Here is a 60,134-nt window from a genome sequence, read left to right on the forward strand (position 1 = left end):
AAAAAAAAAATTAATAACCCCCGCCATTTTGCATAACGTCATGATTTTTTATGACGCAATTGACGGATGATGAGCAAAAAAAAATAGCTCCAATTTTTTATCATTTTTACATAATAATCCACGCAAATCAATTATAAAAGTTTAATAATTTAAAAGTAAAAATTATCAGTATCATTTTTGTGCAAAAATATTCAAAATCAAAGTGAATTATTTTATTATTTTTATAAATTGTGAGTCAGCTGGGGGTATTGGCTTTTGATCTCATAATTTTCACACAAAAATGCTTCCAAATGTACGTATTATAATTTATTTATTTATTTTTATTTATATTTATCATATTTCACATTGCAAATTATTAATTAAACTTATGTTTTATTGATTATAGATTTTCAACTTGCAAAGAGAAAAATATCGAGTATTTATAATGATGGTTAGTATTTATTATTGTTTTATAATTTATTTCACAAAAATAAATACAAATAATAATTAAATAATTAAACTCTATTATTCATTTCAAGATTTTGTAAAAGAGATAACTGAATATGATGTCATCTTGCTGTTGGAGTAGAGGTCTTTCAACAACCCCTCGTTCATGTCACGTATGTACTATTAACCTTTCTATATTTATCCAATTATATTTCTGATTTTTCATATAAAATAATTGTCGTAAAACCCCAAAGCAATAGTGCATAAAATTGTTTAATAATCAAACTAAAGTATTCAATTATTTTTATCAGTTTTACAAATGGTACGTAGTGTTCCTTGGCTATACTAAAAAAAAAAAAACCGTCGTTTATTTTTATACGTAATCATTTGGCTTTTATTTATTCCAATTATATTTATAATTTAATTAATTAACAAAATAATAATCAGGAATTATTATTTAATATGTTATCCTCGTGAATGGATTTATATATTTCAATTTGTCTCATTCTTCACAACGCCATAAGTAAAAAATAATCAAATAAAAAGTTCAATTATTTTTCAAGTTGCTAGACTTTCGAAATTGAATTTCGACAATTTCGATTTGTAATGTTACGTGAATCGTTGTATTGTTGAATGAAATTTGACCATAAAATATTTTTTTTTAGTATTTGGTTAATTTTGTTTATAAATTATATGATTTTTTCTTCGGTAAATTATAAACTTGTAAGTCTTTAGACAGTTTTGAATATCCGATTAAACTGTCTCGTTCAACTCCCTGTCATTATCAGAATTCCCCAATCAAAGTGTACGTTAACTTGATAACGATTTACGACAAGATGGGTTTAACATGTTCATAGACATTAATGTCTCGATACATACAGTCAACAAAAAAAAAAAAGGCAAAAACTACTAGTTTAAATACTTCAAGTTCTAAAGTAATTGCTAATTCGTGAAAATTATTATCATCATCTTGTGTTTTTTTTTTTTCTCTTGACTTTTAAAATAATTTGTGTACTTTTGGATAGGCTTTTGAGATAATTTGAAAGCTTCTCCTGTGATGCTCTACTTTGTGTTTACTCTTACATTTTCTTTTGATTCTTATATATATATTTCTTGAAAGTACTAAAAATTTTTGATGATGAATCACTGAAAATATATGCAAAAGAACGTTTGATGATAAAACAAAAAGCATGTAAAAATAACAGATGGTAAATTTTATCTTGTGTTATTTTTTGTTTGTTAAAATAAAAAAAAACCATATTAGGTTGATTAGTAAGAATGAAATGATTAAAAAAAAAGAGAGAATGATGAACGTCAGAATGACAAAACTGTTTGGGGTTGAAAGGTCATGAAATCACAAGATACAATACGTTGAATAAATAGACTCAAGACTTCCACTCTTGATACAAATGACCGTACCATCAACAATGAAAGTGATAAATTATTGTTAAAAGCCTCATGGGGATTTATACTTTTTCTTCTTTATATAAACACTAAAAATAAACAATTTTATTTACTTGCTTTATTATTATTAAATTTTTTTTTATTATTCACATATGAAAATCAAATAAATATATAAATTTTTTTAACTGTCAACTTTGCAAAAATTTAAGTTTTATTAAAGTCTTGAAAATAAATTGAAAAATAAAAGAAAAAAATTTGCAACTAGTGCAGAACTGACATGTATCAGCCTGGATGGTTTTACGTGATGCATCCATGAAGAATCAGGACAAGTATGTTGGATTTTAAAAAAAAAAATAAAAATGAAATTGTGTTCTTTGTCACCAAAAAAGAGACTAGAGTTTACTTACTTGCCATCCTGACAAATTTTGCCAAGAAAGATCGTAAAAGTCGGGTCGAAAAAAAAATTAGATCTTTATTTTTTTTTTTTTCATTTTATATATATAATCTTTGACCATCGATGCTGTATACTTTTCGATGGCAATTTTTTTTCCTCACCAATCGAACAAGTCTTAACTACAAATACTTTTTTTTTTTCTTCTTTTTACAAACCCCTCGTATTTAATTTATTTATTACAACAAGAAAAAATTAGTTCCTGTTTGAAAAAAAAAAAAATAAAAAATTCTACAAGTAATTTCATTCATAGATAAAAAAAAATTAGTATTGCTGTATTTTATGCGGCAATTTTTTTTATTGCTCAAACAAAAAAAAATAGTCGTAGTTTTTAAGTACAACAAAAAAGTTTTTATAGACTTTTTCTTTAACAGCTTTATATACATAGAGCCAATGCTAATAAACGATAAATCTTTTTCATTCACTAGATGGGCAAGGGGATATATCTCTATTATGATATTTTGTGTTAACCCGAACAGTAGTTTTGGCATTTTTCCATTTTGTCATATTTTTTTCTCAGTTGAAATATAAAAAGTTTTATAAAATAAATATAAAAAAAATTAAACAAATAGAAATCATATTATTCGAATATTCTCAATGGACAAATAAAATTTTTCAAAGTGTATATAACATTCAAAAAAGAAAACAATTCAAATATAAAAAAGTTTGTGTGATTGGTATCAAACCTAAGTAAGCCGACTACTTTTAAAAAAATCACGCAGGTTATTATTTTTCTTCCTTTCAAGCAAACATTTATAAAAGCTTTTCTTCTCAACTTAAATATATTTATTTTTTTAATAAACAAAAGTCATTATTAATTTAATATCTTATTTAAACATCAAGCTTTTTGCCAACTTAAACTAAAAACATAATAAAATTAAAATCATATTTTTTTTTAAGACAATAATTAATGTATCAAATAAACGTTTGATCTAAGCGAATCATTGAAGTATAAAAGATCAAGAAAGAAAATTCTGTTCTGAAAACCTGGTGGACCATCAACAAAATAAATTCAACTCCCTTGTTGAAATGAATACATATATATTTTCCCCATTCTTAAACACACATTGCAATTATCTTTCAGTATTGGGATTTGGAAAACAAAGAGATAAATTGTATTTTGAGGGGTTGATATTTTACTCAATGTGTGGCAAGTCTGATAAGATACTTGCCAAAATTCAATATGTTATTTTACAATAGCTGAATAATAATAATTTAGTGACGCATGTTGAATCATTGTGAAATTTCATGATGAAATCACAGAAGAATTGAGTCCAAGTATTAATATATATGTATATCATTTAAATTTGCAAATATACATATATTTTGAATGAAGTGAAAATGTGTGCTGGTTGTTTGACAGTTTATATATATAGAGAGATAAAATGATCTCTCTGTGATGGCCAAGGGAATTCTCATTGTTGAAAACAGAACGAACATACCCTTATCTTAAATAGACCAGAATTCCAATTCTAATATTAGTGTGAGAAGATGGACATATTGAGGCAGTCAAGCAAATGACTTAAACTCTGTATATATGTGTCCTCTATTTCATCTCTATTGTTATTTGTGAGTGTGTGGTGGTCTTGATGGAAGCTTGATTGTCTCTTAGATGTGTGCACAAGTAGAAAAGCGATTGTGCTAATTTATAAGGTTAATAAATATTCAAAAAACTTAATTAATTTTAATTTTTTCATCTTCAAATTTTTACAACAATTATCTCTTCAATTTTTTGTTTCATTTTGTTGAGCTTTCAGTAATTTTTTCGACTTGTTTTGAGTCGATAAAATACATTGACTATTCTTTGTTTTTTTGTTCAATCAAAAATAGATAAAAATTCAAATTAAATATTAGACAAATGAAAAAAAAAATATAGTAAATCGATTTACCGATCGGCAATGTTCAATTGAGTATTTTTTAATAGTAAAAATAGAAAATATATTTAATACTCGTGACCTTTGTATAAATTACCATGTAATTTTTTGGTTAGACGATGAAAATAATGATCAAAAATTCGCATGGTGTTATACAAAGGTTCAAAATGTGTAGCTGGTTTAACTTTATTTTTTTATTGTCCTAACCACACACATGCCCAACATGAATCTATGATTTAAATTGTTCGTTATTGATGTTACAAACCTGATCAAACATATTCTATTTGTGTCTGTGAAACTATTTACACTTGATTATACATCAATTTAACTAATAAATTCATATATTTCCTTTGACAATCACAAACAATTTAAATATCATAAAAATTTAACAAAAAAAACTTTAAAAATATTATATAAATCTTGTTGAACTATCAAAAAAAAAAAAATTGTTAAAAGAAAAAAAAAAAGACACTTTGATTTTAAAAGATGAGAAGAAAATTTGTATTATTTTGCCTTCGGCAAGTTTTCCTCAGTCAGGCGTATACGATTAAATGGTATTTCATTTTATATACATATATACTTGTGTATATACGTTAACGTGGAAAACTTTGACGCGCGTTCGTTCGCACCGTCGGGCAGGGATCGTACGATGCGACTTTACTATAAAGAGAGAAAGTAAAAAATTCTATGGATTCAAGTTCAGTCAGTGAATGAGTTTTCGATTCACCGCTTTCTATATGAATTTCATATTGTCGACCCTCGTTAGAGATATGTTGAATTTATCAAATAATTATTTATTTTTTTTTAAATTAATAAATAATTAAAAATTGTACAATGATGATCAAGAGAATCTACATGGTCATGCAACAAATATCTCGATCAATTATATCAGACACATATTGTCTAGTTATTCAACGATGCGTACTATCAATAGAGAAATACCACAAATACAAATCTGCATATATCTATCTTCAATTCATCTTGTTACACTACAATATACACAGTAGTTAGTTTTATGTATACAAGTAGTATAACTTCATCAATTGTATATATACATGTTCACATGACTCTACGATGTGTGATTGATTTTGGATCGATATTAATTAAAAGGCTTAATGATCCATCTGATTGGTGTGTGTCTCAAGGACCTCGTTAACATGTGGATCAATTTTGTACACCCTCAAATTCAACGTCAATATATATACGACAACCTCATCAACCCCTTATTGTTGTTTACAATTCACTGATAAACATCATGATTAATAACAACAATAAAAATATATATAAATAAAAAAATTAAGAGAGAATTATATTTAAAAATAATAATATATATGAAACATTTAATTTAATCTTCTATGCCCAATATCATCATCCCTGCTGAGCAATCAGCCAAGTCAACTTGTGCCAATCGATTGACAATTTATCCATTTTTATCATTATTATTTTGGTCTCCCTTCATGCCGAGTTTTTCTCTTTCTTCATACACCCCATGAGACTTTAATTTTTGTTCTTCATGGTTTAATTTAACCCTGAATCACCAGGACTTCAAATACACAATTTTATGATGAGAAAAGTTTAAATAATTAAATAAGACACACGATAAAGGGATTGTTCAATTACTATGTTTATAATTTTATTTTTGCCAACAGTTGTCGTCTTATATATTTAACAAATCAATATATACTTTTCGTGTTATTCTTTTTTTATATACTTTTTTTCACATAAAATAGAATAAATAATAAAAAAAAAAAAAAACTACATGTACATGCAGTTTAAGTTATACCTCCTCAAGTATATATAAAATTGAATTTTTTTTTTTTTGTTGCATGATAAGAGTAGTATAATTTTCAATAAAATAAAAATATTGATTTAAACAATAAAAGTTGAATGGACTCTGTAAAATTTATTAAATGTCATTTTTGATTTTTATATAGATGAAATTTTATATAAAATACTTTAAAGTAAATTTTTAACTGGAATTTTATCTTTATTTTATTTTCTGAATAATTAGTTTTGAAATGAGATAGATGAGCTGGAATCTATACTTTTCACGTGGAAAAAAAAAACTGCTAAAAATTGAATTAAAAAAATAACATGAAATGCAATTATTCGCCAATTGTAAAGTGGGGTTCCACTGGATTTGATGTAGTTAATTAATATCCTCTTTTATACACCCTTACACCCTTATTTTTGTTGGATATTACTAATTAAAGTCTCGTAACTAGTGCGAATTTCAAAGTTAAAATCTATCAAAAGATCAAATTGTAAAACCGGACAAACTGTCTGTGACAGTGGTGTTGAAGTAAAATTAAGGGAAAGAGTAAATGAAGAATATAAAATGAGGAAAAAGAGTATTGTATACATGTATTTTAAAAATAGGGATGATTGTGTGTATGTATGCTGATGCCTAGAGGCTTTCAAACACTGACTGAGACAATTTTCGATTAAAATGAGATGAAAATAATTTATCATATACTCGTTTAATTAAATTTTCGCGTTGTTAAATTTATTTTATTATTTCTTTTATTATATTCTGTTACAATATACATACATGTTGCTCATCGTGAAGCTTCATATTTTGCTTATCGGCCTCACGCAACTCGCAAGTGTTGCAACAAAATTCCCTTTTATTCATAATCCCAAATCCCCTCTTTATAAATTAATAACAATATACAAATGCACTCTCATACAGACATTTTTTATTTTACTCATTCGCTTTATCAAAAAATATAAATAAAAATTTTTTTTTTTTTCATTCTTTTGCTTATATGTGGTTATGAATTTTCATCGTGATTTTTTTATCATGATGAGTATTGTCAATTTATAACCACACTACTATTGTCATAAAAAATACAAAAATAATTGGTTTTTTTTTATTATTATTATTTTTATATAATAAATAATAATAGTTTATTTAAAATTATATTTCTGGAAACATGAAAGCTTTATAAATAAATCAATTGAAAAAAAAAATAAATAAATTTCAATGAAATTAAATTAATTTTTTATATTGATATTTTATTATATAATAAAAAAAATAAATGTTGAATACTGATGATGAAATCAGTGAAGGGTAGATTACTATCAGTCAGAGTATCTGGCACCTGTGAAAAACCACAGTATTGCATGAAGTTTGTAGCATTAAGTTTGTAAGTCACGTACGCACGATTTCCGGAAATTCGTCATTTATCCGGGAGTATTTTTGGTCGTCTACCCTCGTTGGGACACTCCATGAAATCAGTGAGCGAGATAGAAAATATCTAGAGGATATATCTTTGCAGGTACCACACATAGGGATGAGTATTTTTCATGAGGAACAGGATTTCCCGTTTTTTTTCCTTGAATAACGCTTGCGCAGTTATTCAAATCGAGTGGGTGGTATTTCTTCTTCTCGCTTCGCTTTGATATCGTCAGTACAAACGTCGACGCAGTGGGCAACACATTATCATTTTTATACATTTAAAAAAAATTTTTTGTTAACCACGTGATTCAGTCAAACAATAACATTCACTATCAAAATAAAATCATTATTATTTTTTTGTCAAATAAACAATTATTAAAAGTAAAAAAATTTTGAAATAAAAAAATAATAGTTTATTAATGTAAATAATTTATATTTTATATTATTTTTAATTAATTTAAAATGAAAAAAAGTTGATAAATTTAATTACTGTTAATTCATAGAATTTATTTATTTTTTTTTTTTTAAAAAAAGTTTATCAAATGTGATTGTGTTGTGATGAAAAAATTAATATCCAAATTTGGATTAATAAGAATGTGACAATGTGGTGGTGTAGTTTTATTAAAATTATATATTTACGGATTTTATTATTGCTTGTTTTAATCGGTTGCAGTGATGGTTATTTAAATATTTTTATAAGTCCATCTCAAGTAATGAAACTAATGGGTAAGCTGTAAAAAAATGAAATAAAAGTATAAAATTAACATCTATATAATTGTTTTTTAAATTTTACATCTAGCCACAAAATTTTATTAAAGTTTTATCAAAATTCATTTGAATATACGGGTTTGTATATACACCAGTAAATTTTAACTACGCATAGTCAATACACAGACGAAATGTGTTATAGTCTTTTTGTTTATATTTGGCAAACTTCCAAGAGACTTGTTAAACATCAAATGATTCGGGGTATGTGGTGGTAAAAAGGTTAATATCAACAATTTTATGTTAACCAAAAATTTAACGACTCACAAAAAGCTTTTTTTCTTTTTATGAGCAATACTGATTAATAACTCGTATATTATTTCAATTAAAAATTTTTGATTATTTTTTTATAATTAAATCAAGTTTACAAAGTAAAATTTTATTTACTTTATTTATTTTTATAAATTTTCATTCACCAATATTTTCTTTACTGAGATTGGATTATTATCTAAATTTTTTTTGTTTATTCATTCGCATTTCGTTGCTCCCCTGATTCGTTGGTAAGGGGATTAAAATTTTGTTTAGAATTTTTCAAAAAAAGATATCGAAAAAAAATACCGGAGCAATAGAAAGAGGAAAATAAAAAAAATAAAATTTAAAATCAAGAGAACTAATGAATGCAATTGATTGATTTTTGTCGTCTGGTTCATAACTCAATGACACCTTTTTAAATTGCCAATAAAATATTGAATGAAAATTTTTACACATCAAAATGAACAAATGAAAAAAAATAAATGAAAATTTTTACACATTGAAATGAAAAATTTTTGTAAAATCAAATGAACAAAATTATCTTTGTTTTTTTTCCATCATTTTTAGCATACTATTGACATGAAAAATAAAAAAGTCAATTTAACGTATCATTTGAAATAATACTCTAAAAAAAAATGTACACATTTATTCATGTATCAATCGAAATGTTTATTTTCAATAGATCTATATAGATTTGAAGATTTAACGTGTACTTTCGTCACTCATGTGAACAAAAAAAAATCTACGAGTATCCTTTTTTTTTTTTTTCATCCCTTTTTTTTCCAATAAACAAATAAAAATATAAAATATACAATACCCGAGGCAAAACAATATGCATTTCCAATGGATATATATTTATTTTATATTTTTAAAAAATTTATATAAACTTTAATTTTATTTTTTTCTGTCGCTCCGTTAAATTGTCAAGTTTTATTCGAGTTGAAAAATATATTATTCCATATATATTCATTTTATAGTGACAAAAAGTAATTCATATTTTTATTTATTATATTTTTTTATTTATTTTTCAAAGCTCAACAATATATTCTTCGTTAAACCAAACACATATTTTTATTTTAAACAATATATAATACCGAAAAAATTATTTGAAATTTACTTTGCCTCAATATATTTTTCCTCTCGAGATTTGATATTTTAAGTAAACTGTTGTTTTAAATATTATTTTGTGTAATGTAATTTAATATACACATATATATTTTCAAGATAAATAATGTCTATGACAAAAAGTATATATCATTTTATGAATTTTATGATTCATCATCCCCAAACCGCATGCTCATACAGTAGACTGAAACAAGCAAGTGGATATACTATTCATTAAATAAAAACAAAATATCGTTTTATTGAAATAGCACGTGCGTTAGTAGGGTGTGTCTTTGAGGGGCACTTATCATTCTCTACATGACTAACTTTAAAATACATACGTATATATAAATTTTAAATTTAAAAAAGAAAAAATACAATTTTTTTTCTCTTCCTTTCAACGATGTGGATTTATCATGATAGTACCTTTAGAGTATATATATTTTTAACTGAATTAATATCATCTCTTTACTTTGAATCAACAATGAATTTATGTATCTTTGCCTTTGTGCAAAATATATCATGTAAAATATATTTTAAAATTTTCGTTCATTCCGATTTTTATGAGGCTTCATCGAAGCTACTGAAGAGAAAAAGTGGAAAGCCACTCAATTACTCAGGTGAACTAAAATTTAATAAAAAATTTTTTAAATTAATATATGTAGAAAAAAAGTTTTTATTTTTCTAGTTTTTTTAGTTCAATATAAACAAGTAGATTTAATAATTTTATTTTTTAAAATTATTATTTATTAGTTTTATTACTGATAAAGAATTTATAAATTTTTTTTTTTTTGTAATAATTTATAAAAAAAATAATCTTTAAGATTTTTTTTTTTTTTTTTTTGTTTATTTGAATCAAAAGTTTTCTCGTTCAAGACGTGTCAACTCGAGAAAGATTGAACCACTCGATAATATTTCTTCATCGTTGTCTCCTGTCAGCGATAAAACAGATTTTATTTTATTCATATTTTTTTATCACAGATTGCTATCATGTATTTTTACATGAAAAATTTAGGTCAAAAAAATATTACAAGATGAATTTTTTTTATCTATTTTATACTGATTTTAATAATTTATTTAAAAAATATATTTTATCTTATAATTTTAGATTGAATATTTTAAAAATGGAAAATTAAAAAAATATAGTAGTTTTATTTTTGGATAATGAGAATTTTTGTTATTTAATTTATTTGGGTTATATATTGATTTTAAAAATATAATGGATAAACTATCTGGTGTCTCTTACAAAACTCCAGAAAAGAATTTTAGAATCCAAGCTTCTTGAAAGTCACTTAACTTAGATTGCACTGGTAAAATGACTTTACTTTTGTGAAAAGTTTTTTCTTCATGGACCGTGAAACATGACGAGAACGATGCAATTTGAACCACTGTCTTCAAGTAATCTTGAAAAATATAAAATAAAAAAGAAAATTTCATTTCTAAAAATGAAAAAAAAAAAAACTAATATAACGATAAATAATAAAACTCAGCTGTGATGTAAACAACATTGATAAAAAAGTAATCTAAAAAATAATTCAACTATACATTGTTCGAACAAAAATAAATTTAAATAACTTTTTTTTCCTTCAAGTTAAATTATTATGATTATTTTTTTTGTTTGTTATTCCGACTTTTGATTGACCTTTGTCCGTAAATAAACTTGACTATGTGAATACAGAGTCCAGACAGTGCAAACAAACTGTGTCACATTTGTACGTTTTTGCCAACCCTAAAAGTAAATGGATAAAAAGAAAAATAAAAATCAATTCAAACGCGTTTTTCAAAGTGTCATTTTCCAACACTATTTCAAAATGAGTTTCTACATCGTTTGCATTATTATTTCCATCAAATACAATACTCAAATATATAGTTGTATATTATATCCATAGCTTACAGTCGTTGCACAACGGGAATTTGTAGATTGAAATGTTGCCAAAGGTAGAAATATCTGATGAAATGTCAGAACTTTGAATGTTAAATTATTCGGATATTCGTTATACCACATTTACCGACAGCTTTTTGATTTTAACATGATGAAAATATAATTATCTCATATATACAATATAAATTTTCATTTAATTATTGATTAGTTTAATATGAAAATTTAATTAACAATAATTAGATAATTTAATTATCATCAATATTATATTTGTATTTTAAAAAAGTACAGCTGTCTTTCGCTTCTGTAAATAGAAGAAAAAAATTTATCAAGCTATTCTTTAGCTGACAATTAATAAATAGTTTAAAATTATTAATTACATATCTTGAAAAAAGAATAAAAAATCCGTTTGCTTATGAGTTTAGTCACGCGATTTATACACAAGCAATTTGTCGGTTTAAATATCAACTGATATCGTTAATCGTCTGCAGTGATGTTATAAAATTTTGCATTAAAATCCAATACAGTGTTCATCAGTCTTTGAATATATTCATGTCTCTGATAGGCCAAGACATAACTTCCGCTGGCTACTATCTCAAATTCACTCCCCACTGAGCACTTATTCATGTTACTTAAACATTACATTGCCATATGGTATACGACAATACTTAACACTCTAAAAAACACATACACACTTTAATAAATAAAATCCCTCTTTCTTTCAATTTACCATCAACCCCCCCTGACAAGTTGCTTTTTAGCATCGTAAAAACTTGATTACCTTGCCTTCGATCTCTTCCACTTTGCTATGCTTCCACTACCAACTGCTTGGTTTTTTTTTTCTTTTATCTTTTTGCACAATTTTTCAATGAATTTTGCTTTTCTGATTGGAAAATTTAAAAGCTCTCTTTGTGATGAGGAAAAAAAATCAACCTTTGAGATAAAAAAAAACATAATTTTATTAATTTTAAATTTTAAAACATGCATCATATGGATTTTTTTTTTATATTTACACAATGATGTATTTTTTTGTTTGACTTTCTATAACTTTTTATTTATTCCATCATCGTATTTTTTTTTTTATATCGACAATATTTTCCAATAGTTTCTTAATTAGGAATTCGTCGCCAATCACGCAGTCTGTTTCATCGCTACGATGAGGAATTTTTTTATATTGAAACTCACGAGGGATGTTTTTTTATTATTAAAAAAAAATCACAGCTAAAAATATATATATTTGCGAGACAAAAATCATGATCAACTAAAATTAAACTCTGTTTTTTTCCCGAAGGTATGCAAAACTACTCAATATTTATCACTTCGCTTGCACATAGATAATAAATAAAAATAATTTAAAAAATAAAATTTGAATTATCATATTCAGTGTAGGTAGTCTTTGGGGAATGAAAATAAAAAAAAAAAAGAAAAATATATATAAAATTTAAATTTACCAAGAATGTTTTTTCATACCCCTTTAAAATAATTTTTTTAATTTTATTTTTCATTGTTAAAATTTGTGATTTTAATCAAATTAATGGATACGTCTTGATAAATATCTGAAGCTCGAATTTTTATACACCTCACTTGTCAATAATTAAATTTACTTGAAAAAATAATAATAAAAAAATCAACGATAAAAAGTGAATTTGTCAATATTATGAATTTACTGTATTCGTAATTTTATTCAGGAAATAAAGGGTTGAAAAAATAATAAACTTGATGTAAAAAAAAATGTTAAAAGTTAGTCACTGGTTTATGAAGAGTATCATAACGAGAAACTCTCAAAATGTGATTTGCATTAAGTAGATATTATGCAAACGTATTATATTTCACAGTTGATATAACACACAAAAGTTATATCATCTCAGCTCGTTACATCTATAATTGTCAACATTAAAATTTGAACTCTGATAATGTTATTTAATTTGATGTACATATTTATTAATTATAACGAAAAATAATTATTTACTTGAAAGGATAAACAAATAATAATCCTACAAAGTTAAGTAAATAAAAAAATATATTATTCAATTTTTAAGTAGTAAAGCCTTGTTTTTGTCAGACAAAATGAATTAACAGTTTTTAATTTTTAATTAGCGCTTACTCTTATATTCACTGATGAAAAAAAAATAATAGTTTTTTGTCTATCTCGTAGATTTTAGTATTTAAAATTTAAAAATATATATTTTAAATATTTTCTAAATTTTAAAATTAAATAACTGTAAAGTATTTATTTTTATAAATCGAGAAAATCAACAGAAAAAATTTAATTATAAATTTTAAATACAATTATTTTTTACATTTATTATTTTTTTAAGTAGAACAAACTTATTTACGTCAGACAAATGAAATTAATATTTTTTTAAAATTTAAATTTATAATTACTGTGGTGCTCGAGCTAAAATGAATGTCATTAAATTTATAATATATATTCTTTTATAAATGAAAAATAATTATATTTGTATAGAAAAAAAGATAATATTATAAAAATTTTTTCATATATAAAATGAAATGATGAAAAAGAATGTCACTCAGGTATCGTTTTGCTTTGTCAATTGGATATTATTACAATGAAAATTTCAAAAAAATATTATATATATATATCTGAAATAAAAATGTGTATATATTTGCAAGCTCGGCTCGTTTCGTATATCAATTTCCCTCAGTAAACGAGCAAGCAGTTAGGCAAACTCTCTCGCACTGTTGAATCGCTTTTGCAAAATGCTGAAACAATCGATAATTGATATGCCATGATGGGCACTAACGCGAGCGCATACTCACACCAATTTTCATATATACACCAAACACTGCACCCCTTATTCCTCTTTATCATTGTCGAAAGGGGTTAAAATTCCAGAAACAGTTTTCCAAAATGCGTCAATATTGATCAAGGACCACTCATAAACTCTACGAAATTCACTTTATATATTAATAATATACCTAAAAAATATTTTTATAATTTAAAAATCAATATTTTAAATATAAACTTTACATCTTGTACATACATACACCAAGTAAAGAAAAAACTTTTGTTTAAAAAAAAGTAAAAAAATATATAAAAACTCACGCAAGTGATGAATAATTAAGAAGCAAAGCTTTTGTAAATGCAAAGCTTACTTCTTTTCGGATTACTTTGATAAATCCTCTGTATAAAAAAAATAAAAAATAACAGTCAATAGAACTTTTACATTATCTATAAAAATAAGGATAAATTTTTTTTTTTAAAAAACTTCAATAAAAAGCTGATGAACAAATGAGAAATCAAAAGAAAAAAAATACAAAAGACTTGGTTAAATTTTATTTTTAACTTGTCAAAAGTATATTATTTATGTGTTTTTAAATTTTTCTTTTTTATTTCAACACAATTGTTGTATAATAATAAATAAAAAAAATAAAATACTTGATAAAAATGATGATCAATTTAACGAATGACCAGACATGTCTGTCGTAGGTGGTGAGTTATCCGAATTGGTGTTCGTATGACTATTTAGATTCGAGTGTAGGATAACGTAAACCAGGATGTTTTATTGCTAAATCGGACACTTGTACACGGTTCATGCAAACATGCTTGTGCAAAATGACGAAATATCAGTCTATATATGAATATATTTACGACAAACCACAAATGGTAATTTGTGATAATAAATTGATGATTACATTTGTCATAAATTTTGACATATTATACACTGTTATATCCAATTTTCTATGATTAATGCTTTATCCAAAATCAATACTCTACATTAATATATTTTTTTTTTTAATTAAAACTATTTCTAAACATCAAGATTAACGATTATAGATTTTTATTTTTCATTTGTATATTACTTGTTTGAAGGGGGTTTATATAATTAAAAGAAAAAAGAGAAATATATTTCGATTAAAATTTTAACAATAGATGGATAATGTTGCCTGGATTTTTGACTTTTATAATTGTATTTTATTTTAAACAATTGATGTGTTTAAAATTACTTTACTATTGATTTTAAAATTCATTGAATCACTTATAATTTAAAATCAATTTACATAGATTTTTATTTAATTTTTAAATGATAATAATAATTATTGTCAATGAAAAATAATAAAAAGAAAAATATAATTTTCATAGAGAGAAAGTGATTAAATTAAATAGTATTTTTTTTATTTTTGAATAATAATTATTTTCTGTTTGTTTACAATGTTGAATTTTAATTTAAAAACGATCTGTCAAGACGACTTACTTTAGTGAGGATTTAAGAGAAACTTTAAATTGTTGAGAATTCAATTTACTACACAGTTTGTTAAGGAGGTTCTGTGTGAAAATTAAATTGACGACATTGCAAAATTTTCATCAAAATTTTCCATCAAATTCATATATGTTTATTTTATATAATTAAATTTATCAAAATATATTTCAAGCTTTTTTTTTTTACTAATATTATCACTATTTATTATTAATTCAAAAAAATTTAAATAATTTTCATTTCAAAAGTCAAACAAATGAAAAAATATATTTAACAAAGATCAAGTATTTTTTTTTTTTTCATGACAAACATTCATAAATATGAAGTATGAAAATTTCATTTTGAATTATTTCAATAACTTGGAAATTACAGTTTGTCTCGTGGAATTTTTGACGTAATGAAAAAGCCAGTGACATTGCATTTTTTTTTTTATGTAATGAAAATATTATGAAGCTATTGAATAATGTCTTTTGCTGAGTGATAAAATAATCATCATCTTATAATTTTGTCTTGTTTCATATTTGAATTTTCTAATCTACATTTATTTATTTATTTTTTCATTTTTCAAACAGACAATCGGACATTTCTCGGTGCTATTCACTTGATACCTCTTTGTATATATACACTAATTCAATTACAATTCTCATTCAATGATAACCCCTTTTTCTACTTTTGTATCTTTCATTTTCCCCACAAACGGCGTGTGCGGTTCTTTCGTTTTCCCATCAGACCTTTGAGAATATTAGACAGTTGTTGTTTGTGTTTTTGTTGTGAACACACATATAGTTAAAAAAATAAAACAGAAAATGTATATAGTGAAGAATGAGACTGTTAAAATAAACAATTGGTGGTAACCGTTGACAAGTCGTTACGTTTCTGTCGTAAACTTACTGAGTTTATTTGTACAAAAAGAAAATAGAATAAAAAAAAAAAAAAAATTAATGAAGTAAGGGTAAATTTCCAACATATTGCTAAATTGTAAGTGAGTCGAAAATCGTAAAAGACTTTAAGACAGATAATTGTTTTCCAAGATAAATTATTATTTCAAATTAAATACAAATTTTTTTCGAAATGTCAATTTTGATATTTTTGATTGATATCAGTTTTTTTTTATATTCACAATGAATTTTTTATTGAATTTTTCATATTGACATTGTTTTCCATCACTTTACCCTTGAATATCTGTATACCACATTTGAAACAAGCTTTTATTTTTTATTTTTACTGACACATGAGAAAATAGCAATTTTACACAGTGTCGAAAGCAGAAAATGTTTTTCTGTTGAAATGTTAAAAATAAATTACAATTCAGTATATAAATTCACAATGCACATAAACAAATAACTTTATCTATATTTCGACATTATTTATTTATTAAATAGTAAAAAATAAATTTGAAAAAATCAAAATAAACAAAAGACTTGAAAAAATTAAAAAAAAGTTTTAAAAAATGAAAAGATCCTATCACCTTAAACAACGCAACAAAAAATCCTACAGAAAAAGCTTGTTAAAAAAAGCTCCTTTATTTGTGGGACAATCTCGTTGTATCAACGAGACAGAAAAAAATAAAAATAATAAAAATTGAGGTGTGGTTGTATAATCTAAAAGTTGGAGAACAATCACGATGGTGTTGGATGCAATTGTAGTTCAGCAACATTAATGAGTTGTTATTATTTTTTTTTCTCAACAAACAATAATATTTTGACTTTTTTACGATGATAATTAGCTTGTTTTCTTTGCCTTAACAATTTAAAAAGTTTTTTCAAATTTTGTTTTAGTTTTTCTGTGTATACAGTAGATTATTTTTTTATAATTTTTGCGACACCTCGATGGTTTGTTCCATTCGCAATTGATCGTACAACACGAGTAATTCAATGTTGACACTCATTCAACATTGCAAATATATACATACCATTGCTTTTAACAAAATTTCGTTTATTTACGTATTCGTTTTTGTATTTCTCATGCTACTAAACCACACCCTTTTGTTCTCACCCTGGGTGACATTGTTTTCCATAGGCTTTCAATCCTTTTTCCCTGTAAAATGTAATCTCAAAAAAAGCAAAAAAAAAATAAAATAAAATCACAGTTTATATAACGAGGTGAAGAAAAAACAACCTTGATTAAAATAATTGAAATAAAAATATTTTATAAACGAGCTTTTATGAATTGTTTATAATAAAATTCATTCAAATCAGATGGTAAATTGTATACCTTAACATTGAGTGCAAAGTTCTTCAAGGTTTTTTTTTTTTAAAAAAAAAATAAATAATATTTTTTTAATCACGCTACCGAGTGTGATAATAATTGTATATAAAAATATATTTATAAAAAATTTTACCTGCAATCTATGTGAAAAGTTTTAAAGTGAGTTTTAATCGTATTTAATTTGTCATTTTTTTTTTTTTTTTCTGTCAACAAGGGGTTAAATTAAAAGATTCATTGTATTTCATTCACACGCTACATGAAGTTTTATTTTAATTTTATACTCACACGTCTAGTTTGTATTGAAGCGACTCATTAGAAGCATAAATAATTGGATTTTAATTTAAATTTGAATTCAAAATATAATAATATATTTAATTCATTCAAACGTCTAGTTGGGTTTTTTTAAAAAGCTGTATATTTTTTTATGTTTATATAAAAGTTGATTTAATATTGAAGTAAATTTAAAAAATGATAATAATTTTCAGCGGAAGAAGCTTGGCCTGAAGGCTCTCGTAAGATAATTTGCCAGAGTAACTCACGATTATTTCCTTCCTTCTTTCAAAGAGGGTTGGAATTGAACTAAGAGTGGCTTACCTCTGTTAAGTACTCAGTTTTTCACCCAGATAGTACACGGAGCATCAAAAATCTCATCAACTTATCCTCACTGGAACTGAAAAAAAAAAATATAAAATAGTAAACATACGTGAGAAAAATTCAAAGCATTTCATAACAATCCTTTTATTTACAATCTCTATAATTTTTTATCAAGAATTTAGAAAACAAATAGTCAGGCTTGAGTGGTTTTAAAAATAAAAATTTACCACCATCAAGGTATACATGATGTGTTTGTTGAAAAATAATAAAAAAAGGTTTCCAATTAATTGGTGAAAGTGGGGTAAACTTGCGTTTCCTATCGTCGACTTGATAAACGTTCCTTTGTACAATTTTTTTTTTTTTTTTTCATCCTCTTTTTGTCTAGGCTCACTTGTGAATTCACCTCACGTACTTCAGTTCAATGTCGTGAAGACAAATAGTCTTTTCCTGACTACCTTCACTAGTAGTTTTTTTTTTTTTTTTACTCACTTACTTTTAGTTTGTGTTTAGTTTATTTACTTTAGTCTTTTAAAAGAAATATATATATACATTATAAATCAAATTATAAACATGGAAGATGTGTGCTTGATAAGCAAAATGCAACAACTATTGAGACTCAAGATTAATGATCAAAATAACTGATTGTACGTGTTTGACAAAGGTCAGAATAAAAGGATTTATTTCAGTCAATTGTCCTGTCACAAAATCAGCCAATAATAAACAAAAAATAAATTTAATTTTTATATTTTAAGCAAAGAAAAACACTGTAATTTGCTTTATAAATTTTTGATAACTATTTCTGTGGATTATCGAGTCCAATGACATATAAAAATTGGAAACCTTTTTCATCAAACAGGATGTTCTCTCGCAGGATGTTGTATCCTTAATGTATTTACCTTAGATTTCCAGCCCCGATCGAACAAGCCAAGACCCCCTCAAGACATTTATGTCTCAAAAACTCTTACCAGGGTATTTTACTAAATTCTATACTCGCTCAGTTGGTTTTCAACATGGGGATACATCATTCTAACATAATAAAGATTCGTTTAGTATATCACAAGGGTTAGATATTAGCTAAAATACAATTTTCTTTTATCCATTAACTAAATTATATATAGAAAAATTGATTGACTATTTATTGATTGCCATTTAATAAACTAAAATTTTTTATTAGTAATTGTACTTCTATTTTTGTTTATCTTATTTTCGAATTGTTAAGTGGCAAGTAGTTAATGACGCTGAAGCTAATTTAAAGTACAGGGAACATAAGGGTTTTTCTTGGATCTGGCCCTATATAATCAATTATTTTTTAAATAGAACTATCCTCGTAATTTCTTTTTCATTAAATTGTCTTGAATCTAAGCAAGTTTAGGAAAAAATATTATAATTTTTGAAATGGTCAAAAGAGGGCAGGGGTGAATTTTAATTGTTGTTAATTTTTTTTAACTATGATGGGGTTGAGTTATCTTCGTAATTTTTTTTTTATAAAATTGTTTATCATCTGAGCTAATTTAGGAAAAAACATTATAATTTTTGAAATGGTCAAAAGGGGGTAGGGGGTGGATTTTAATTGTTGTTAATTTTTTTAACTATGATGGAGTTGAGCTATCCTCGTAATTTTTCTTCTATTGAGTTGTCTAGGACCTAAGCTAGTGTAGGAAAAAAAATTATAATTTTTGAAATGGTTGAAGAGGGCTAGAGAGTGGATTTTAATCGTTTTTAATTTTTTCAACTATGATAGAGTTGAGCTATCCTCTTAATTTTTTTTTTATAAAATTGTCTATAATCTAAGCTAGTTTAGAAAAAAAAATTATAATTTTTGAAATGGTCAAAAGGGGGTAGGGGATGGTTTTTAACCATTTTTGATTTTGGAAATGGTCAAAGGGTGGTAGGGGGTGGATTTTAACCGTTTCAAAAATTCCCATTTTTTTTTCTAAACTAGCTAAGATCCTTGACAATTTAATAAAAAAAAAATTACGAGGATAGCTCAACCCCATCATTTTCAAAAAAATTAAGAACAATTAAAATCCACCACCTACCCCCTTTTGACCATTTCAAAAATTCCAATTTTTTTTCCTCAGATAGCTTAGATCACACACAATTTAATAAAAAAAAAATTATGTGGATAGCTCAACTCTATCATAGTTAAAAAAATTATTTAACCAACAACCCCTGAATTTGTTTTTTTTAAATACGATATAACTCATTTCAGAGGGTTGTTTTTTTATATCTGTGACTTCTTTGGGGTATATTAATACTTAATTAATAATTTGTTATAATTTTTATTAAATTTCATATCATTTTTAATTATTTATTCAAGTCGGAGCCTTGGAACCCGAATCATCCCTGGATTAGGAGATTCAAGACGCTAACTTAGACGCTAGCTTCAGCGCCATAGTAGTTGCTATTAGCTATTCACTGTACATACTTAAATATTATTTTTTTTTCACCAGCATACTTATGTTACTTGTGAAATATAAAAAAAAAATATATAAATGTTTTAATGAACAATTAAAACGTCAAACAAATATACTTTGTACGTGTATATATACTAAAAGTTTGACTGGGTTTTTTTTTTTTTTTATAAATTGAAAATAAAAGTACTTAACCAACAGTTTAGTAAACTTGAAGCCGCTTATAACTGTAAGGGCCCTGGAGCCACGTGCGTTTACAACATCGTCTTCGAATTAGCGACATTTTCACCCTCTCTTTCTTTCTTACTCAATTGGTTATTTTTCATATAACTCTCTTTCTCCCTATTGCCTGCATAAGATGCTAATTTCATCTCATTAGCATGTCGCACAGCGTGCCTGTTAAATTTTCACCAAAGTTTAATCCCGCATTGACTGTATAGCATTGGATCTTTAGCTGTTCTTCAAATGCCCCTTGAGTAAGAAATTGGAAAATATATGCTCGTGCTGGGGAATATGTTTAAGGAGGTTTCTCACACAACAAGCACACTTCGATGGTAATACCACTTGCTGTATGACTGTCTGGAATATACAGCAGAGCTTTTTTTTTTTACACCAGACACGACTTTGTACTTAGTGCCACAAGTTATAATGTGTTTGATGGTACTCCATGACACGTTGCTGTCTGACTGAATTTGCCTGTATTAGTATCTGATCGACTTGGTTCTTTTTTTTTGCTTTGAAAAAAAAAAGGGAAAATTAAATCTCTAGAGAGAAACTGGGACAAAAGGCAAAACGAAACGAGTATGATGATGGAGGGTGATATTGGATAATATGGTTTCTTTAATGGCTTTTTGCTGCACTAGTTTGGATTTTGGTGTGAGAAATGAAAACCTCGGGGAAAGATCAATCTGTGTTGGTTACGTGGATAAATGAAATATCAAAAAAAAAAAAAATAAATAAGAAAATAACAAAAAACAAATGTAGAAATTTCAAAATATGTGTTTGATAACAAAGTTGGATTTCGTTATGGATGGTTTTTGAAAATGAATTGCTTGTCAAAAGTAAATCACACTGAAGCCATTTCAATTAGTTTATTTTTTTCTTATTTGTATATATATTTTTTTACGACATTGCAATTTAGCTGTATACAAATTGTAAAGTTAAAAAAGTCAGATTTTATTTTCTGCACGAGAACCAATGTCACCTTATACAGTTTTATTTTTTTATTTACTACCACACCCTATTTTTACCTTACCTTGTCAAGCGTCAACTCCAAAACCAGTTCATTCTCATCCCACTCAGCTTGTTACAATCCTGGATAGAATCATCTCCAGGGATATGTACAAACCTACCTTGAATTTTGAAATACACATATTTTTTTATTTCATTTTTTTTGCTCTCTAAAAGACATCTTATCACATAGAGCAATGTTTTTTTTTTATTTATTCTTTCATAGAAGGAAGAAAATATCTGACTGCTTTTGTGTGTATATAAGTGTGTATACCTTGTCTACATGACTTCACGTGCAACGATCATTCGTGCACGTTGATATTTTATCCATGTCGTGATATCGAATCGCGTAGTCATACGTAAAGATATTTCAAAACTGACATATTTTAGTGAGACAGAAAATTTGTATTATATACTTCTTGGTGTATATCAAAGTTTATATTTATATTTCACCTGTATATTTCAGTCTCAAGTTGAGAAAATCTTCAGTGTCTCAAGTAATATACACTTGAATATATATCACTGCATTTCACAAAATTATTTTCTTAATATATAACTCTGAAATCTTTATGGATTAATTTATTTCATTTAACATTTTAGCTTGTTCATTAAATACAATAAATTTATTTTATAAATTTAAATTTGTTTCAGGCTTGGAGGCTGAATTATACTATGTCAGAGAAGGAATTGTTAATGCATATGCTATGGGTTTTGTTGTACCAGTACCAGCAAATATTGCTGATCTTGAATTTACATGGCAGAGTCTTGCTGGTTATCCGGTAAGTCAAAATAACTTTTTTTTTATTATATAAATCATAAAAAAAATAAATAAAATATATTGCTTTACAATATGTCCTTTGGCACGTGCTTGATATGACGTCATGATAAATATACTTAAGGGTCGTTGGTTATATGTGTGTTTGACCTACAAGGGTGTTTGGTAAAATAAAAAAAAATATATATAACTCAGACAGTCCATTAACGTGGTTAGACGCCTGTTCACGTAAAAGAGAGCAAACATGTGACTAACACACAAACTGTGATGATCACTATTTTGCTAGAGTGAAGGGACAATGCGGACTTGTGTTGGAGAACCATGTATGCATGAGTGCTCTTCATATAGTTAAAAAAAAAAACGACTAAATTGTTAAGAGAGGGGACGTATACCTTATTTTTTTTTTATTTACCATCAACTTATAGGTACACGACTGATTGCGTTTTTATGAATTAGGGAGGATAATTTTAACTGCTCATTTTCTTCACATCACTCTTGAGATGTTATATTTTATTCATGAAATTCTTAAGCTCATTTTAGGTTAATGAAAAATTTATTATTTATCTCATGTGTTTTTTTTCTTCACGTTACTTTTTATATGAAAAAAAAAAAAGTTTGATATGTTTTTTTTTTGATGAATCCTAAGATCAAATTAGAGATGAAAAAAATTAAAAATCGAGGGAAAGTTTCTTGGTGTATAAGAGGCTTAAAGTGATTTTGATTTTTTAATTTTTTTTGTCGACAAATAATGATATATTTTGTGAATAGAATGAAACAAATAAAAAGTTTTTCTTTGAAATATTTTGATATACAAAACGCAGTGCTGAATAAATAAGTAAATATATTTATTTAAAATAATGTGAGTGTATTTGTAGAATTTCAAAATAAAGCATTTAAAATGATTCGTTGGTTATTGAAATTGGGACTGAGAAAATAATGTGATAGTGGTTTGTGAAACCTGTCGATTTTCACAATATTCCCTGAAACAGAAGGGAGGATATCAATACTCTATCAATATGAAATACAAACAGAGTAGTTGGGTTTGCACTTTGCACACTTATTCTCTCGTTTTATATTTTTATTTATTTTCCCCTTGTACATATCGGTCACCAAGGAAACCAAATAGCGTGGATTCAAACACAAGACTCTCTTTCGTCCTAAATCAAACGTTAAACGACAAGGAAATTGACGCTATGCTACATTGTAGTACACAATTTTACCCTTGTTATATACTGTATCCAGTCTGGGCAAAAGAAAAAAAAGGAACGTCTTTTTAGCTGCAGGGCAAACGACTCAGATTGAACCCACAGAACCAAAAAAAAAAATAATAAAACACCATGTCAATGGAGTTTTAAAGAACATGCTAGTAATCGACCGAAAAAAAATTGACAATTAAAATTTATATTATAAAACAATACTTGAAAATATATCAAATTTTAATTTTAGAATTTTTTTTCACGTAGATACTTTTCTTTGAAATAAAGAAAAGGGTAAAATTTTCCTTCAAAAAATTTTAATCAAGATAATTAAATTATTAAATTAGTTTGTAAAATATTTACTTTGATTTTTTTTTTTTTTCTCAAAAATATTAATAATATTTTAAACTAAATTCTAAATAAAAGATTTTTTTTTTTCAATATTTTCAAAGTTAATTATGTAACAAAGTTTGGCTGAAGTTTAGTTTGTGCATAGAGTGAAATATGTGAGTGATGAAGATAGAGAAAAGAAAACTACCTTGTTAGTAATGGTTGATTGTAAATATTTTAAAAGGCTTCATCATAAATGCCCGGAAGGCAGTGCAAAGTGTAACTCAATTTACCCACGTAAAATACTCGTAAATTTTTTTCAAAGTTAAAATCGCTGGATAATAGAATGAATAATGAGATGATATTGTAGACACACACTGTCACGATATAATGTAGTGTTGAAAAAAAAAAAAAAAAATAGAAAAAAGCATACAGTGAATTACTTGAGTGATGAAGAAAAAAAAATTCTACAAACTGATGTTTTTTTGGGTCATGGAATTTTTCTTGGATATTGGTTTTCACTAAATTTCTCGAAACTATCCTGTAAATTTTGCCAATTTTCAGGATAAAAATAAGAATGTTAAAAGGAAAAAAATTTGACAAAAAACAGAAGTGGCTAGAATTGTTCTCATGAGAATTTACCAGGTTATTTTTAGATTGCAATTTTCATACGGACTTTTGAAGCTGCAAGAGACTAACCATCATGAGAATACAATTCTGGCAAATTGGAGATACTCATTGTAATTTTTTTTTATAACCATCACATTGTAACAATCGAGGCGTGAATGAACTCGGCTAGAAAATAAGTACTTGGATTACTCTAATTTTAAAGCTCATTATTATTTTTTTGTTTTTACTTTATTTTTTTTTTTAATCAAGGGTTATTTTCTATCAAATGAAAAGTAGACTTGATGCTTGAGTAAATTTATACAGTTGATAATGAAAATTTATCGATGTTACATTTGCATGTTACATTGTAAAATAATCATTTTAAAATTTTATACTTTTAAATGTTTATTCTGTCGTATCAATAACCACTGTCAGCTTCAACTAGCATTATACAACACCACTTGATAATTTAAATCCCACGAGTATTTTCCGACTTGATTCGTTAGTTTGCTGTTGCTCACTACTTTTATTTTTTTTTCACATCAAGATGGTAATCTCCAAGTCACTTTGTTGCACACTTTTTTTTCTTCACTCATTTTATCACCCAACTCTGTCACCAAGAATACTTTCAAGAAACGAATATCTGCTTTTCTTAACTTTTATTTTTTTTTTTTCCTTTTCTTCGAAGCACTTTTCGCAACTACAAATTTATCGGTGTGATTATTGCCATTTATAACAGCCAACACCCTTGGGATTTAAGTATCTTGGAAAATTTCCAGCTGCATTATAATATTTTCTATACTTTTGACATGTAATTACATTAAAAAAAAAAAAAACGAAAATTTATCAATTTTCGATAACATGAATATATTTAAAATATATATATTACGAATATTTTTTTCTCTTAGCTAGTTTTCAGCCAAGTGAGAAAAAGATTTGCTGAAAATAGTTGAAATGAAATGGAAAAAAAAAAAAAAATTAATAAATAATCCTGAGGATTTGTTCTAGCAGCTTATCAAATTCGATCTTCTTTTTCCATTGTTGGTTGAAGTAAACCAGCATGTCTTGTGCCTTCGCGATTTGTCACATGTACAGACAAAATTTTCCAACACTTTTGTAACACTTTGATTTATCTTTTATCCGCCCATTATTTTTTTTATATATCTATATATTGTAACCAGGCAATTCAGTACTGATACTATCATTTCAACGTTCACAAAAAAAATTTCTTTTTCTTCACAATTTGAGGAAAAAAAAAAATACTTGTCTACCAGCAATGAGTCACTGTGTGTGGCTAAGAGGTATTTTCCTCTATATCACGATCCAATCCACCCACCATCAGACAAGTATTTTATATTTTTTTTTATTTTGTTTTTCCTTTTCTCCTTTATTTCCAATGCCTATCTACTATTTCTTGTGTAAATTTTATCCATCACAATGTGAATTTTCATTGTCAATATATATCAAGATCTTGGACCCCATGAACTTTCCACCAATTCAGCAAGCAATTTCTATTCTCATGCTAAACATGGCCTTTTTTTTTTCCTCTTATCATCGCTGATTCACCAAGCCATTTGTTTTCCCTCCTTGGACAAATGAATTTTTACAAGTCATTCATTGAAACATCAACAATTATATTTTATAATTTTTTTATTTTTATGAATATGTATTAATTTGTCTATCAACAAATGATTGAATGAAAAAATTAGAAATTCATACACACATTTTTGACGACTGGGTTGAAGTACTTACTTTAGATAATATTTTAAAAAATACTGGTATTAAAAATAAGTGATTAGATGTTTTTTTAAACTCTAATTTGTGTGTTGAATACTTAAAAAAAAAATATTTAAAATTTTACATACCTCCCTGTGAGGAGCGATCTAAAATCAATTTTTCTTTTTTAAAAGTTTCCCTCTACAAAAATCAATCAGTATAGAAACACTCACAACAAAATATTATTTACAAATATTTTTGTTATATAATTTTATAAGATAATATAATAAATTTTTTACAGCATTTTATTTTTTAAATAAACAATATCAAACTACTAAAAAATTTATTATTTCATTGAGTGAGTAACTTTGCTACCTTAATATTCTCATAATAAAGATTGTCACGATTTCTTTAGCTTTTATAACCCTCAATATTTTTACCAAAGTATAACATGAATTGTGAGAGTTGTATAAAACTCTCAAGTATAGTATAAAAAAAATCATATATATAATCAAGAATGAAAATAATATATGTGATAAATACGGGTGCTAAAAAAAAAAAAAAGTTTCACAGTGCAATTGGGGGATGATTTGTGAATCATCCACTTGTTAGACGAAAAGTTACAAACGTACTTTTCCTGTGAGGCAAAAAAAAAATTCCCATCATATAAAAATGAGAAATAGTATATATACAAAATGATGGTGTGACGAGAACTAGGGTGTTACTCTACAGTCTACATGCAGCAAGCTTTGAATATTGTACAAGTTGGCAACGCCTCAGGACAAAAAATAAAATAGTAGGAGAAGTGTCAAATAGAGAAAACTTGCCAAATTCACCCCATTGTAACAATTACTTGTAATATTGTCACCCCTGGGCGGTGATGGAGGCTCGATAGAGCATAATTCTCAATCGAAAAAAGATAAAATGAAAAAGAGACTGGGAGAGATTATCAAAGACTCTTTACTGTCACTTTCGATAAACTCTATTTGCGTCCCCCTTTCTTAATTTTATTTATTTTTTTTTTTTTACTCAAGATGTGTGGCTTCAGAATTATTATTACACTTATAAAGAATAAAAAAAAAATCATAAATATATTGGCAGATGGCCCTGAATCACTCATCTTTATTCAACAACTTGTTTTTGAATTTATATTCATTATTTTTTTTCTTTCAAAGACGACACATGTAATTTGTGAAAAAAAATAAAAATATAAATCAAGATCCAATTGCTGTAATTATAGGCATTATAATTGATAACTAATTTTTATTATTTATATGACAGTATAAATTAGAAAATGAATTTTAAATACAAAATCAAATCAATACATTGACCAGACATATGATTAATATGTTATATGGTCAACTTGTAAATCATTTACATTGACGACGAGATATATTGGTTTATCAATACTTAAACATGCGTATATGAATATGTGTATTTAAAATTTAACATGCATGAATGTAATTGGTTGAACGACACCCTTGATAGTATTGGTAGGACACAAGTACGATAAGTCTTGTGGGATAACAGCCTCATGTTTCGGATAACAGAGAATATCACGGTACACCCGACACCATGAAACACACCAACTCTCATGACCATGACAAACATCAACCTTCCATGTATATATCTCACTTCAACAAGTTCATACCTTTTATATATATTATCTTACTCACTTGCTCTTTATTGAAGAACCGTTGTCCTCACGCCCTCTCAAACACCCCAATGGATTATACGGCATAATCACTAGAAACCGGAGACCTAGACGTAATTCCCATGAAATATCCGCGAAAATACATCCCCAGGGTAACAATATATATATTATATATTATTTTATAACATATACAAAATGTTTTTTTATCAAAATTTAATTTATGATTTATACAGTTTTTTAAACTTTAATATGAAAATATTTTTTATTATTTTAATTAATATGTTGATGATAAAAATATGACCTTTAGAAAATTAGCACACCACAATGGGCATAAACTATTATAGTTAGAACCAAAATTTTATGCTATTTTTGTGCTTTTATATATTTTTTTTTTTGCAATGTTTTGCCACCTTAATATTAAGTTAACACAACTTCTTTAATAATTAACTTATCCCAATGAATTTTTAATCAAAATTATGTGCTTTTATTCTTTTGTTGAATGAAAGAATAATTTTTTATTTAAATAATTTTTTTTTTTTTAATAATAAAAAAAAAAAAATTATTTAAATGAAAAGTAATTGAAATAAAAAATTAATTTAAACGTGGAATAAAAACACATAAAAAGCACATAATTTTGATCGAGACATCATTAGAATAAGTTGATTATTAAAGAAGTTGTGTTAACTTAATATTAAGGTCGCAAAACATTGCATAAAAAAAATATATAAAAGCGGATTTCTCTCCGTGTACACAATTTAATAAAAAAAAAATAACGAGGATAGCTCAACTCTGCCATAGACAAAAAAATTAAAAACACTTAAAATCATTGACAAAAAAATTAAAAACCCTTAAAATCCGCTCCTAATCTTTTGACAAAAAATTACATTTTTTCTAAGTTTGTCTAGGTCATAGACAATCAGTTAAAAAAATAACGAGGATAGCTCAACTCTGCCATAGACAAAAAAATTAAAAACACTTAAAATCATTGACAAAAAAATTAAAAACCCTTAAAATCCGCTCCCTACCCTCTTTTGACGGTTTCAAAAATTCACATTTTTTTTTCTAAGTTTGTCTAGGTCATAGACAATCAGTTAAAGAAAAAATTTCAAGGATAGCTCAACTCTGCCATAGACAAAAAAATTAAAAACAATTAAAATCATTGACAAAAGAATTAAGAACCTTTGAAATCCACTCTCTACCCTCTTTTGACGGTTTCAAAAATTCCCATTTTTTTTTCTAGACTTGCTGGGGTTCTATAAAATTTAATAAAAAAAAAATTTCAAGGATAGCTCTCATTTCCATCATACAAAAAATGAAAACAGCTAAAATCCACTCAACCCTTTGACGGTTTAAAATTCCCATTTTCCTAGACTTGCTGGGGTTCTACAAAATTTATTAAAAAAAAATTTACGATAGCTCATTTTAAAATTTACTATTATTAATTATCGAGGAAATTTCGTATCGTCTCTGCCATATCGACATAAAAATTATATCGTCTATCGTGATTATCGTATCGTACCGTATCGTGATTATCGTCTATCGCGGCAACATTAAAAATTTGATGTTATCAAATTCAAAATTTTATTATGATAAATCTATTTTTTATTTTTTGTGTAATCATAATATATATATTCTTTCTTTATGTAACACAGGCTTATTTAAATTCCAATTCTAATGTTTTATTTGAAATTCACATGTCGTCTATGAAGGATGAATATCGTTTTCGAAAAATTTAGATAAATATGGATACTTGTTTGAGGTGATTTTGTCACCAGGTATCGTAGATGCACTTTGTCATTCTTATAACAATATTCCTGATCGACTAAAAAAATAACATCTTGTTTTTTTTTTTATACACAAGTGTCACTTGCTGATGAAAACACTGATGCATCATAAAGTACAGTTAGTCATTTTCCAAAACCATGTTATACAAAAGTCTAGATAAATATCTTAAATATCAAAAAACAATAAAAATAATAAATGTTGATATACTTTCAAAACTATACAATTAAAAAAAAATAGAAAAAATCAAGACAAAAATCTGTCATACTAAAATATTTTCAATTTACCCCAAGTTGCAAATATTTTTCATTTCATTTTGTCTTTGAGGAAGAACAAGCAGTGGCATTTTCACGTTTATTTGCTCGTTTCACTTTTCAACCAAAGACCCTCTGCTGTATATTTCATTTTTTTTTTCTTTTTATCACACGCCTTTTCCATCAGAACAGCCGTTTCTTTACCAATCCCTCCACCACCATATCGAGTGTTAAAATAAAAAATACAATGACATAGGGGAGAAAAAAAAAAAAATTATTTGACATATCAAATGTCACTTGTGTGTATTCATTTTTATTGATTATTATTTTATTATGATTATTATTTATTTTTGAATTTAATATCAGCAATCAGTTGTCCTCAATTTTGTTTATCCAAAAAAAAAAAAAAAATATATTTATTTTTTAATAAAACCGAGGGGTTGTTGTATGGTCATGGTGTCACTTTTTTTTTTTCTAATTTTATATATTTTTGTTTATAGCTGTTGTCGTCATGTGCACTCATGTGTAGTGACAATATTTATGACTTGACAATGACCATAATTGTGTCACAAAATCAGGCGATAAAAAAACCCTTCGAATATAAATATAAAAACACCTGGATGTAAAATAAAATAAAAATTATATCTCGTTTATTTTTAATTTTAAAAATTAATATATTATTTAGCTTGAGGGTAGTGGATAAGCTTAGGGTTGAGTTATGAAACTAAAAAGGTAGAATATCACTTGGGATGGTACGTTTTCAAAGAACGGTCTTTTTGATGGAGGTGGCATTGAGCGATCATCTCATCTTGCCACGCAAAGTTAGATGAGGAAATTTGTCGTCGCGATAGCTTTGCTGATAGTTTGCCAACTCACGTATATATACATTACCAGCAAAGTACAAGGTATTTCAATCTATATATATAACACACCATGAATACAAAAGGGATGTTACTTTGGCATTTTTCTATTAGACTGTCTACATCACCTGATGAATCTTATTTTTACTTTTATACAGCTTTTTTTTTTTTGTCTTCTTTTTTATTCATCAATAAATCGACATGTACAGCTATCATTCAACTTTCACCTTCCAACACTCTTGATAAAAAGTACAGTAGAATAATAATAAAAATAATTATTATAGAGTCAATCATCATCATTTTCTTTTTTTTTTCTTTACATGTCCCACAAGGGAATAATATTCGCGCAAAACGCTACCACGCACTTACGAGCCAAGTTCATCGACTCACTTTGGTATATACACTCACCCTCTTGGGAATAAATAAATAAATAATAATCGACTTTTATTTTTCATGAAAGTCGACGTTCAATAAATGATAGGTGCTTTTATAATATTTTTTTTTTTAACATCAAGTATAAATTAATAAATAAAAATTCAAAAATCAAGATATCAAATTATGAATATTTTTTTTTCAATCAACTATTAAATAGTTAATTAAATAAAAATAATATAAAAATTAATTTTATGCCATATATTTTATTTATTTATTTTTAATTTATACTTAAAAATTTTTGATTTATTTATTTTTTTAACTTAAAAACTTGTTTTGTTAATGAATTTTTTAAATTTAATTTTCTATTTTATTTTTATTATTTTTAATAATAATATTTAAATAATTATATCATTAGGATAATTGTTTTTTTTTTTTTATTTAAGTGATGTATTAGTGACTTGTATAAAGAAGAGGTGAAAAAATAAAAAAAGTGAATGATCCTCTTGAAGGCGTTGCCGCATTGCTGCATCTAATTATACGCTCGTCTCGTTGGGTTTTCAGGCAAAAGAGAATAGGTTAACCACCCGTAAATGCTTGAAGAATATTTCAGGTGAATATATATATGTATTAGTGAATATTTTGCTTGGTTTGAGATATCGTTTTGAATTTTGAAATAGTGAATTCATATTAGAGTAGGAGTTTTGTTGAGTAGAAAATTCACACGACGAAGAAGGATCAGACAAGCTCATTTATCAAAGAGAGGATTTAAGATGTCTCTCTAATGTCTCGTACGATGAATTTATCGGTTTTATAATTAACCACAAGTTTAACAATATTTTTAAACAACTGATTTATCATTTTACATTTACTATAATTGTTTTTTTTTTTTTTAAATATTTTTTTCACTTTACAAGTTGGTATACATCAACGGACATTTAAAAAGAAAATAAAATTTATTTTTCTTTTTTTAAATCTACCGTTTAATTTCCGATTTCATGAAAGTAATCCCAGGACTTTGTAGTTTCCAATTACAATTTCAATCCCCTGTGAAAACCGCGATAATTATTTTCCTCGTTCTGGCTCTGTTCGCATTTTTCTATTATTTTTTTTTCGATTCTTTGTCTTTTGTTCGATGCCAAACTTTTATTTTATTTTTATACACATAATTTTTCAGGGTGATCTAAAGCTAAATGAAACTCAATCCAAAAAAAAAAAAGAATGCACATCCCTACAACAATAATAATATAGATTTTCTTTCTCATAAACTTTGATTTTGCTAAAAGAAAAACCCCAATGACAGCCATTTAAAATTAATTTAAATATATTCAAATATCAAATTAAATTGCTCTATACATTTATAAATATTTGTAAACAATTTTTAGATAATTTTATCAATAATTTATTAATTATGATATACACAAGTTAGTTTACTGTACATCAAACGTTGTTTAAATTACTTGTAAATCACTGCTAACTCAGTCAGTTGTAAATAAATTGTAGCTTCATTAAAGACATATCAACATACACAAATTTAAATCATGCTGTATATTGCTATTTAGTTTATATCCATCATAGCAAATGATGAAGAGCTCAAATTATGTTGAGGATAACAGGAGTGAATGTGATATACAAGTAAATCTTGAAATGTACGTTGATAATTTTCATGTAATTCAAGAGGGAATGTATGATCGTCATAGCAACCCACATGTACACTTCAAACCCTTCTTAGTCTCTCACAAAATCTACATTGAAATTATCTTAAATTTACTAAAATTTTATCATTATATTTTGGATTTTATTATCATACTAAAAAACACAAGTAACAAGTTGACTTGCCAGTTGAATTCATAATGTTACAACTACCACATGTGTTTGCATTGTAACAAAACAATTCACCTGGTTATCTATATGATAAAATTAGTTTATATATATAATATATTTGAGAGTTTATAATTTCCATTTTCCCAAAACAACAATATATACAACACCCAATCATTTGGCCATTGTGTAATTACACAGTCTAGTGACAAAAGTTTTCCACTTAACTATATACATAAACAAACATATACAAATGTACATTGGACTTTGATCCCAAAACAGTAACCTCTATCTCAAGCTTATTTTATGCTATGTGGTCTCAATGAGAGAAACAAGATTTCTACCTTTGTCTATAAACACACACCTTGTTTATATTTGTTTGTATTTTCAAGCTAACACAAATATTTTGTGAGTAGCTTGCACAAAATAACATGAAATTAATTTGTTTGTTTGTTATCTTTTCAGAGATAATAAAATATATTATTATTTTATTATTAATATTATATTGTAGATAAAAATGTATTTAATTAATTTTTTTTTTTTGATTTAATTTAGCTTGCTTTGTTTGATATTTATTTGTTTATTGATGAAATTAATTATTTTATTTAATAGTTATATACTTGGATAAACATGTCATGCATGTAGCTATAAATATCGTGTAATTAATTGCTTTTACGTGTTTCTCATAAGCTTTATATCTTGTTGGATTGAGCAATAAAATATAGAAACCTGGATTAAAAGATTACGATGTCCGATATTGAATAGTTGAGATCGTAAGTCTCTGGACGTCTTTTACGGGACTTTTGCAACCCTTTACGTGACTCAACAATTTTTTTATCAAAACTTTGATACTTTTATCCCTTAAATTTTTTATGTATATATTTTTTTTTGTTCACCTATATACCCTTTGTAGAAATAACGAAAATTTGTTGATTCAGTAATTTTTTTTTCACCTTTATTATTTCAAAACAAATTGGACAAATATTTAATATAAAAAAATAATTTCCGTTCATTTTTTATCAATTAAATGAACTGCTCATTCTTTAATAAACAAACATGAAATTATTTAAATTTTTTATTTATTTATTTGCTTGTTTTTTTATTGTGGCGAACCTACAGGAATTTCTGAATAAATGAATGAATGAATGTTTCTATTTTTTTTTTTTTGTGGTAGTCTTTTTTTTTATATATATTTTTTTTTTTTTTGTATGTGGGGTTTCCATTAATGTAGCTGATGGACGAGTAACATGTGAAAGTACATCAACCCAACGAATCGACAATAAGAGTTTAACAAAAAAAAAAAAAAAAATAGTAAAATAAACAGAGTAAGTTTTCCGTTGACAGCGGTTAATTGATTTTCGAAAAGACAATAGACAATAATCACGAACGATTTTGAAAAAAATATATAATACACAAATAAACCCTAATTGACCCGAAAAAAAATCAATTAACATTGTATATTATTTTAATTTTAAATCAACAATCATCCGAGTTAGTAATTTATACAAAAAAAAAAAAAGCTCTCGTCAGATTTAAAATATAAATAAATAAATTATTGAATAAATATAAAATTAATATAAATAAATAGCTGAAAAAGAAAAAGTTTTCAATTTATAAATAATGATAATTCAAAAGTAAATAAAAAAAAAAAAGCTCATTGCTTATCACAAATTTTGCACGAGAGAGAATAATAATTGAAGTATATGCTGAATATTCACGTATTAATACACTCAGTGCTTATGGATTGAACAAAGCCTTGAAAATCAGTTGTGTATATGCAAGCGTAAATTTTGTTTGTATGTATTTAAATTAAAATCAAAAAGGGTGTGGCATTACTATCTCACTTTATTTTTCTCTTTTTTTTGCACAAAGTCTGTTGGCTCGGGGACAGATAGACACAACGCAATAATATTGTATATGTATAGTTGACCTGGACTTTATAAAAATGAAAAAATAAAAATAATAAAAATTTATATACTTAGGGATGAAAGTAAATGTAGCGTCAGACAGACGAGGCAATTTGAAAAAACTACACAGATAAAAAAATATTAACAATTGGTTTACGGTAAATTTTTGTATAAATTTTATCTAGTTTTTTGTTGTTATTAATAACAAAGTAGAATAATGATAATAATATTTAATAATTTGATTAATTTAATACAAATAATATGACTATTTATTCAACCAATAATAATTATTTAATATTGAAATTGTTTTTTGAATTATTATCACGTAGAATTTTTTCAACACGTTTGTATTATTGAGACTCACGTGTTCAATGACAGTCTACATATATTTATATTTTTTAAATAATTAAAAAAACATTTGTCTTTATTTTTAAATATAATTTTCCAAATATTATATTATTATTTATTTTTTTTTTAATATGAAGTAAACTATTAATTGATTTATTCAAATTTTCAGTTTAGATTTTTAGTTATTTCTATTTATTTATTTTTTTTTCTCACGACAACTGTCACCAAATGTGTGACATACAAATATAAGGGTAAAAACAACCCTTATGTATTTCACAAGTACAACCATGCTAATATTAAAATTGTTAAAACGTGCTCATTAAAATAAGCCCCGACAATTCATCCACACTTGAGATTTTTTTTTACATCTCAAGTGAGGATAAAATAAAACTACAACTGTATAATATCATTTTCATTTAAACACTCATATAAAAATATACTCTGTGATTTTGTTTTTTTTTTTTACAACAAAAATATCATTTATTTTTAGTATTAAAAAAAATATTTACATTTGATCCTGTATGAGGGTGTGTAAATTTGAAATAATGTATATGAAAATATTTCGAGAGCAAGATTTAGATTAAAAAATACATAATTTATAATAACTTTGTTATTTGATATGAAATAATATTTTACACAAACTACAAACATTGTTATATTTTTTGAAATAAATTTTTGTTTATTTAATCCATATTAATGTGCAAATTTACATACATGAGAAATTTGTAAAATTGGTAGTTTATTAATTGCTCAATAAATTTAAAATATATACTGATAATTATTGTATGTTTAATAAGCAATTAAAAAAAAATAATTAATCAATATTATTAACTTTATTAAAAATTAAAAATAATAATTTTAACGTGTTCGTTAAATAATTAAATACATCATAAGTCAATTAAATATTTAAATCACTCAAATCAATTTTTATTAAATTTAAAAAGCTATTGGCTTATTTTTTAATAATTAATTTAATTTGTTTATAATAAAAGTTGTTTAATTTTAATACAATCAAAAGCTAAAATGTCTCTGTAAGTTTTTATATTTTTATCTAAAAAAATAAAAATAAATAAAAGTTTATTACAAGTTGAGGTTACAATTGCCACTTTGGGGAAAATGTCTCCCAGGAATTTGACACAATCAACGAATAAAACATCCCTTATTTTATAAACTCAATATAATTCATAAAAAAAAAAAAATCTTTTAAAAACTTTATTATTATTTTTTTTATTGTAAAATCATTCTGATAAAAATTCCAAACGTTCCAATCTCTTGCTCGTTTATGTCAAAGACGATTCGATTTAATTTCTGTCTAACCGTGAAATATATCCTTCAAGGGGCAGTAAAAGAAAATGAGGGGGTGAAAATGCCTCAACTATATTGTATCCCATCTACCACATTGAAGACCACTGCAAAAAAAAAAGATACCCCATGAAAAAGTTGGTCCTGTCTGTGAATCAAATCAAAGCGTAAACTCGTAACTTTCATTTGAAAAATATTCCGAAAAAGAAAAAACAAAATTAAAAAAAATAAACTAAAAAGACATCAGTGAAAAAGCCAATAGCATACAGTGCAGTATATATATTGGATACTCGTCTCGTCGTACTTTCAGTTGATTTTTTTTTTTTTTTTGTCAAACACTGTGGAGAAACTAAAAGACCCTTTTGCCCTTGTCAACTAGATTTTTTACGTATTTAATTTTTTTATTTTCCATTCCCTTATAACCGCACAACATCAACCACTGTCTAACTGGAATAAAATTTTATCTCATTGGTCAGTTTATTATTTTATATTTTATTTTTAAAATTACTTTTTAAAATTACATTAAAACATTATCCTACTGGGAAATTTATAAACTAAAAATAAATTAAAAATAAACAAAACAAACAACTTGACATAAAACAAAAAATTTAAATTAATTAATACAGGTATTAATTATTAACTCAAGTTTAATATTATTAAATATCTAAGTACGATAATTATAATAATAATAATAATAATATTTAAAAGTGCAGTGAATAAAAGTTGGCACACAGGGGGTTTTAAAAGTTAACCCTTTCCTTATTGGGCATTTATACAAAGTATAATGAAGAGCAGGGGATGATTTGATTTTGGTGGGGATAGGATAAGTTAAAAGGTTGTACGATGTTAACCAAAAGTGGAGTGCAGTTAAAAGGTCGAGAGGTCGATTTTGCCAGTAAAAGTTGAAGCTGAGTCTTTCGGATAAATTGAAGCTCGTTGAGTAAATATTTTTATGCTATTATATACAATAAAAATAAAAAAACTAAGAGTGGATATTAAGTAAACTCTTTTGCTGATGTAAAAAAATAAAATGGCTATGTGCTTTACCACAATCAATCGATAATTTCCTCATCTAATCACGCAAAAGTGTATTTTATTTTTTTATTTTTTTATATAGCCATTTTTTTTATAATTTAATAATTGAATTTTTCTGCTTTAATATGTATCTAGACATTAATAAGATTATTTATTTTATTATCATCTTGATTACTACTGCAGCATGTTAAAATAGAAAAAATAAAAAAAGCAATATATTTTAGCTTGCTTGTGAATTTCACAGAATTGTGGTAACCCAAGGATTTGATAATAAATTCAAGGCGCACTCGACACACTTATCGATCGAACATTTATTTAACTATTTAAATTTTAGATATATTATTGAGAAAATTTTGTTAATCGAATATTTGACAATCACATACATATACAATATAAATTAATCAAACCACCGGTAATTGAATATTGTTAAATTGATTAAATTTCATTAAATTCAATCTACAATTTTTTTTTTTTATATTATTATTATATTTATGATGAAAACTTTAAATTGAATGTTAAAATATTATTAAAATATTTACTTTGAATAATGAAATTATAATTTCATTATTAAAATTCATTTTTAAATTTTAATTGTTGCTGTTATTTAAATGTTTTTAGTTTATAAACTTTTTTTATTTTTTCTTGTTCTCATTAGGGTTTAATTTTTCTTTTTTGTTTTTTAATATTTTAAATAAAATAATACGTTATTTTAATGTTAAAACACACGAATGCAGAAAGCCTATTATTTATTTCACATCGTAAAAATTGTGGCATGTTATACTGCCATACATGATTTTTATTTTATTCCCAGTTTTTTTTTATTTTGAAATACTTTTTTTTGATCTTCAATTTTTGTGGTTCAATTGGTATGGCTTTTGTCTTGTATGAAAATGGGTTTTTCATAGAAAAAGTAGATGTGAAACAAGCCTTGATAGTGTATCGCAAATATAAAATAAAAAAAAATACAAAAATATACCTGAAATATATAACACCAATATCGTAAAGTTCAAACGACATAACTATACTTTTCTTACTTCAGGTAAATTGTATTTTTCACATTGTTCTAGCAAAAAAAATATTTTTATATATCGTAACCAAAAGCATGTATTACTCATTCCATTTTCCCCTTCAACTTCAATATAACCTTTGAAACATTATTTTTTTTATTCATTCATATTATTTTCTTTTTTTTTATGCAAATGTATTTCTTATATAAATTTTTTTTTACTATTTTTTTATGTCCCACAGTGTGATAGAATAAATGATCTGTCACGTTTTTTTTTTGTTAAATATTTTATATTTTTATTTTGCAGAATAATATTTTATAATGTCTCTAAAAATAAAAAATAAGTTAAATTAAAAAAAAAATAAAAACGTACAATAAAAAGTGCAATATAAAAATTAAAAAAAAATATATAAAAAAATTACAGGTTTAAATTTTATTTGTGTTAATTTATTTGACAAATTTGAGTTGTTTTTTTTTTTAAAAATGAACTTCTTGTACTGATAAAAAAAAAAAATTTACCAACACAATTAATGAGAGTAAATGAATTTTAATTTTAAATTTAATATTTTTTATTTTTTAGTTATCATATTCGATGGATTTGGACTACGACGTTGTGGGTTTACAAGGAGGTAACGCAGAAGCTGTTGCATTATTACGACCACGAGTAAATGTTTCAGCAAAGGGTGAAGTACCAACAACACTTGAGGTATTCAGAATTAGAATACCATGTTCGGGTCTTATTTCTGCTGAAATACCAATTACTTTGAGGATTAATGTAACAGCACCACTTGGCACCAGAAATAATGACACAACATTGATATTAAAAAGAAATAAAATATGTCTCAAAGGTAAGTCGTTCATTCAACTATAACATATATCAAATATATCCCCAACAAAGTAACACAATTAGTAGTCAATTAGTCAAGTAATTTGCTATAAAAATAATTTAAAAATAAAAGCATATTACTCACGTATTTTAATGCAAGGCTAGAAATATAATATCAATTTATTAATTCAATAAACATTGTTCGGAAAAAGAAAAAGAAAATCTTGGAAATTGTTCAATCACATAAAAAAAAAAAAAGCCCTTATGATAAGTCGTTTTATTCGCTTGAACAAATCAATACAATGATTTAGTGAAAATACATGAAAATAATTATCTCCGATAAGAAGCAATGAGATGAATACAGGAAGACCGATAAAGTGGGTGGTAAAATGAAATAGGAATATTGTCGTATCACTTTATCCTGACGACCTTTATCAGCATTATCTTTATACATTGGTATATATGAGATAGTGGCAAAAATATCCAGTTACATAGCAAAGAGAAAGAACAGAGAAAACCAATCCGTTGAAGGTAAAATTGAATCTCTAGTTGGTAGAATTTAATGAAAGGGATCTTTGAAATCTTGAAGCCCATCGAGAATCAAGATCAAGGGACATGGAAAAAAAATAATAAAATAAATATAAATTTTGGAAAAAAAAAAAGATCATGATGGTTGGGGAGGACAATTTACTGAGCAAATGAGGGTGATACAACTAAAGACATGAAAAAAAGTAAAAGAAAAAAAAAATAACAATCCAAAGAAAAAATAATATCAAGATTCTTTTTGTTCTTTTTTTGAACCATGTCATTTAAAAGCTTGTAAAAAATATAATACATATATATATTTATTTGAAAATCATTGTACAATAAATTTTCAGAATGTTACAAGTAAAGGAACATAAATTGAGAGGTTGAAGTTAAAAAAAAAAAATAAGGGAAGATGTTATTTGGTTAGTGGAAAATTGGCAAATAACTTGTATATCAAATTTAGACAATTTGTGATTGTTATAAAGCCAAGACTTTAAATGGAAGGTTAATCCCAGTGGATTTAATTTTCACAAAGCGTAAATCTTGGTTAGAGACTGTTTGATGGTGGCTGACCACTGTCACCATACTGTGCGTTGAGATATTGCAAGGTTTTTGTTGAAGAGAATTAAATACACTATTTCAAACAACAGCAAGAACACACTTGGGACAACTGGTGGTTAAATTTTGTCTGTCTATAACTTTACTTGAAAATTATTACTTGATAAATATACAAAATCAAAATTCATTTTTTTTTAAACTTTTGTTCTTTTAATAATCTTTTTAGTAGATTTTTTTTAAGTAGTATAAAGTAGCTTTAGTCAGACAATTTTTAAATTATTATTTTATTAATTTCTACATTTTTTTTATTAACAAAAAAAACCTTGGTTTGCATTTTTTAAAAAATTTTTAATTTAGCGATTGCATTAATTACTTGAAATTTTATTATTTAATATTTATTGTTGTTATTTATATTTTATTAAAGCAAATTATTATTTCACTCATAAAAACGACGCGTAAAAATTTTCAAAGACATTTTATAAAAAGAAATTGAACAATTCCTATATACAGTTACATTTTTTTCATTTATATGAATTTTTTTTCTATTTTTATACCATAAAAATTGTAGTCGTTTGAAAGTTAAGTTGAGTCACGTACAGTAGGTACACGAGCTAGACAGTGAACGAAATTTCTTTCCAATTTATAACGGCATCTACCTCGATCGAAAAGTCTTTTCTTTTATACCTTCACAGTTGCACTTGACAAAAATGTCCGGTCAGGTGAGGATGAAAAGATAGGAAACGGAACAGAGTGCATATATGAAAAAAAAAAAAAAAAAAAGTTCACGATGAAAACGATAAAACTCAAAGTAGTATAACAAAAAAAAAAAATATATATATAACAAAAATTGCTAAAAGTAAATGTGAAAGGAAGAGACCAAGTATAATACGAGATTGCCCATGATTTTCTTTCATGAAACTGAGAACGTTGCTAAAGTTTTACTTTTTTCTATTTCATATTTTTTTCAAAATGAAAGTCTTGTCGCGTACAAGTACACCATCCATAGAAAAAAAAAAAAAAAGTTTAAAAAGTAAAAAAGAAAAATAGTGAAAATATTCTTTTTTACAATTTGTATGTAAAAATTTCTATTCTCATTTAATATTAAACTTATTTCGCATTTCTTATTTATATTTTAAATTTAAAAATTCTAATTTTATTTTTTGATAATAAAATAAAATGATAGAGGTATAACATTTCGGCTTAGCCATCGATACAAAAACCCATTGGGCATATTACCAAGCAATATCGAATATTGAAATATCTTCATGTATATTTTTTTTTTTGGCTTGCTGATTTTCTTTTAGCCCCCCATATCTTTTATCAGCCCTTTTTTTATATATTTTCTAACAATATCACGTCCAAGCTGGCACAGTTGTACGAATAAACTTTCACGTCTATTGAGTGTACACCATCTCTTCGAAAGAACATTTTAAATGGAGATATATATATACATTTTATTCAGTCTATGTATAGGTATATATTTGATCTTTCAATGTGCCCTGAAGGGGTGAATTTTAACAAGACGCGAACATGATTTCTCTTCGTAAACTTCTTAAGAATATTTACGTTTTAAAAGTTCAAATGTGCAGAAAGAAAGAGCCAGTGGATTTTTCGTCGGAAGTATATATAAAAAATATACAGGAAGTAAGAAAAGAAGTATAAGAAAAAAAAAAAATCTTCCAAATGAAATGGCAAACTGTTTTGGTCTTTTTATAAAAAGCCACTGTAAATAAATACAAAAATTATATATTTTATTTCTATTTTATTTTCCAAAAAAATATATACTATAAAAACTATTTTTTCTGTTTTTTATTCACATGCCTCATCAAACTTTGCAAAAAAGAAAAAAAGAAATTAAACTGTCTTTTACGCTAACTTTGTTCGCCACTATTATTATTTGTTTTTTATTTTTCATCCCTATTTTTATTTTTTTTTTTTTCTTGTTTTTCATCAAACTCCAAAGAAGCGAGGATCCCTCTGTTTATCTTACTCAATTTTCTGTTCTCCATCAAGGTACATTTCTTTTTTTTTATTATTATTTTTTTTTAATATCTTTTTTTTTCTGGTGTTTTCATGTAAATCAAGATTTTCTTTGAGAAAAAAAATGAGTTTATCTAGCCAACGGTTTATTTATTCTGGGTTAAATAAAAAAATTAACATAAGAATAAAATAAAATGATGAAATGTATAACCATCGAGTTTTTTTGGCCACTTATCAAACAGCCAGAAACAAAAAAAAAATAAAAATACTATACACAAAGTGTTGTAACAAAAAAAAATAAATAAATCCTAATATAAAAAGGACAAACATCATCGGTCTTCCGGACATTTGATTGGTCATTGTTTTTTTCTCACTTACTCTCATACAAATTTCTTTCTGTTTGCCTTTTTCTATTATTTTTTTATTTATTTCGTTAGCAACGAAAAAACAACAAAAAAAAGCGAGTAAACAAAATTTTTTTTGATATTTTTGATATTTTTTTTTAAAATTGACATATTAAGCTAGCACAACTTTTTTAATAATCATCGGATCTCGATGCAATTGGGCTTAAAATTTTGTGCGAATTATGTGTTTTTTATGTGTGAAGAAATAAATTTGAAAGAAAATTTTTTTAAATATTTTCTATATTTTTTTTTAAAATTCAAATATTAAGCTAGCACAACTTTTTCAATAATCATCGGATCTCGATGCAATTGGGCTTAAAATTTTGTGCGAATTATGTGTTTTTTATGTGTGAAGAAATAAATTTGAAAGAAAATTTTTTTTTTATTTTTTACATTTTTTTAAAAAATTCAAATATTAAGCTAGCACAACTTTCTCAATAATCATCGGATCTCGATGCAATTGGGCTTAAAATTTTGTGCGAATTATGTGTTTTTTATGTGTGAAGAAATAAATTTGAAAGAAAATTTTTTTTTTATTTTTTACATATTTTCTATATTTTTTTTAAAAATTGACATATTAAGCTAGCACAACTTTTTTAATAATCATCGGATATCGATGCAATTGGGCTTAAAATTTTGTGCGAATTATGTGTTTTTTATGTGTGAAGAAATAAATTTGAAAGAAATTTTTTTTTTTATTTTTCAAATTTTTTTTAAAAATTCAAATATTAAGCTAGCACAACTTTTTCAATAATCATCGGATCTCGATGCAATTGGGCTTGAAATTTTGTGCGAATTATGTGTTTTTTATGTGTGAAGAAATAAATTTGAAAGAAAATTTTTTTAAATATTTTTTATATTTTTTTTAAAAATTGACATATTGCTAGCACAACTTTTTAATAATCATCGGATCTCGATGCAATTGGGCTCAAAATTTTGTGTGAATTATGTGTTTTTATGTGTGAAGAAATAAATTGAAAAACAAATTTAAATATTTTTTATATTTTTTTTTAAAATTGACATATTAAGGTAGCACAACTTTTTCAGTAAACATTCAATCTTGATGTTATTAGACTAAAAATTACGTGTGAATTATGTGTGATTTATGTGTAAATAAATAAATTAAAAAAATTTTTCGTCAATTTATTCATTCTTTTTTTTTTTTATGATAATACTTGTGTTTATAAAATCAATGAACAATGAACCTTTTAGAAGGTATAGATACAGGCGCGCGTAGCGTTAAATAACGTAATAATAACAAGAGAAAATAGACAGTTGAAATATCTAAATTTCCCAATGGAAAAGAACAAGTCACAATTTTGCGTCTCATTGCTTACTGAGGATTGACTTGATCAAAGTAAAATTGTACATATGATCATCGTGGTTTTCCACTGATGCTATACAAGCTTTTCTCTCTCGATATATATACCTTGAGTGTAATCGAAGTCTAGAAACTGTAGAAAACTAAAAGGGTCTTGTATTCCCTCATTTCATTCATCGCATTTTCTGGACGAACCATTTTGCCATCCTCTTTTGAAAAATAAACGAATTTTGCTGACTCTTGGGATTTTAGTTTTAAAGAGAAAGTGATGAACATATAACATACAACTAAGGGTTGAATTTGTAATTTTCTCATCATGATTAGTAAATAAAAAAAATTTAAGCAATTCAACTAAAATAAATAAAATTTCGAAGCCTATTTATACTAACAATTCACAATTGAAACAAGAAAAAATTTAATACAGGAAAAGCTCCATTTCCCAAACTGATTTTTTACATTTAAAATTTTTTTCTTTTTTAAAAATTTCATTGTGAATTTGTGTGTGACACATTGATAAATTAAAAAAATAAAACATAAAACTTCTAATGTCTTCTAATTTTTTTTTTTTTATCAAAACAATTATTATTTATTACTTTGTATTTTCCAGGTGTCGTTGCACCACCCAGCAATGATTCAGTACGACTCAAGGCTGGACCTTTTGTAACTGGAACTGGAGCAATTTACGTTGCAGCAACATGTGCATTTGCATTGATTCTTGTAATCTGCAGTGTTATTAGCGCTTTATACATACGAAACAGTAAAATACGAGTTCAAGAATCACAGTAAGTATTTTTATTTACCCTAAAAAAAAATAATAACATTGAGGGAAATATATAAAAAAAAAATGAAAAAAAAAATCATATTAGCTGTCTAAATCCTCGAGGGTTGGTCCACACGCAATTTGGGGACCCTGGTGAAAATCAATCGCGAACAAAGAAGCCTAAAATCTTCACTGAATCCTTGAAAAAGTATAGAAAAAAAAATATGTGAATATGGAAAACGTATGGTGAATGATGGGGATGTCTTGGTACAAAATGAAAAAAAAAGTAAAATAAATAAATGAAATTTTTCAGTAAAATGAGAACGTCTTGTGGTGTTGGGATAAAAATTCGTATGTGATGTAAGCGAGATACGATCTATAGGGTAGTTTTTTCATTTTTTTTTTTTAGATGAAATATCCTTTCAATAAGCCGCTGTGATCTGTCGGTAACTTGGCACTGCTCCCGACATTTTATTACACTTGCTCGGTATTGGTATATATATTTTTTTTCCTTCTGTCGACTGAGGTACTGTTGAAATATATATATAAGAATGAGGGGTTAAAATTTCAGTGTTAAAATGAGAGGGTAAATTGTGGTTAAAGAAAGTCACGTTTGACTGAGGCTAAAAGACAAGAAAAAAAAATTAAATAAAATATTAAAGAGTTGTATAAAAATAATAAAAATATTTCGTAAATTTTAATATCTATCTTTTGATCCTTTAGTATCATAATGATAATTTATATTTTAAAATGAAATAAAAAATTTATATATAAATATAATGATAGAAACAACCCCTCATTTTAGTTTTAAACTTGTGTATATACGTTGTGCTTGACAAAGCAGCAAATTTTACAATGGTACTTGTTATGGAGTGTACCTTCTCGTTTTGGTATTTCCATGGTTTTATTGGCATACTTTGTCAAAGAGAGACAATATCTGATCCAATTGTATTTAATCTTCCCCGAACGATACAGGATTTCAATTACATATTAAAAAATGAAATTTATCCTTGATATTTATTTTTTTGTAGATTATTATATTTGAAACAAAAAAATAAAAAACATTTTAATTTATATGATACTGATAACAAAAAAAAAAAAAAAGATAATAGTATAAAAAAAATTCTTTCAATTTAAATAATACCTGAATAAATAAAAAGAACAAAGCGAAAAAATATAAATTGTGATATAAAAATAAATTCATTATTATTTGAAAATTATTGACCGGAAAAATTGTTGAAAATAAAATCTACTTTGACGTTTTAGTTTTTTTTTTTTATCGTTCATTTCAATAAAATTGAGTGGCCAAAGAAATTTGACAGACCGCAGTAAAATAATGGCAAATCGATTGAAATTTATTTTTTTTATTTTAAAATTTATTTAAAATTCCTATTTTTTATTATTTTCACTGTGGGACATTCTATTTCAATAATACTCACATGTTGAAATTGAAAAAAAAGAAAAACCACTTGAACCTAGACCACCCTTAACACTTTTTTTCCCAACTCCCCTGAGTTTCTTGAGTCTCACTATAAAATCTCTTTGGCCATCAGGTAAAACGGTAATTTCGTACAAGTGTACATAAGTATCCCTATTTTTTTTTTCATTTTTCTTTTACTGCATATATACTTGACATAACTTCAAACGATAAAATGCAACTATGTTGAGTACAACTTGAAGTTGTCTCGATTTAAAAGAATAAAAAAATTTAAACAAAAAAATGAACAATATTTATAAATTCTGAATACATAAATATCTCTAAAATAAATATAAAAATTTAATTTAATTATTGTTCTAATAAAAGAATGGAAAAAGACCCTAAAAGAATTGAAAATAATTGTTAATGGATATTTAACAATCTTCTTAAATATATGCTAATACTTGTGTTCAACTAAAAATAAGTGAAACATTTTTTTTTTTTTCGACAAACCCTACAGTTTTCTATATCTCATCTCATCTATATATATAACTACATCCTGTGCCTGTATATATATTATACAATTCGATAAGAACAGAGACACATTCCCTGTTGTACGATATTCGCACTGATAATTTGCATATTATCCCGAGGGTCGGAAGATCGTCCAGGCAAACGAAATCCATTCCCTCGAAATAAACCTCAAATTTGTATATATTTATGTGTATGTATGTGTGTGGGGTGGAAAGGGGGAGGGGTCTCTTTATAAGGACAATTGTATAACGAGCCTGTCACTTCACTCTATATATATGCATTTTACAAATGGAGATGTAAGTAGATCCTTAAACACGTTAACTCACTGAATGTAACTGTAAATTAAAGGGGAAAAGCTTTCACTTTTTTTTTTTTTTTGAATAAAAATGGAAATTTTGAATGCTTACAATGAAACAGTGATTAACAATAATTCAATGACCATAATAATAAATTTAATTTTCCAATTCAGTGAGTTTTTTATTTCAACTTGGAAAAATTAAATTTTACGTTGATACTTTTGCATGATTAAATATTTTTAATATGATATTATTTAATCGTATAACCAGTTGGATAATTTTCATTTAAAAATAATATTCCACATGGAATTATTATATTGATTATTAACAAAATAAAAAAATAAAAAAAAAAGCAAATTTTTTTAATTAAAAAATTGTATTGTTTATTATTTTAAATTATATTAACCAAGTGTAATTGAGTTTGTATAATTTGTATAATAATTTTGTGAATTTAATTTTTTCAGAAAAACATTACCATATTGTAGTTATTCAGCAGCTGGTACTGGTGGTCTTACAGGAAGTTCAGTACTCGTGAGGGTTGACCAGAGACCAGGAAGTGCTAACTCTGGTAGTTATGCAACAATTGCTGATCTTGAACCGCTATATGCTAGACCATGTGGCTCCAGAGCAAGCTATTACGCTGCAAGTCATATCACACATGTTAGTCAAGTAAGAAAAAAAAAAATTATACAATAAAAATATAGTAATAATAATTGTACAAATTATTATCTCAATTTTTTAATAATATAAAAATAAAATCAAAGTAATAAAGGACGCAATTGCACTATCAATTTGATGTTGAAATTTAAAAATATAATAAAATAATATTATGGAAATGAAACTAGATAAGGTTTTGTAGATTATATTTAAAGAGTATATATAATATAGATGAAGATAGCATATCTTTATTGTAGAGTATATATATTCATGAAAATATCTTCAATGAAAATGTAACAGTTGAAATTTCAACAGTTTCTTCTCTATCATATCAGACTCTTGGAAAATGTTGCAATTGTGAAGCAAGCTTGCTCTCTGTTGACTGTTGTATGTTCTACTTTCTCTATTGAAATCACTGAAAAGCTCTCTCTCTCTTGTTATAACTGACAACAGTGACTAGTATAAAACTCAAATAACTAACTTATTGTTCAAAAATAAATTTATAAAAAACTCAACAGAGACATATTCAATTTATACAATTAATTTAATTTTTAAATTAAAAATATCAACCTTGTAGTTAATGATAAAAATATTATATTTTTATAAATTTTAATAAAAACAAAATTATGTTTTTTAAATGTCTAAAATTATTATTTTATATAATTTTTTTTTTCTTTGAAATATGTCAATTATTATATTTTATATTTGAAAATTTTAGTTATATTTATATTTTACTATTTAGCGGAATTTGATTTGAAAAATTTTACGTTTATTTTATTTATTTTGACATTATTGAAGCATATATATATCGCAGCGGAAACGGAAACTGTGTTAGACGACCATGAGCATACAACTACCCATAAAATGATAATAAAAAAAATAAAAAAAAACCCCAGATATTTTAGTGGAATGATGAGAGAAGTTTATCGAATTTGTGCGCTTGAACGATCCGAATTTTCCAACAACAAAAATATTTATTTTTATTTTCTTTTAAATATCTATGTACAAAAGATCTTCATGAATGCTTAGCCATATATATGCTTTACTGTATATATAGCAATTTTATATGTTACTCATATCTTTCAGCATGTCCAGCAAGATTGTTTTTTTTTATTTTATTTATTTTTCTTGTCTCTTTTCTTTGGCTATTTTATCTCTTCTCGATCGAGGCTACTTGGAACCATGCACGACCAACGAGAGAGTCAATATCTTTTTTTCTTTTTATTCATGGTATACATTGAAAAAGCTCCGGGCTATTTTCCCTGCCTCAAAATTTTCTTGTTTTTTCATTTGCTTTCTTCTTAGTTTTATGTTTTTTTTTTTTAATTTTATTTTTTTGAACTTAGTTGCAAGATACGAACGTTTGCCTCTTTGAAGCTTTCGCACCGTATGCTAGCAATGGGATCAAAAAAAAAAAACAGAGGCATGTTTCATCCTTTGGAAAATAACACACACACTTGCTTAAACAATAAAAAGAAAAAAAAAAACTTTACGTCTCAAGACACAAAAGTAAAAAAAAAATACATTCGTTTTACTAAAAAATATTTCAAAAAAAGTGCATGAAAAAAATAATTTGTAATTTTTAATTTAACAAAACAATTAATTTTATATGCTTGATTATTTGTTTTATAATACGACGGTATAAATAATAATAAATAAATTTATGGCATTTATTTTTACAGTCAAAATTTTATATTCATTTTCGTTTTTTATATTTTGCATATTTTGATCTCTCCTTATAAATTTTCTTTCATCTTTTCTACTTGTTAAATTTTCCATTCTATTTTTATATTATTTCAATTTTTTTTTTTCACATAAACATATCCAAAGAAAACAACATACCCCTGTGAATATTTTTCTTCACCTCAGAAGTTCTTATATACCAAAAAAAAAAAATAGTATATCTTAATATTTTAATTTTTTATATTCACTCTGAAGTCAACATACACTATTCATCAGGCCATGACACATCTCTTATATATATTAATTTCGTATTATTATTTTTTTTGTTCAATATCATGTATGTCCTGTGAATGTGAGTGTATTATTCCAGAAAGAATTTAACCTGAGAGAAAAACGGTGTGACAGAAAATAAAAAAATAAAAAAAGACGTAAAAAATAATAACAAATAAAAATAAATTGAAGAAAAGGTAGATGCTATGTGAAAGGTTTACACACGTGGTTGCCTTCACTTTAAAGGAACAAAAAGATCCTTAAAAAAAAGGACTAAAACTCAAGTGCCATATCAAGGTACGCTCCATGACCAAAAGAAAAAAATAAACAAGAGATGAAATATTTTGTTACACACAAAATAATGTATGTTGGGGAAAATTTTACAAGCAAAAAGAGAGTCCTGTGATTGTTTTGACTTTGATCTTGGATCAATTTACTTTGTATTTATATTAATACATACACAAGTATACACACACCCTCTAGACATTCATCAATATTATAAAAAAATATCAACCTCATTTTACTACCTGTCATGAAAAAAAATTTATATTTTTTCATTTTGCTTATTTATTTAAATCATCTAAGAAAAATTCTGTCGCAGATGGTTTTTCTTTTTTTTATTATATTTTTTTTTTTTAATAAAATACTACATTTAACATTTATCCAAAACTTAAATTCCCAAAAGAGTCAAAGACATATCTTTAAATTGTAAAATGACACACTTGGGATTATATTTTACAGTGCTATTATCATCAGCTTGACTAAAAAACTTTTTTAACATTCATAAAATGATAATACTATTATTTTTTTTAATTTATAAATTTATCAACATTGTATTAAAAATTATTTGGTGATTTGAGTAATAATAATGAGTCAATAAATATATTGAAATTGTTGTCACAAATCACAAGTACACATACACATATATATCTTTATGAAAATTACCATGAATTTTAGCACCAGGTTTCATGCTGATTGCACTGATCATAGCCATTAATTTGTGCGTTAATATTGGCAGCGAGTGTGTGTAACGAGGTATGCTAATAATTACAGGGACCTTTAAACTACCCCTTCCAATTTACCTGGTAAGCTATGAGTATTTGAATTTCATGGGTTCAACTCGACTGGACTATATATTTTACACAAGTCTAGACTTTATAAATATACATCATGCTTCCTTTTTTTTTTTTTTAAATTATCTTCAATTTCAATATTGAACGTTGCTCGATTGCATACGCCTATATTACTAATAGAAAAAAATTTTATTCAAATTTTTTTTTCTCCTCTATTTAATGTATATATTTCAGTTATTTATTTTTCTATTTTTCTACTATTTTTTTGTATATAGTTGTAGCCAAAAAAAAAAAAAGAATTGAAAATACAAAAAAGTTGTAACTCTTTTCATGAGAAGCTCATTTCCATGCTAATGTACCACGATTCACTTTATTTGGAGTAGTTCATTTTGAATTAATTTTTTTTATTTTACTTTTTTTTTTTTATTTTCTGCAATTTGTTTCAATGAGAAAATGTTGAAATAACGTATTTCATTAAAGCAAGGTTTTATTTATGTCAACTGTATTATATGTATTTTTTTTTTTCTTTCTTGATTTAGCGTTTTTTTTTTTTTTTTTCATTTAATCCCCGCCATAAAAGGAGAAAAAAAATGAATAAGAAAAGTCAAGTTACATCGTGAAAGCATCGTGAAACTTTTAGCAGGCGTTTTATCATCAGCAAAGTTTTTAATAAACCACCATGAAATACATGAAGCCCAAATCCCAATGGTAAAGACTGTGAGAGGATGTGTAATGCTAATACACAAATTTTACCCTCTTGATTTCAATAAAGCTCACACATTGAAAATATAAAAAATACAAAAAAAGTATAACTCAATTTACGTTCACTAATGTATTTTTAAAACGTTTTTCTTTCATATATATTTTTTATATATTTTTATTTTGTTTATACTCGTGATTTTTCTCATCATAAAAATATAACTACGGGTACTTAAATACCATATTTTTCATAGGGTAATTTGTGTGAGTGTAAATGGTCCATGAAAGGCAAAATTATTGAAAATTGAAATTAATGAACAGCCATGTAGTTCTCGCCCAGTGCTTTTAGCTCTCGCTCATCTTAAAGTGTATTAGATCCTCAAGATATCTTCTTGAACAAAGAAAGATTGATATCAAGAGAGAGAATAAACTACCTGAAGATAAAACGAGAAATTTCTTCTACTTTTTTCTTTGACCCTTCAATAAATCTATATAGGATTCAAGAAAATTTTCTAACGACGACAATGATACAAGGTCGTTAAGCGTTTTTAATAACGTTATTATAGATTTTTTTTTCTTCTTTCCATGCTATATCTTTCAATAAAATGCAATATAAAAAAAAAATCATGATAATAGAAGTAGAAAAAAAAAACACCCCTATCTTACAGAAATAAAAGGGGACATTGATGGAAAATACGATTTTAATATTAATGCACCTTTTGAATGTAGTTGGAAATTTATTATTGAATTTGCTTCAGGGGCTTACAAAAAAAAAATAATAATAAAATTGATTTTATATATATAGAAAATAATTTAGTATTTGTATTGACATTTTGATGTTGTTTTTAAATTTCAGAGTACTGATCCATGTGATAAAGCGAGGGCTTTAGCAATACCAAAGTCTGCAATTTGTTGTCGCAGTCTTATACAAGAGGGAACATTTGGTAGAGTTTACAAGGGACTACTTAATGTTGCAGGACGTGAACAAGAAGTCATTATCAAAACTGTCACAGGTTTGTGTTTAAAATTTTACTATTTGTCATTTATTTTATGATCGACATGGGCACATCTCAACTAATGCACTATGATACTTTGGGGATTTTTTATTATATATTTGACTAGTTCAAGTATTTTTACTAAATGCTACTTGTTGTGTCTCAAGACGCACTTAAAACACAAACTTATATCTTTAAAAATAATCGTTAATTACTTTTACATAATTATTATACAAATATACAAACCTACTTTGTATTTTCCTGCTGACATAGTTTCGAAATATTTCATAGAAATTGTTGTATCACCTTTGAATAAAGTGGAATACTTTTTTATCATCAATCATCAATGTAGATAGTCGAAACAATCTTCAAATAGTTTCAAACTAGACTAGAAATATCTCCATGAAATTTTAATTGTTATAATTGATTAAATTTTAATAACAATTAAATGTTTTTTAAATTTAAAATTACAGAAGTTGCATCGTCTTATCAGGCATCACTTCTTGTAGTAGAAGGTTCACAACTTGCTGGTTTAATACATGGAAATATTGCTGCCCTGGTGGCAGCATGTCTTGATACACCATGTCCATTACTTGTATATGCAAGTACATCAAATGAGCTGAATTTAAAAACCTATCTTACCGATGGTCTTCATCATCCAGTTACTCGTGATCTAGTTAATGTTAGTGTTCAAGTTTCTCGTGCTGGTGCATTTCTTCATGGACGTGGTCTATTACACAGGTAGAAAAATATATCTATATGATTTTTTATTAATTAACTTCCATTATAAATGATTAAATTTTTTTTATTTTTTCAATCAATTAGGGATATTGCTACGAGAAATTGTCTAATTGAACCAGCAAATTTTCGAGTACGTCTTGCAGATGCAGCATTAGCGAGGGATTTATTCCCTCAAGATTATCATTGTCTTGGGGATAATGAAAATCGACCAATTCGATGGATGGCTCTAGAGAGTCTTGAGCATAATCAGTACAGTACAGCAACTGACGTTGTAAGTATATCATTTAATTTTCTCAACAAATTCATCGACTTTTGTTTGATAGAAAAAATATATATTTCGATTGATTAACTCTTTCATCTTTTTAGTGGTCATTTGGTGTATTTCTCTGGGAATTGGCGACAATGGGCCAACAGCCTTACGTTGAAGTAGATCCATTTGAAATGACAATTTGTCTACGTGATGGATATCGACTTGTTCAACCACGTCCTTGTCCTGACGAACTTTTTGCTGTGATGGCTGTTTGTTGGCTTGGTATTGCACGTGACAGACCAACAATGCCACAACTTCTTGCTTATTTACAAGAATTTTATGATGCCCTTGGTGGTTTTATCTGAAAACAAAAAAAAATTAAATCAAAAAAATTAAACAATCATCAAATAGAAATCAAATTTATTATACTTATTATTTGAGATTAATTGTAATAATAATTTTAAAAGACAAATTTTATTTCTATTAACGAAAAGAAAGAAAAAAGGTAATCATATTGCCTTAAAATAATTTTTTACTGAGCTATTTATTCGGTATCAAAATTTTTCAAATAAATTTAACAATAAAAAATTAGCTTTTAATGTTAATTTTATACAAGTAAACAATTTTTATCTATCCATTCGGAGGTAATAGCTTGTGGATGAAATAAAATTGTTGGTGACCATGTGATGCCGAAATAGCTCAGTTGGGAGAGCGTTAGACTGAAGATCTAAATGTCCCTGGTTCGATCCCTGGTTTCGGCATATAATTTTTTGTTTTTGCTCGTGACAGTATAATAAAATTTAATAAATCAATTTAAATTATTACTTTTGAAATGTTCAATAAATTATTGACGTAAAGTATCAATCCATTCAAACATGTAAAACAAATAAACAATAAAAAAAAAAAACATACCACAATTTGATACACGTGCTGAATATTATTCTAGACAAAAATAACCCCATTGCGGAAACTATAAACGATTTTCAATGTCGAAACGAATGGAATAAACAATTTTTTATTCACGACTATTTGGTGGAGAGCAATGCACGCTTCTAGGCAGCCAGCCAAACATAAAAAAAAAATATAAATATATAAATATATATTTGATTGTCAAAGGGGATGGGTTATAAATTGCGTCTTGAAAGTGGTGCGTTAGGGGTCCAAAGAAAAAAGAAAAAAAAAAAAAACAATAACATCGATGAAAGAAAGAGTCAAGAGAAATCGAAAATGACTTGATGGATATTTCTCAAGAAGAAAAGAAAAATTGTCGTGTTAAAAAACGAAATAAATAAATAAAAATCGAAGATTTCAAAGAGGAGTATTTATTATTCCGTGCGGTATATCCGCAATATAATACTGAAAGTAAAAAAATAAATAAAAAAAAAAGACAGATTTAATAAAATTAAATGGATAAAATGGAATGTTGACTTGAATGAGTCTAATCAAATTCTACATATTAAAATGTAAAAAAAAAAAGTCTGATAATAAAATAATAATAAAAAACTGATCTTTACGAAATGAATATAAAAAAAATTTACATTTCGTTTTGAGGGTGCCTTGAATCACAATGTGAAAATTCAAGTAATTCAAGTTTTTTTTTTTTTGTAATTAAATGAAAATAAAATTAAAAAAATACATTTTATTATTGGTATTTATTCAATTGAAAAATTTGTATTTGGTCTTGTTGAATTTCCGTAGATGGAATGAGGTCAATAAATAAAGAAACTCGATCGTTCTTGACTCACGTTAATATATTTTCATCAAAAAGGTTTTATGTTCTCATTTTAAATCAATCGAATATATTTTAAAATATTTAATTTTATATATAAATTATATTCCACAATATATACTGTTAATTTATTTCATTTTATAATTTGTCTATTGTGCCTATATTTTATCTGTGGTAAAATATAACAAAAAATTTTATTTTTTTTCTATTTTTCTTCATATGATTTTTGTGGTAAATATACACCTCGCAATCTCATTGTCGTATTTAACCTTCGATATTAACTGACAGATTGTTGCGCAAGCATATACCTGCCTGAGCATAAATTGTATAACTATATATAAAATAGTTAAATATCATCAAAATGTACATTTCATAAATTAAAAAAAATACTAAAAATTATTTTAAAAGAAGCTTCAATCAAATGAAGAGATAACAAGTTATCTGCAACGTGTGTTTGTGTGTATCAAATTTACTTTTTAATTATTATTTATTTATTTTGTAATAAAAATTTGACCATTTTTAAAATTTGTATATACTAGTCTTCCCCGGAAAATGTTAAATATTAAAAAAGTGAATGAAAAGCTTTTTTTTTTTTAATAAAATAATGTATATTACTAGATGTTTAAATGAATATTTCATACGAATAGTGTTTTAACTATTATTCACATTTTATAAAGTCTTATTAATAACTCTTTTTACAATAATTCACTTCGACGATTGATGCTTGAAAGAAAAAAATTACGACAAAAAAATACTGTAATAATTAATAGTAGCATAAATAAATTACAATAGGCATGTTTAAAAAAATTAATAATATATCAACCACTGCCATGAGAAGAAAGTATGAATTGAAAAAATAAAAATTGATTAATCAATCAATTCGTCGTAGTTGAAGTATTTATACATTTAAAATATAATTGTGATTATATTCCTGAATGTTTTATGGAGGAACAGGGTAGTTACTAGAGCTGCACATTTTTCACTAGACACTATTGTTGTAATGCCTAAAAATATCAAGCTTTTCTTATACAAATATTTTAAATATTATTTTTTGAATTTAGAAGCCCTGTAACTCGACAGCTACTTGATAAAAACAAACTGCCTATAATCAATATTGACAAAATAAAATAAATGATTATTAATTTTTCATTTGTAATTATTATTAGCAATCAAAAAAAAAAAATGATGGTACACTGCCAATGATGGTAGACAGTTTCATACGAATAAAAAAAGAAAGAATTGTAAATATTTATTGTGAAAAAAAAAGTATGGCGATGTAATGAGTGATTCGCGTAAATAAGTAAGTTGATTTTTGTGCAGATTCTATTATTTCTTATAATAATAATTGTATGGCATTATTTTTCAATGGAAAATAAAATATACGTGTTAAAATAAAAAGAATTTTTATTTGTTTCGCACGTGTGCTGATGGAGAGACAAGATAATATTAGATTTAAGTAAAAAAAAAGAAAAAATACATTGAGTCATTAGTATCTTACAAAGTTGAGTTTAAACTTTTTTTTTTTTTCTATTATTATTATATTTTCTTTTAATTTTGGAGAAAGTAAATAAGCAACTAGTTGGTTTTTTAAATTACCTAAAGGCTAAAGAAAATTAAATTACCTAAAAAAAACAAATCAATATTATTTGTTAAATTCTTCAGACATTCTAGCTTCTCATATGTTTATTTTTTTTTTTTGTAAACGAATTATAAATTAACAAGATAACAAGATATATAAAATGTAACGATAAGCTGTCTAGAAATTTTTTGTTTTATTATTTTTGACACGTGTATGAATAAAAAATTGAATTGTTTTCTTACAAAGCTGATATTTAAAAAATATATAGATGTTAACATAAAGATTTAAATTAAATCAAACAATTAATTAAGATATTATTTAATTATTTTTATTCACCACGTGTATAAATAGTAAATATAACATAATTTTTATTACAAAAATATATTCATCGATTTCACGGTTGCTCTTCTACAAATTATAAAAAAAAAAAAAATACAACCAACGCGTGTAATCTACCACGTAATAGATTGCGTCTATATACATATACTGGTTAAGACACATATATGATAAAGTCAAATATATTTACAAGTGGGAGTATCAAAGCCCTTTCTAAAATTGCAGGCCAATACGCCTGGCGAAAGAGACTTTTTTTATTTTTTCCTTTCTGTTCCTATATATTTTATTGAATTATATTTTTTATTTCCAACAGGGTGGGTGAAGGTGGCGCACAGGTTTGTATATATATATTATTTTTTTATATTGATGGTGAGAGTCAAGACAAAATGTGTGTACGCACTATTTCCTAATCTAAGAACAACCGGGACCAACCGACCGACCGTCGAAAGTAATGGAGAAAGTTTTAGCATTGTTACGAAGCATCTAAAAAAAAAACACAAAAGCACTTTTATTATTTAAAAAAAATATATATATTTTCTTACGTATATTATATACACCCACTGTTTTCTTCATTTGAAATAAATATATATAAATAAATTAAAAAAGAACATTAATTGATAGTAATTAACAAATTATAAATTTATTATTTCTTAAGTTTTTTTTTTCTCTTTTATTTTACAAAGAAGTTTTTTTTTTTTTATTGCCTTTCAAATTTACAATAGAAAAAAATAAAAATTACCATACAAATTAGCAGATATTTTATGTCATCTCTCATTGTCAATGCAATTTTTCTCACACATTTTCAGTAAATTTTTCTTTCACGTAAAAAAACAATGGACACTTGGCGATAAGTTTTTTTTTTTACGAAATAAGTTTGTATATAGCACCTTTTATCTAAATGACAAATGTAAAAATTTCTTTGCAACAAATAACAATAATAAAAAACAAGATAATAGCGTGAATAAAATTATCTCTTATCAAAAAAAAGCATAAAAATAATTTTCTAAATTTTTATTATATCATTGAAATATGAATTGTAAATGATTGTTTATACATTGATATTTGAAATGTATGTTAAGTGTGTTTTATGTGCCTATAGCACATACAACAAACAACAAAAGTGTAAAAAAAAAATTTTTTAAAAATTTAACTTTCACTTTGGTATTATAAAGCATCGAAATGTCACCTCATTTCTCACGACTCGTTGATGGATATTATTTACAATTATTAAAACAGTAAATAAATTAATATTTCAAAAAAAAAAAAAAAATATTAAATAAACAATAAAATAAAATAAACGCATTCTAATTATTATATATTTATATTTAAAAAAAAATAAAAAAATTGATAATTAATTATGAAATAAAAATGTTGATATGTTGCCATGAAATTTAGCTCATAACCAAAGTCATTTAGCGTTCACTTAAATATTTATTTTAAACATTGAACGAGTTATAAGTCAGCACATGGTGAACGAGAAACGTGAGAGGCGTCAACGAAAGTCTCTTACGTAATTCCGGTGATGTGTTGTATACGGGACGTCCGTCCCCGATATATATAAATGCATAATAGTGATGAGTGACTGAAAAATATGCATGCTACTAATTTATGTCACAAATTATTCAATTTTTTATTTATAAAATTTTTTGCATATAGAAATAAAAAATTTATAAATAAAAACCATTTTTTATAATTTTTTCTATTGAATAAAAATTACTCAATATCATGATTTTTTTTTTTTTTTTTTGGTACCAATTGGTTGATAATAATGAATATATATTTTTTTGTACAAATAGTACAATTTGTTGCCACATAATCTTTGGGTTTTGTCAGGCGACATATTGCTACCACCAAACATTTATATTCAAGAAAAAAGAATAATAAAAAAATTGAAAAATACAATAAAGAAGTGTTAAATATGGGTTTGGTCCTTTGACAAGCTGATATGTTGTGTGTACAATAAAAGAGACCGAGTGTGTGTCATAGCAGCATGTTTTATTTCTATTCATCTGAATATATAAAAACCACTTAAAATTTATTTGCAAAAACGATTCATATTATTTATATTTTTTTCAACAAAAAATTATATCAAATTCAAAGTATTATAATTTAAGGTTTTTTTATTTTATAAATTTTTTGAAAAATATATACCAGGTGTTATTGAGAATTTTGAATAAATATAAAAAAAAATTTATGTCTTTCTCTTTTAAAACATGATGGAAATGTTGATTCGTTAGTTTTAAGTAAATCGTGCCGGAGCATTAGGTAAAATAAAATGACTTTACAAGTTTTTTTTTTTTTTTTATTAAGTGAAACACACTTGGAAAGGCGGCTCAAGGCTTGGTTAGCCTTGGACGATTTAGATTGCCTAATATTCTATCGTTTGCTTGAGCAAAAAGAGAAAAAAAAAGATATTTTTTTCTTTTAAATTTACCAAGTACGTTGGTATATATATTTCAAACACAAAAAATAAAAAAGAAACGATATTACATTTATTTTTCTATTGATAATGTTGAATAATCTATTACT

The 60,134-nt window shown here is 25.5% G+C and overlaps 1 protein-coding gene, 1 long non-coding RNA gene and 1 other non-coding gene across 5 annotated transcripts; 2 read left to right on the forward strand and 1 right to left on the reverse strand.

Moving 5' to 3' along the window:
• Positions 1-385: 385 nt before the first annotated feature.
• LOC122855322 (tyrosine-protein kinase Drl) lies at positions 386-54,353 on the forward strand. Of its 3 annotated transcripts, XM_044156608.1 has the most exons (10): positions 386-430; positions 519-599; positions 22,654-22,781; positions 39,550-39,817; positions 45,194-45,368; positions 48,058-48,262; positions 52,832-52,988; positions 53,444-53,711; positions 53,796-53,982; positions 54,078-54,353. In XM_044156608.1, exons 2-10 carry the CDS (start codon positions 593-595, stop codon positions 54,324-54,326), a joined length of 1,644 nt encoding a protein of 547 aa, XP_044012543.1. In that variant the 5' UTR covers positions 386-430; positions 519-592; the 3' UTR covers positions 54,327-54,353. The 3 variants fall into 3 exon arrangements, with proteins under 3 accessions (XP_044012543.1, XP_044012541.1, XP_044012542.1); XM_044156606.1 differs by lacking the exons at positions 386-430; positions 519-599 and adding an exon at positions 7,568-8,062; XM_044156607.1 differs by lacking the exons at positions 386-430; positions 519-599 and adding an exon at positions 7,859-8,062 and having other exon boundaries at positions 48,058-48,253.
• Positions 17,960-53,406, reverse strand: LOC122855330. Its single transcript, XR_006374058.1, has 3 exons — positions 53,217-53,406; positions 48,069-48,233; positions 17,960-18,434 (listed from the first exon to the last, which is right to left on the reverse strand). It is a non-coding gene; the product is annotated as an uncharacterized LOC122855330 (long non-coding RNA).
• Positions 54,354-54,649: 296 nt separating the features above from the next.
• Positions 54,650-54,722, forward strand: Trnaf-gaa. The gene has a single exon. It is a non-coding gene; the product is annotated as a tRNA-Phe (tRNA).
• The last annotated feature ends 5,412 nt before the right edge of the window (positions 54,723-60,134 follow it).

The sequence above is a fragment of the Aphidius gifuensis genome, linkage group LG4 (assembly GCF_014905175.1).
Source record: "Aphidius gifuensis isolate YNYX2018 linkage group LG4, ASM1490517v1, whole genome shotgun sequence".
NCBI lineage: Eukaryota > Metazoa > Arthropoda > Insecta > Hymenoptera > Braconidae > Aphidius > Aphidius gifuensis.

Excerpts from the sequence above, each read along its gene's own strand:
- LOC122855322 (XM_044156606.1), top strand. The coding sequence starts at position 7,939 with ATGTGGTGGTGTAGTTTTATTAAAATTATATATTTACGGATTTTATTA. Across the intron at positions 22,782-39,549 it reads AGAGTCTTGCTGGTTATCCG|TTATCATATTCGATGGATTT; the intron begins GTAAGTCAAAAT and ends TTTATTTTTTAG. Across the intron at positions 48,263-52,831 it reads ATATCACACATGTTAGTCAA|AGTACTGATCCATGTGATAA; the intron begins GTAAGAAAAAAA and ends TTTAAATTTCAG.